The sequence below is a fragment of the Tripterygium wilfordii genome, chromosome 13, assembly GCF_013401445.1.
Source record: "Tripterygium wilfordii isolate XIE 37 chromosome 13, ASM1340144v1, whole genome shotgun sequence".
Lineage (NCBI taxonomy): Eukaryota > Viridiplantae > Streptophyta > Magnoliopsida > Celastrales > Celastraceae > Tripterygium > Tripterygium wilfordii.
The window spans coordinates 5831316-5903404 of NC_052244.1; the positions used below are offsets into that span (position 1 = coordinate 5831316).

Here is a 72089-nt window from a genome sequence, read left to right on the forward strand (position 1 = left end):
ATTTAAACACTGCTACGCCTAAAGATGTGTATGTTATGCCAATTGCTGATATGTTGATAGATAGTGTATCTCAACATGAGCTGCTATCTATGATGGATGGTTACTCTGGATACAATCAGATATTTATTGCAGAAGAAGATGTTTCAAAAACGACATTTAGATGTCCAGGAGCATTGGGTACATATGAATGGGTAATGATGCCCTTTGGACTAAAAAATGTCGGAGCCACCTACCAACGAGCAATGAATGCTATCTTTCATGACATGATAGGCAGGAAACTGGAAGTTTATATTGATGATATCATTGTCAAGTCAGTTAAGGCCAATGATCATATGGCCGATCTCAGACTTGCATTTGAAAGGATGAGACAGTACCAATTAAAGCTCAATCCTTTGAAATGTGCATTTGGAGTTAAAGCTGGAAACTTCCTGGGATTTTTGGTCCATCAAAGAGGCATGGAGGTTGACCAAAACAAAGCCAAAGCTATATGCCAAGCTCAACCACCGATGAACAAACAACAACTCCAAAGCTTCCTTGGTCAGGTAAATTACCTTAGAAGATTTATTTCTAATCTTGCAGGTAAGACCAAGGTGTTCTCAGAATTATTGAAGTTAAAGAAGGAGGAGGCATTCAGATGGGAGTCAAAACATGAAGAGGCCTTTCAAACCATCAAGGCCTACCTAAGCAAACCTCCAGTTCTCATGCCACCTACCAGGCATAAACTATTGAAGTTGTATATATCATCAACTGATGATTCCATTGGGTGCCTACTAGCCCAGGATGACGATGTTGGAAGAGAAAGAGCAGTCTACTACCTGAGCAGATTGCTGACAGATACTGAAGGATGATATTTTGTGGTGGAGAAGCTCTGCCTTACATTATATTTTGCATGTACTAAGTTGAGGCACTACTTGCTTCAAACTAAGGTGTACGTGATCTCAAAGATGGATTTGATCAAGCACATGTTGACCAAGCCATTGGTAACAGGAAGGATAGGTCGATGGTCATTGGCTTTGACAGAATTCAACCTCAGATGGAGACCACAACAGGCAGTCAAAGGGCAAGCACTTGCTGATTTCCTTGCTGACCACCCATGTCTGGAAATTCCTGAGATCTTACAAGGCATGATAGATGCGCACACTACACCAACCTTTGAAGATGAAGGTGAATGGGTGCTAAAATTCGATGGGTCTAGTACAGAGATCGCTGCTGGAGCTGGGGTAGTCATTCAATCCCCAAGAGGTATAAAAACCACCTTAGCTTTTAATTTGGATTTTGATTGTACTAACAACCAGGCAGAATATGAAGCACTCATCATTGGCTTTGAGATTTTGCTTGAATTAAAAGCCAAAAATATTCTGGTGGTTGGAGATTCTCAATTGGTGCTAAAACAACTGGCTGGAGAATACAAATGTGCTAGTTTCACATTGGCGCCATACTACAGTACAGCCTTGCAATTGCTTGATGACTTCCAGGAAGTGGAGTTGAAGTACATTCCACTAGATCAAAATCATGAGGCCAATGGATTGGCCCAACTAGCTTCTGGTTTAATACTTCCAGAAAGTTTCATACAACAAATCATCACGGTGGAAAGGTGCTTTCATCCATCTATCAGGGAAAGAGGCATGGCACTTGAATGCCTAGCTCTTGACAATCAGATGGAAGATTGGAGGAGAGATATCATTAACCATCTGTCATATCCCAATAATCCAACATCCAGAAAGGTCAAAGTGATGGCACAGAGCTATGTAATGATCGAGGGTGAACTCTTCAGAAAAGGAGTTGATGGTTTGTTACTTCGCTGCCCTAGTTTTATTGAAAGTATGAAAATAATGCAACAGGTACACGAAGGTGTCTGTGGTGCACATCAAGCTGGTCCAAAGATGAGATGGTTGATAAGAAGACACGGCTATTATTGGCCGACCATCCTAAAAGATTGCATTAAGTATGCAAAAGGCTGTCAACAATACCAGAGATTTGGCAACATTCAAAAAGCACCAGCAGCAGACATGCAGCCTATTATTAAACCGTGGCCATTCAGAGGGTGGTTGCTTGATATCATTGGAAAGATCTTTCCTGCCTCATCTAAAGGCCATCATTTTATCGTGGTGGCTACTGATTATTTTACAAAATGGGTAGAGGCAATACCCCTGAAGAAGGTCGAGCAAGCAGAGGTGGTAGATTTCATCAAAGAACACCTTATTTTCAGATTTGGCATTCCAGAAACCATCACAACTGACCAAGGGACAATGTTCACTGGAGGGGAAGTCAAAGTATTTCTGGAAGACTATGGAGTCAAATTATTCACATCCACTCCATACTATGCTCAGGCCAATGGGCAGGCAGAGGCTTCAAATAAGGTAATCATTTCTATCTTACAGAAAACTATTGAGGATAATCCTAGAGCATGGCACAAGATACTACAAGAAACATTATGGGCTTACCGCATATCCAAGAGAACAAATACTGCAACCAGCCCTTTTGCCCTCACTTATGGGCATGATGCAGTACTACCTATGGAGCTGGTAGTTCCATCTTTGAGGATCATGAAACAACATGGTCTATCTGCTGGAGAATATTCAGAAGCCATGAACATGGAGCTGGAACAGTTTGATGAAAGCAGGATGGAGGCTCTGAACAGAATGATAGTACAAAAGAAGAAGATAGCAAAGGCCTACAACAAGAAAGTGAAGATGAAAGTATTCCATGAAGACCAAATGGTGTGGAAGGTGATCTTACCACCAGGAATCAAGGATAGAGAATTGGGCAAATGGTCTCCAAATTGGGAAGGACCCTTCAAGGTGCACAAAATCTTCAAAGGCAATGCATACTGGTTAGCAGACCTAGATGGTCAGCCACATAAAAGATTTATCAATGGCAAATACTTAAAGCCATATTTCCCAAGCATTTGGGAATCTATATCTGTAATGGCATAAAGAATGTAAAAGCAGGCTATTTAGCCGCAACCATAAGCTGACCTTAGCGGCCGCATATTATGAATAAAAATAGTAGATGGCCACAGGCCACACAAAAGAAATTGCAAATAAATGATTAACAATTATAAAAGATATCCGAAATTAAGGCCAAATAATGGCCAAAGTCAAGTACTAGAAGCCAATACAGATGGCAATAAAATAAACCAACGAAGGCCAAACAATGGCCAAAATTCAACAATTAAGTTAGCATATGCTTCAAGGCCGACCAGGTATTCTGATGAGCTTGAAAACGTGCTTGAGTTAGCTGCAAATCTGAAGACCAAGCTTGAGCATCAGGTAGTCGTGACTTGATGGAAGAACCCAGAGTATTGAGGTTTTGCTGAGCCTCTTGGAATTTTTCATGCACCTGGCCTCTTGCATCATGCTGCTGCAAAATCTTATCTTTCAAACTTTGGATTTTGAGCTCCAAAGTTTCAATTTCATCTTGAGCAGCAATAATGTCTTTTTGAATACCAAGGTCTTCAGCAGCCAGACTTTCAGAATCGGCAAGTAAAATTTCATAAGCAGCTCGGTCTTTAGATAAATCCTCTAACTTGTCAGATAAGGTCTGTTCCAGAGAGTAGTCCTGATGAAAAGCAGTGGGTAGATGATGCAAATCATGCTCCAAACGTATGAGCCTGCTTTTACTCTCTGGAGCTATCTGAGGATCTGCCAGTAAAGTCTTCACATGCTTTAAAGCTTCCTTACCATCTGCTTCTTGAACATCTGGAAGGTTTGTCTCAAAAAGCTGGACCAATCTATTGGTTGCATGCTGTAGTTCTTCTTCAGTTGGCACTTTGCTAGCAAGAGGAGGTAGAGTCAAGAAGGAGAAATCCAGACCTGCTAATGGATTTACTATGCTGGCTAGGATGATAGAGGTGAGCACTTTAAATGATGTTGCTGCCTGTATACATATAGTATTGTCATAAGCATCAATGAATTATTTATGGTAGCAAAATAAAGAAAGATATCAACCTGAGAAGAGAGAGGAGTGACTGAGCCAGGCGGTTGGTTGGAGATTTTGGGGCAACAATTGGCTCATCTGTTGAAGGAACTCGTACATAGTTGGTGGAAATCTTTTCACTTTCGTCTCCAGAAGCTTCACTGTCACCATCCTCTGAGATAGTAACAGGTTTTGAACTGGATTGTATGGTCTTCTTAACTCTAGTGGAAGATCGTTGAGATCTTCTCACAGCCGTTACTTTCTTATGAGTTTTTGGTTTCTTCTTGGGAGAAAGTGGCTCATTCTTAATGTTCAACTTTTTAGAAGAGATCGGAATGGCAGGAATAGCTGCATAACATACTGCCAGATCAGAATTTCATAGACAGATAAGCAAGTGAATAGGAGAGCAAGAAACAAACCAGGAGTAACATCTGCAATATCTGCCTCAGATTCAGTATTGAGAGGAAGAAGTGGTTCAAGTGGAAGCAGATTTATATAGTATCTTTCCTTCCAAGATTGATAGTCGGAAGTACTACCAGGACTAAATGGTGGTAGCAGTTGGAATACAAACCTCCTCAAAGCGTTATTATTGGCAGCCACCTGGTTTTCAATCCTTTCTCTGGACTGAACAATGGTCCTCTCCTCTCCTCTCCAGGAGGGTTGTAATGGAAAAGACGGTTAAGAGGCACATTTTGGGTATAACCAAACTGCCTAGCATAGAGCTGAGGATTGTAGGCCTCAAAGCCACAAGGAGGGTTCATAGGATTATCAATATTGACACCTTTATGGAGATACCTGGGTGTAACAAGACTGGCCCAGAAATCACGAAGGAGATGGTCCATTACCATAGAGATGGTAATTTTTGAAGACAACAAGGGTATCAAAGGACCACCAGGCAGAGTATCAATAAACAGAAAATATTCAGAATCAGGTCTATCTGAAGGCAAGGATAAGAAGAAATTGAAGATTTCTACAAAAGATCTATCACTAGTGCAAGCTAAGACAAACTGCCCATAGGAAGTGAATTTGGTAGGTAGTTAAAAATGAGGAGAACGTAAAGCGGGGAAGTAAGTGAACAACCAAGGTTGAAGAATCCAAAGGCTGCCAGAAAAACGATGGTAAAAGGGTTTTCAAAGGTCAGCAAAGAAAGACAGTGATAGATACGGCCTAGCCAAATACTACCCAAAGCTACATTCTGACCTTCTGCTAGGGCACGTGCAAGGGTGAGATAATCTTTGGCAGGTTGATTCGCAAAGGTACCAAAGACATACCTGCATAGCAAACACCACAGGAACAGAGTATGCTCTTTGAAGGTAGGTTCCCCAAGATGCCTTGTTGAGCTCAAACCTTGGTAGGAAAAAGTCTTCTTTTCCTCCATTACTCCTACTTTAGTAATCCTGACTGAAGAAAAAAGGCAGGGAGCATCCGGACCTGTGATGGGCAATCTAGTTAGGGCATACATATCCCTCAACGTGATGGTCATATGGCCACCGGGAAAGAAAAAAGAGTTTGTTGAACGAGACCAGAAACAGCAGGCCGCTGAAATCAAAAATGGGTCAAGAGGGATTGACTCAAGGGACATGTCTATAAGCCAATCAAGTCCCTGTTTCATCCATTGCACACCGAAGGTAGCTCAAAGTCGACTGACCCAGTCTCTCCATCCTAAAGGCGGTTTGGGCCAGGAACGATGTCGTTCCAATAGAGGTAACTCTTTTACATGATTAGCAAAAAGTTCTTCACGAAAAGATGATGAAAAGCTTGTCAGTCTTTCGGGAGAAAGGTGGGAGTCAATAGGAGCAGTATTTGGAAGAAAAGAAGCCATTATTCAAAGAAATAAGAAAGCTAGGGATTTCTCAAACAGATGAGGAAGTAAAGAAGGGTGCGAGAGTGGGAGAAGCCCTAGAAGCAGCAGCTGATCAAATTAAATGAGGTAAGGGAAGAGTTTGAATTTTAAATGGATTTTATTTGATAGTAATTGATATTTGAAGGATTGTTGAAAAGGGCCGAAAAATCAGCTTGAAATCCAACTTTGAACAGTTGAAATTCAAGCTGGGGGGGCAATTGTTGGCATAAAAAAATATCTTGGGCCTAATAAACCTAGTCCATATACAAGGCCCAAGGTGCAGCCCATACGGCCCATCATCAATCACAGCCCATAAGCCCATATTGTTGTAGAAGTGAAGCCCAGGTGGTGAGTAACTGCCAGGAGCAGTTGTGCTGAGAATAGCCCATGAAAAGAGGAAGAAGTGGAGGCAGTTATAACAAGATGGTCCAGGTGGCAGCACATGAGAGAAATGAGGAAAATTATTGTGAGAAGATGGTAGTAACTTCCAACTTACAGAACATGGAGTAAATCAATGATAACTGCAGTTTATGGAGGAGATTTTCGTGCAAGACAGAGAGTATATAAGATGGTAGGCAGACAGATGCGAGGGAGGAACCAATCAAACAAACAAACTACTCAAGCCCAAAGGCAATTTCAACTTTCAAGCTTCCTAGCATCTTAGCATTTCAATTACATTTCCAAATCCTTGTCAATTTCAAGCAAACATTATGTTCATTCCAAATTCTCTTGTACTTATTTCCTATCAAGTTTCAATACCAACCATTGTTGTGTAAATTGTTCTTGGTGTCTGTTTATGTTTCTTCATTTCAATCTCAACGAAACGCACTTCAGTGGAGTTGGGGAACCTAGAACTATTGAGGTCCCAAGATAGTTCGTTCAATCGTCTAGATAGAAGTCATATTTACATTCGGTGCAATTCATTCACATTAGTGTAGGAAACTATAATCCTTGGTACACCCGCAAATCATCATCACCTTGGGCCACATTTAGGTGACAATAGTCGACTATTTTGCCTTTGAGATAAGTTCACACACTTTTGGGTGTCAGTCAAGCGGTAGTTATATCTATCGATTTCCTTCTTCTCTTGTAGAGAAAGTGCGATCGCTTTATCATGACAGATCTAGCTAATTTCATCGATGGTTTTGGCAAATTTTATGGTTTGTCCAATTCGACTACAATGAAAGTCATGTATACCGTGTGCAACGAAAATTAGGAGTGGTTAGCAGGAGAAGAAATCATGGTTTTTATTTTTTTATATATTTTTTTGAGGTTTCATTATTTCAAAATTTACCCTCCACCTTTTATCTTTTCCAATTCAACCCCTTTATTTCTATTTCATCACACTTACACAATCACACAAATTTCTGAGTTATCCCCAAATTTTAAGAATAGTTTCAAAGAGACCCTCAAAAATCAAGGGTTTTACAAGAAATATTTACCATGCATTGTATTCGGTTGAATTTATCCCTCCACAATTAGTGTTAATGAATACAATTCTTGACAGAAAATGATCCTAGATGATTTAGTAATGCTTTTTAAATAAAAAATCATTCTTTTAAATAAAAAAAATCGTCTTGAACATGCTACTTTTAAAGTATTAAAATGGTAATTGACTATACCTATGTATAACATTATAATTAAAATGCGTGAACCATTCATGAAATATAAAACGTCCAAAACCAATCATAACGATGCTTAAAGTAAGATGTTGAGCATAGGAGAGTGACTCTCTCTCACTCGGGAACTCCTTCTGAAACAAGTTTCCTGCATTTCATGATTAAGATATGGTGGGGTCCATAAGTAACATCAACTAAATGACAAAGTATCTATGTCTTATTGGTGGACTCGACGATTCTTCTGTTTCTCAATGCAATAGCTTCCGGATGGAAGTTGGTGTGGAATTTCCAATGAGAAACTGTCTTATATTCCTTGTTTTTGGGGTCTTGATAATGTTTGTAGCAAAAGTGACATCTAATGATTTGATAACACGTGGTAGCTAACTGTTTGTTGATCTTGAAGGGATTGTGGTTTAATTTAAGCTGAAATCTAAGATTCTGTTGCTGAAAATTAGGATGTTTAAAGGAATATCGTCCGAAATAGTTGAAATTCAGAAATTCATTGTAAAGTCATTTTCTTCTATTTAAATGTAATTTGTTATTAAAAGGGCGAGATTTCAGCTAGATAAGCTTAAAACAATTTAGAAGATTACGAGCTCTTAATTTAAGTCATTCTCAGAAAGACACCTTCTAACCAGTAGTTTTGTATTCTTAAACTGCACGCAACTTGTTGGGCGACATGTCAGATTGATGCGCAAATTGCATATCAAATTTTTTGAATTGACAACAAGTCATAGCATGCTCAATCCCTATTAACTCCAACTCCTACTATCACGAGCCAGAGCAATTGATCTCCTGCCTCTTAACATAAGAGCGCCAAGAGATACTAATCAAGTTTAAGATTTCTATTATAAACTTCTAGCCTACATTAGTCATTAGATAATAACAGGCTTATAGGCGCAACACCAATTAAAGATTAAGGAAAATCAAACGGTGTAATAGTCAAGATTAGTGGTTAATTTTAGCACAATTATTTCTTAATTTATTATTGACATTTTAACTAGGACTAGGTCATAGACCTGATTGCATTAAATTACCCAATAGATTAGGTAATTGAGGCCCGTAGTCATTCGTGCCACCATAAAGATGGAGTACAACCAAGAAAATTAAAACAAAACAAGAAAAAATACTGAAAAACACAAACACAAAGACGCCTATCGCCATACACTCTTAGACGACACCATATTACACCGGATATCGTCGGACGACTATCGAATGACTCCGTACTTCACCGATCTATGCCTAATAAAAAAGAACGAACAGAAAAACCAACACATGGATTACAACTTGGATCTACAACAAAGATCTTGACTTTCCCCTCAACAAGAGAGGCCGATCTCCCTTAAATATGAAATTCTCATCACTAGAAAATCGAATATATGTTGTTGGAGCACACCAGAAATGTCGATGATCGAAGATTCGCGACGAATGGAAGAGATCTATAGCCGGAGAAGAGAAGCCCTTCAAAATCCATATTACACAAAAAAAAAACATAAAAAAATTAAATAGATCTAGATTGAGAAAGGGCTTATCAAACGCATGGGAGGAAGAGGAAGAGGAAGAGGTGGGGAGGAGGAGTAACCAGGACTATTTTACTATCTTGTTTAGTATGATATTATCACTTACAAAAAATTTCTCATTTATTTTCATTAAAAAAAATCATGAATGTGTTTTGATTAAATTTACAAATTCAATAGTATTTTTTTTGTTAAAAAAATCAAATTGAACGTGAAAAATACGTGGAAATTCTGAACTGTTGATTATAAACCCAAAATATTATGTTTTTTCAAGTCAAATTTGATTTTTATTTGGAAAAAAATTGGACTCGTAAACAAAATTAAAACACATTTATAAAAAATTATAGTGACATTAAAAAGTATTACAATGCGACAGTGCTAGCTATACATAATAAAACTATACATAGCCTTACATAATACATGTGGCTATCACATGTACACATGACAAAGCAATTTTAAAATCAAAAGAAAAACAATTGAAAAGTGGGCGGCATTAAAATAGGAAAAAGGCGGAAACCCTAATTACCTCATTCGACATTACAAACGAGACAGTTGTTGAGACGCAAAAGGGTGGTTTTCAAAAACCGTGGTGCAAGACTTGCTCCCGTCGACGTTCGTGGCCTTTTTCGGACGATTGATCTTTGATTCACACGATGTAAAGAAGCCATAACTAGACCGCCTACAAGTAAGTTCTTTATACCCTTCTTTCTGTTTAGATCATTAGCATTTTATGAATTTTTTTGGTATGATTTCTGCAAAATTTGAGAATGTTTTCGTGATAATACGCCCTTTATTACTCGATTGGGCAAATAAATTACGTTGAAATCGTGAGCAAATAAACTGAAATTGATGCTTAGAAGCTAGTATGATTTTTGTATAAATAGCCAAAAAAACCAGCCTGTATTAGCATCGAGTTTGAAGCATATTTTAATGTTAAGATAAGTTCCACACTATTGCATTGTAATTACACGTTCTGAATGTTTATATACACATTTATTCATTACAGGATAACAAAAGTTAGATCGCTGAAGAAGAAAGAAAGTGACAAATCATCGAAGAAGGAAACATCGTCAAAGAAGCACAATGGTAAGAAAACTTCAAATCAATATAGATCAAACTTGTTGGGGATTCATACCCTAATAAGTGGTATTGATTTTAAGAGGAGGCATAAGAACAATCTTCAGAAGACACCCTTTTGGTTTATGTATAAAAGATTTATCAAGGATGGCCATGTTGAAGTGAAGACAAGAAAACAAGAACACGTGATACGCGATGTGGTTTCTACATATGACGAGAGCAAAGGTTGTATTGTGCTAGGGAAAAAGAGGATCCAGCTAATGAAGTACCTACTACATCAAGTAATCCATCTTCTTCTAACCAGAATGTGAATTCCCATCTCGCAGAAGGATCAGTCAGCGCAAGCACAAAGTTAAATAAAGCTTTATTGAGAATTGATATATTGGAAAAATAGAGGGATGAAGCAAAGCAAGAGAGTCAAAAGTTGAAACATGATAATGCTGAGCAAGAAAAATAAATAGAGCAAATGCATGGTGAGTTGGAAGAATTAAGGAAATCTTTATTGAGGGAAAAATATTTCAGAAATATGCTAAACTCAGAGATACATTTTGTGATTGATTCAGACAACCAAGCATACGAAAACAATGGAGCAGGTGTGGGTGAGAAAGAAGACGTGATTAATTTGTTAGCTGTTAATGTTGCTAAATATGAAAATGGAGATGATTATACTAAAGCATTGGTTGTAAGGAGAGACGTTTCGCCTACATCAGTGGTTAAGGCTATCAAAGGAAAGGAGAGGGTACAAATAGAGGACTCATGTCACGCCCCTCTGTCCTAAGGTATACCGAAGTGTACCTAAACCCATAAGAACGTGACCGGCAAGGGACCCCATCCCCCGAACCAACCCTTAATCCAATATACCTAAATCAACATATAAAATATATAAAATAGTAACAACTCCTGAAATATAACATGGGCATAGTCTCTCCAGAATACCACATATATACACCTATCGAAAACATCGGAGTATCTATACAACAGCGGAAATAAGAAGACTTATCTACCCGAGATCAGACTGAGCAAATAAGTAACATATATACAACTACAAAACCCCAAATCCTCAAAACTTGCTAAAGAAACAGCTCGAGGCTACACACCAGCTCATGCGTCCCGCCGCTGACCAGCATCACCTAAATCCAACTCACCTGAAAGGGAAACAAGAAGAGGGGTGAGCCAAGAAGCTCAGTAGGGCATAGAAAGGGAACACCGATATCAAAAAAATAAGAAATCCAGGGATATGACGCATAATATGCAGCACAATAAATATACAATCATTGGCAATTCACCCAAGTAATATGGTAGCCGATAAGGCTATACATCACCGTAACCACAAACACTAGTCTCCGATAATCCATAATCCATAATCCACCCCTGGACCCACCCTAATCCCCGTAGGGTGTCTCCCAGTCCAGGTCCACACAAAAACTGGATGAGGATGGGATATCCCGATAGCATAGCCTACACCAGAGAGCGTCCCCTGTGATGCACCTCACCTCAGACGGTCTACAGGTACGTACCCAGTTTACTGTATAATCCATCATAATCCAATATATTGGGCTCCTATATGGGCCCCACAGTGTACCTCAACCTCCTCCAATCACCCCACTCCCAAAGACGTACCAACAATGATAATCAACATAGAATACATATAAATTATACAAACAGGTCGTATTTCCACCCTCGGAAACTGACAGATTCATAATATAATAAGAGTCCGTGAAACCGGAACCCTAGAATCACACGCAAGATACATAGAAAACCCCTACCTGAAAATCAGAAACCGAATACCCCGCACGCGTCCCTAATAAACCCCTAACTCTGAAAGTCAACCTGCTTCAAATCTCAACCGGGATCACCGTCTACATCGAAAAACACATCATACGAAAATACAGTTAAAATACGTTCGGTCAACTATGGTCAACGGTCAAAGTCAACAGTCAACGGGCAAACTGGATCAAATGGGTCAAAACCGGGTCAAACCGGGTGAAATGGGTCAAAACCGGGTCAAACCGGGTGAAATGGGTCAAAACCGGGTCAAATGGGTCAAACCGGGTTAAATGGGTCAAACCGGGTTAAATCGGGTCAAACTGGGTTGAACCGGTCAACACATCAGTCAACCGAGTCAACTCGGCCTGACTCGGTCAACTCGGCCGGAACCCATTCAACGTCACCGCCGGCGTTCCGGCCACCCAAACCTGCCAAATCTTATATCAAATTGAAGAGCTCGATGAAATGAACTCATAGGTACCTGAATCAAGCCAAACCGTCGCCGGAATCGGCCGGATCGACCAAAGAAAGTTCACGGTGGCCGGAACTTCAATCTCAGATTTCTCCCAAACCGGAGCTCCGATCGACGTGATTCAAGTTGGGTTACACTCGTCTCGTCCGTACGCTTCTTTTGATACCAGCCTTGACCGTCACTGTCGTCGGAATCATGAAATCACAGTTGAACCCGTTTTAGAGAGAGAAAGCGGAGAGAGAGAGAAAATCGTGAGAGAAGAGGGTATTTTTGCAATTTTTTTATTTTTTTTTTATTTTCTTTAATTCTTCTTTTATACAATATTTTACTTTCAAAAACACCCATCTTTCAAAAACACCCCTAGCTAAAATGTTCAAATTAACTTCAAAAATTTATAATAAATCCAATTTACATCCGATTCGAGTAATTCTTGCGCCAATAATTTTCTTTTTAAATCCCCCATTTATTAAAAATATTTTCATAGTTTTTCTTGATTTAATTTTTTATTCTCCCTAAATCCCGATTCACGATTACCGAGGTCCACTCCACCTCGATCAACGTGTCAAAATACCATAAATAGTGTATAATCGGGTTAGGATATTACAACTCAGATTTTGAATACGCATATTACGAGAGAAATGATTGAACTAAAAAAGCAAAAAAGGGTGGTAAGCTTAAGGTCCCGGTAGTGCGCAATGTTGAGGAGTACAAAGCATCCGAAGATGTTAGCAAACCAAAATGCTTGCAAAAGAATACAAGAACTTACAGGTTCATTGACCCAGTGGATAAGAAGAAACTGAGGTAAATTGAGGATATTGAAAAAGACAGGTGAGTGAATTCTAACTAACCATTACATTATTACACTTTATTATACTATAAAAGCATAGAATGATATAGTAATTACACTATGATTATTGTATTTTTTTAATCACAGCATAATGGTGTGGTCTGGTTCTAATTTCATCCTTTGGCGTGAAATGGTAAACCTGGTGAACAATGGAATGGTTTCGAACAATGTAAGAGGATTAATTACAATATGTGGTTGTTAATATATATTGGCTATGGTCAGTAATGCACTATGATAATGTCTTATTACATGTTACCAGCTAATTGATGCATATTATGAATACATGATGAGGACTCACAAAACTACTGGAGATAGGGATGGTAAAGCCTTCATGGTAACGAGTTCCTGCATGACCTTTCTTGGCAATAATAGGGAAGATCTGATACAAAAACATATGTCAGACAAAATCCTCAAGTATGCTCCTGCCTGTAGATTTATAATCTTCCTACTCCATTCTATTGGGTATCACAAGGTTACCAATTACTGGACCACACTTGTGTGTGACAAGGCAGAAGGATGGCTACATTTCAATTCTATTCTTCCAAGGAATAAGAATACTGAAGATCCATACCTGAAAAATTACAGCTATATTGGTTATTCAAACTCTTCTGATTTGTTTATTTTTATAGTATCAAATTCTAACTTACTAAGCAACTATGTTCACATGCAGAAGAATTACTACCATACGCTCTTCGGCATACCAAGTCAAATTGAGGGTGATGATGTTAGAACAATGTGGGCTGCACCTCAACAAGCAGCAGACTTGTAAGTCATAGTAACATTTGACTATACAGGGTAGACTGTGGCATCACTTGTTTGATCTTGTAAACATTTGACTATACAGGGTAGACTGTGGCATCACTTGTTTGATCTTGTAAACATTTGACTATATAGGATAGACTGTACATCCCAGCCTAAAACTATTTTTCAACAAAAATTGGTACCCATATCGCCCTATCCAAATACAATGAAGACAGCCAAGCATTTCCTTCAAGATGATATCTTTCAATCAATGTCCTCCAAACACTTGAGGCAAAAAATGTTAATGATTTTGATCAGGTAAGGGTCATCTGTAATGTGAAGGACATTATAAACATGCACTGCAACATTGTGTACATAATTAATTACATATAAAAAATTCATAAATACATTTTCTTAATGGGGTATACTGAAACAATATATGGAACTCAGGTAGATTTTATGTATAATGCACGAAAATTGTCTAAATGCATTAAAACATTGTACCCATAGTTAGTTATGTATTAAGAAACCGTAAATACATTACACAGATTGAAAAGAACAGTAAATGGAACTTTATAAATTCAAAGAATGTATGTCTATGTAATAATGACATTCAAAATGTTCAATGCTCTGCGAATCATAAATAGCTTCGTGTAATAAACGAGATATATTCTTATACTCAGCGTGAGATCCGAATTTATCAGGCAACTTCTTCATTATATGCCATAGATAGAGTCTATGCCTGGTAGTAGGAAATACCACTTGTATTGCGTTCTTCATGGCCCTATCTTGGTCGGTGATAATACCTTGAGGAGCACCCATACAAGCAAGCCAAGTTCGGAACAACCAAACAAATGTATCCGTATCTTCACTGGAAATAAGTCCACATCCTAAAAGTAGAGAATGACCATGGTGATTAACGCCAACAAAGCGAGCAAAGGGCATGTCATATTTGTTTATGAGATAAGTAGTATCAAGAGTGACTACATCTCCAAACTCATGGTATGCTGCCCTACTACGAGGATCTGCCCAAAAGACGTTTCTCAGTCGACCATCCTGATCCCAATCAATGAGTGAAAAAATCCCTGATTGTTGGCCTGTATTTTTAAGAAATACCTCTACACCACGTCTACATCGCCCTCCCTAAGACGCATATGCCTCAAATTGGCAATATGATTACGCGTATCCCTTTCCAAAAAATTTAAATTATCATGTCCACCAACACCTATAACAAAAACATTATGACTCTTGTTAGGTCTAATCCGTGCAATGTCATTGATCTCTAGTTGCCTCTTGACATGTGGATTAATTTCCCTATTACAACCGAAAAAATGACAATGACTAGGGCTCAAACTGTGGTTGTGCTTGTCATGAAATAGAGTAATTTCTCATTTCCCATCTGTAGTTAGACGAGCAGTTATCCTTGCCTTGCAATTGTTCTTTGAATTAGACCGGTGATTGACAAGATTTTTTGCTTGACTAATATATTTATCTGAGCACCCGCATGTAAATACCAAATATCTGTAGATCCTATTTGCGTCCCTTGTTAGTGATCTCCTCTTGACAGAGAACCCCTTAACTTGACCATAGGCCTTGTAATACTCAAACTTGTCGTTCACACTTTCAAACAATATCCCATATGTTGGCACTTTAGATGCAACACCCTCTTCGTATTTATCTTTAGTTTCGTTACCATCAACCCCGTTATTCAAATGCACCAGATTTACATCATCCATTATTTTCCTTGCAAAATAATACAAGGACGTCGTCATACACCTTTGAAACGTAATTAGACATATGAACAATGCTTTAACATATATAAACTATGTATTTGATAGTTGAAAAGTCTCTGTAATTATGTACAAGAAAATCCTTATAAAAGTAGCGTATATGTAATAAACTTTACTAGATACGTAATAATAATTAATGACAATGTTTTTACACGTATTTGGCGTGTTTTGTAATATGCTCAAAAAATTAAAAAGGGTAAACTTCATAATTACGTTATTAATTTGAACAATGTAAACATACATTGTAGGATATAGAATAACTGGAAACAAATTATTCTATCCACCACCAACGTAATTCTACACAAATTGTAATAATAAGTACACTACGTAGACATATAATAAACTGAAACACATCATTTATAAACCCAAAAGTAACCAGAATAATGCCCATACCTGGAGGTTGTTGGGAGAGGAATCGTAGGCCTTGTGCTACTCCTGTAACTTATGTCAAAGCCGAAGCTGATGCCATAGAAAGAAAAGCTCTATCTGGTCGACGAAACTCTTAGCAGAGATAGAAACTTGATCGCGGTCAATGAGGAGGCGAGATCTACGATGGATCTATGATGTAAACCCTACAAATTGCGTCAAAAAGAGGCTTTGATAGAGAGAGAAAGAAAACTAAATAAAAATGGATATTAAACAGCCGAAGAAAGAGAAGCGGGAAACTTGTTGTGGCCCAACCATGTCATTTAAAATAAATCCAATGTGACATGATGATTTGTCATGCCACATATGCTATGCACAATTGTGTACAATGAAGTTATGTATAGTTATCATTTTCCATTACAATGGGGCTTGCGGTAGTACGAAGTCTTTCGAAATGGCCTGGTTGGTTGGGATGACAGGTCATACACAAGAAGGCAAATCTTAGGCCGAAACATGACAATAAAAAGGAATGTTAAAGCATGCTACTGTGCTAGTGGACTTAGGGATGACAAAAAAAACCGATCCGAGTACTATCCATAGGATACCCGATCCATTTAAAACACGAAAACTGATCCTATAGGGTTTAAAAACGGTTTTGGTTTTGATTTTCAAACCCGTTACGGTTTAGGGTCGAGTTTGGTTTTTGATGCCGGGTTTAGGGTACCCGGACCGTTTAATAAAAAAATGTGAATTATAGTAATAACATTATAAATCATATATATAAAAGTATATTATTAGGATGCTAAATTCTAACATGAACAAGCATATTAAATAAAATACTATAATAGAGTTATAGATTATATATTCAAACTATAACAATATGATAAGTCATATTATTTTTTAACAAATTAAATTATACATTTATAGAAAAATAAAAAAAAAGTTAAAAGTTAAATGGTAATCGAGTACTCGATGGTAAACGATTATGGAATGGTTCCGATTTTGAAAATTTAAATGGTTTTTCAAACGATTTTGGAACGATTTTGGTATTAGGTGCGTTAAATGGAAACGGTTTTCGTATTCACTAATTGGAAGGGTATCTGACCCGTTGCCTAAAGAGATTTGAAGGTTGTATTTTCATTGATTCAATTCTTAGCTTACAGATCTATTAATATATAGAGGAAGCTTTGGTTCCTGATAGAGAGAATGAAAGTTTCAGTATAGTGAAGGAGACAACTATCCATTGTCTTTAACAGTTATAATTTAACTGAGTTAGGATGACTATGGCTTGTATCAGTTGGGCTTCAGTGATGGCGTTTCTTTACATATGGGCTTTGTCATTGTCTTGTCTTTACCCTCCCACAAGATGGGTGAAATCTCTGATACACCTATCTTGGATCGAAGCCAGCACAAATGGGTGCGGAGGAGAGACTTGGTGAGAAGGTCTGCGAGCTGTTTATCAGTAGAAATTTTTTGCACTGTGAGAATTCCTTGATTGACCAGAGCGCGAACAAAATGAATATCAAGAGCTATGTGTTTCATTTGAGACTGGAGCACTGGATTAAGACTCAGATTTGTGGCTCCTTGGTTATCACATTAGAGGATTGGAATTACAGGAATTGGCCACCGTAATTCACGAAGAAGATGTTTAAGCCAAATGACTTTAGACGCAGTGGACACCAAAACGCGATATTCCGCTTCTGTAGAGCTGCGAGCAATGGCTCTTTGTTTTTGAGATTTCCAAGAGATAGGAGTCTTACCGAGAAACACGATATATGTAGATGTAGAAGACATATCATCGGGGTTTCCTGCCCAGTCTGAATCAGAGTAGGCGTGAAGCTTTAGCAAGGTGTCTTTTATAATTGGAGTACCCAGATGAACCTTGCCTTTGAGATAGCGAAGAACATGTTTGAGAATGGTCCAGTGAATTTTTGTTGACAGCAAAGTTGATGTCAAGTCATGTGATAGCTAGGTATTGAAGACTACCAACAACATGATGATAAACTTTTGGATCAGCCAGAGGAGTCCTGTCTGTGGAGTTGACTTTGAAGTGAGTTGGAAGAGGGGTGTGGACAGATTTTGCCTCGGCCATGTCGGTACAATCTAGTATATCTCGAATGTACTTTTGTTGAGAGAGAATTAAACCTTTAGCATTGTAAGATACTTCTACGCCAAGGAAATATGACAAGTCACCAAGTTCCTTGAGAGAAAAGTTGTTAAAGCTGGTGACTATCAAGTCATCAACATAAACTAACACATATATGATATGAGAGTTTTCAGTAAATATAAAGAGAGAAGAATCTGCTTGTGAATTGAGAAACCCCAGTTGAATTAAATGATTACTAAGTGCTTGATACCAAGCACGAGGTGCCTGTTTAAGCCCGTAGATGGACTTGTGAAGGTGATAGAGATGAGTGGGATGTTGTGGATCTTCAAACCCTTTTGGTTGCTTCATATACATCGTTTCTTGAAGGACGCCGTTGAAAAAAGCATTGTTGACATCTAAATGATGGAAAAGCCAGCCCTGCGAGACAATAATTGTTAGAACAGTGTTAATTGTTACAGGTTTAATGATGGGGCTGAAGGTATTATGGTAATCTAGGCTTGGCCGCTGCACAAATCCCTGAGCCATAAGACGAGCTTTGTATCTTGAGACTGCTCCATCAGGATTTTGCTTCACGCGAAAAATCCATTTTGATCTGATAGGTTTGATGTGAGATGCAGGAGGAACAAGAGTCCAGGTGGAGTGACTAGTGAGGGCGCAAAATTCATCATCCATTGCCTGTTTCCAAGAGGGGTCTTGAAGATCTTGGAAGTGGGGAAGGAGTGATAGGGTGAGTGGTAGTTAGATGTAGAATTTTTGGTTTAAACATCTTATTCATTGACCTTGTAGTCGTGGTGTGAGCATTGTTTGTTTGGTTATCAGTTGGTAATGTAGATATGGTTGGAAGAGGTAGGGATGGTTCAATAGGGGAGCTAGAAGTGGGCATGTCTGTGGTTGAGGGCGGAATTGAAGTGGTGGGGATGGAATTAGAAATTGGCTAGGTGGGATTAGTTGAAGAAGACACTGTAGGAGGTTCAAGTACAGGGAGAGGAAGGGGTGCAAGGTGAACCACGAGAGAGGAAGGTGGTGTGCCATAAGGTGTGCCATTAAGCTGACTTTCAGGAGGTTGTGATTCTTGAAAGGGGAATACAGTTTCATGAAAAGTCACATGTCGTGAGTGATAGATTTTCTGTGAGAGGGTGTCTAACATCTATAAGCACTTTGGTGAGTGGAGTAGCCAATGAAGATGCATTATTGGGTGCGAGGTTATAGTTTGTGAGTTGTGTAGGGTCTAAGCCATGGGAAGCAAGCACAACCAAAGACTCTCAATTTGAGGTAGTTTGGTTCTTTTTGAAACAAAAGTTGAAATGGTGTGTTTGGTGAGGTGGTAGATAGAGGTAATCGGTTAATAAGATAAGTTACAATCTGAAAAGCAAAGGACCAGTAGGAGAATGGTAATTTAGCTGTATGAAGCAGTGTGCGTGCCATTTCAGATAGATGGCGGTGTTTTGTTTAAGCAATTGCAACATGTTGAGTTCTAAATTGAATGAAGATGGAGGCAACATCATATTTGAATCGTATAGGGTAAAGCCAGGTATATCGAGTGTAATGATCAACAAATACTATGTAGTATGAGAAACCATCTATAGATGGTACAGGGGATGGACCTCAAACATCACTGTAAATGAGTTGTAGAGGATGCGAACTAGACATAGATGAAGTGCCAAAAGGTTGACGATGACTTTTATTCATAGCACATGAGGTGCATGGTGAAGATGACTTAGAATTACAAGGCAGTTTGACTAATTTTACAAGAGAATTTAATGTGGATTGAGGGGGATGTCTCAATCGAAGATGCCAATCATCCAAAGTCAGATTAGTGCTAGTAGAATTGAGAGATGAAGCAAGGCAGTGAATGGTAGAGTTGTCCAGATGGTAGATTCCATCAGTGCATCGGCCCAGAGCTATTGTACTACCTGTAGTCTGATCCTTAATCACACAATGAAGAGGAAAGAATTCAACAAAAACCTATTTTGTTTTGTTAGTTCATGAATAGACAATAAGTTTTTATGCAATAATGGAACACAAAGTACATTATCAAGAATGAGAGGGCGTGAGGTTATGTGAAAGTGTTTGGTACCAGTGTTAGAAATTTGTAAATTTGTGTCGTCTCCCAAAATGACCTCATCTATCCCAGTGTATTCAGGATGGTTGGACAGTTGTGAGAGATCAGAGGTCATATTGTGGCTAGCACCAAATCCAGAAGCCACTGTTGAGCGTTGACATTGGTGTGGTTGGGTTTAGCACTGGAGGAGGCATAGTTTGCTGCAGGGTTTGAGTTTGAAGCAAACTTCTTGAGCTTAAGACACTTGTTGGCTGGATGACTAGGTTTTTCACAAAGTTGACAAATGACACGAGGAGGTCCGCGACCACGACCACCATGATATTGAGAGGTACGACCTCTATTCCAGGAGTTGTTTCTTTGATTATTTTTCCAGTGGGGTCTGGTGCCATGGCCATGAGATTGGTTGGAATGGTTGTTTGATTGCCTTTGGTGATTATTGGCAGTGCCAGGTTGTTAAGATGGGGGATTTGTAAGACGATTAAGAAAGCTTTCTTGAGCTTGGAGAACATCTTTAAGCTCTTCAAAGGTAAAAGGTGTCTCACGGGTTCGGATGGAACCTACTATGCCAGCATAGTCTTTTGTCAGCCCATCCAAGATGTATAAGGTGAGATCATCAGAGGCGACAGGTTGAGAAACAAGAGCTAATTCATTTGCTAGGGCTTTCACATCCTGCAGGTATTGAGACTTGGATTTCTTTCCTTTTTGGCATCACGACAGCAGGGATTTTAGTTGAATGACTCACAATCTGGACGTATTTGCAAATAAGGTGTGTACTTTGGACCAGGCCTGTGCACTGGTTTGAACATTTTCAATGAGTGGTAAAACAGCACCATCTATGGAGGCTATAATGGCAAGTACAATAAACAGATCCTGACTTTTCCATAGAGAGTATTATTTAGCATCATCGGTGGAGGTAGCAGATGGTTCAAGTGGGCACTTTATGGTACCATCAACATATCCAATGAGACTATATGCTCGAAGGAGTGAGAGAAATTGAAGTCGCCATAAAGCGAAATTGGTGGAAGTGAGTTTGAGCGGAATAGGGGAAATGACCGGAATAGGGGAAATGGCGTGGATGGAATTGGACGAAGTGAGTCCTGATACAGGGATGGGAATGGTGGTGGCAAGTGTAGAGGAAGTCATGGCAGAAAAAAAAAAACTTGACTCGTATGAGCTTGATGGCTTCGATACCGTAAAGAGATTGAAGGTTGTATTTTCATTAATTCAACTCTTATCTTACAGATCTATTAATATACAGAGGAAGCTCTTGTTCCTGACAGAGAGAAAGACATATACAGTACAGTGAAGGACACAACTATCCACTGTCTTTAACGATTATAATTTAACTGAGTTAGGATGACTATGGGCTTGTATCAGTGGGGCTTCAATGATGACCTTTTGTTACATATGGGCTTTGTCTTTGTCTTGTCTTTATTATCCGTTATCTCTGACGGTTATAATTTAACTGAGTTAGGATGACTATGGGCTTGTATTAGTTAGGCTTTAGCGATGGTCTTTCTTTACGTATGCGCTTTGTCTTTTTTTTTGTCTTTATTACCATCCCTAAGTGGACTCCACGCATTGTTTACATAATCAAACCCACGTCAGCACAAAATGTACTTGCGAAGATGACGTATAATTGAGGACGCTTTACTCCTCCTTGGAGATTAGATAAAAGCAGGGTAAGGTAACCCATCTATTTCTGACTTGCGAGTGAAGTAGTCAAAGCGCCCACACAGTTATAAAGACGACGATGACCAAGAAATTGAGGTCAGGAGACTTAATTAAACTTCATGATACCAGTCGTTGTTGGGTTTTAACGCTTTTTGGACACTGTCATCTCTCTGCTTTCTCCGGGGACTGGTGAGTGACAAATTCTTTTCTGGTCTGAACTTCTTGTGGTTCTTGATGATCGCTCTCTGTTGTCCTCTTTGACAACATGTGCATTGATCCTTTGAAGTCTGTTTTTTTATGTAAAGTTTACATGGATGGCTTGCATCGCTTTGTTGTCTGGACTCTGGAATGGTATTTGTCAATTATGAGGAATTGGAGTTGCTTTGATGTCAAATTTTGTTACTTATTTGGGCGAAAACACAATCTCGCACTCTCATTGCAAAGATTCATTTTTGCCTTTTGTGAGAAGTTTACTGCATTTTCTACTCAATAGTCTTTTTATGCTTGATCTGACTGCAACTGTGAGATGAAAGACTCTGATTCAATGTTGAATCTTATATCCTGGCATTTCATGCTATATTTTGATGACTGTTCTGAAAGGTCTTGGAGCAAATATACACTTATTTCATAATTTTGGATTGTTTGCAGTGGGCATGGTTGGTCTTATTTTGAGTCTTTTGTAATAGCTTCTCCGTACATCAATTTTGAGAGTCTATTACTAAGAACTTCTGGCTTTCACTTAATTTTGGGTGTACCTGTTAACTTTTTTGAAGGCTAGTCGACTGTGATCAATTAATTTTGTAGTACTCTTAGAAACATTGGACAATCATTTGTTTTATATTTCCCTCTTGAAGTGATTATGCCAAAATGTATGTTTCCATTCTAAATGATCACCCATCTAGAACTCTTATCGACATTTTACTCCTCTCTTTTAAGATACTCAACAGAAGTAATAAAAGAAAATAAGATGGAATAAGCAGTTGCAAACAATTCTTTTTTCATCTCAAAGATTTGAACACCATATCTGTGAGGTTATTGGATACAGGCTATAACAATCAAGCGTCTATTCAAACTTTGCCTACTCGTGACAGTGTCTAGTGGTACCTCGATTAGGTTGAAAATTGTTGGGCTTTGTTTGATTAAGCTCGAACTTGTTATTGTGGATTAGATTTTGAAACACTTCCAAGCTCAATTGATTGTAGTTTGAAACTTGCTATGTCCATTTGAATGCAATGGACTTGCTATGTTCATTTGAATTCAATGGACTTCATATTGCCTCATGAAAAGGGTATGATGCATAGAATCGCAGTAAAAGGTTTTTGACTCAGAAAAACATTGCTGCTGAAAAATGGTGTGTTGTATGAAACTTAACCTGGTTATATGTAGCTTTCTATCTTGGACAAGTTCACATGGGTTTAATCCGCTGATCTTTCAATCTGCAAATGGATTGTACTCAAGAATCTTTAGAGCTTTGTTTAAAACTTCTATCCTTTATAATGAAGTTGATATTTAAATTTGAAGCTACACAGAAACTAAGACTGATGAACTAAACATTTGGATGGGTTGATTATGAAAGGAGTGTGCTATCGTTGTGTTTTATGGGACAACATTTCTCCAAATACCTAATCCCAATGTTTAAGGATTTTGATTTTATCTGAGGGAAAAATGTAGAAAAGACGGACAGACAGCTTATTCCTTCATTCATTCATTATTCTTCCTTTCATATGCATACTAAAATCCATTCTATAAATGCTGATCTTGAAATTGCTTAACAACTACCAAGTAGTACAAGCATTTCAAACACCAAAAGAGTTGACTGATTCTTGTATTCTACAGACTCTTTGTTGGTCAATGATATTTATATAGTCTCAATGTTGGTTTATATGCTTAATAGCCGTTATTTAACTAAAATTTGAAAGTTCAATGATACTCTAGATTTTCCTTACATTTTTGTATTCTCATGACGTTTATATTTTATTCTTCTTGTAAGGTTTTGAAATTTTTAACTTTTATTCTCTATCATATGAGCTATTTACGTAACACAAAATGGAGATTAAGTGCTTGCAATGCCTTTCTCATGGTGTATTGAAATTGCAGAATTAATCGGATAAGATGGGTAAAACAGTTCAGGTGTACGGATTCCCTTCTACTGTTTCTGCAGACTTAATTAAAGGATTTCTGGAATTATATACCGGCGAAGGAACGGTCTATGCTATTAAAGTTCGGCACAGTAAAAAGGGAAGTTCCAGAGTTTATGCTATTGTCCAATTCACCACCATCGATGATGCTGAGCGTATTATTTCCCTTGCTGACGATTGCCAGTGGTATTATGGGACATCATATCTGAAGGCTCAATTCATGGAGCGTGATATCATACCAAAGCCAAGGACCTTTTTCCACAGTGTGGAAAACATAAAGCTGATATTTGGCTGTCAGATTTCAAAAGAAAGGTTTGCAGTTCTGTGGGAGCGGATGAATGTTTCTGTGAAGTTTGGGACTGGTATGCGAAGATTACAGTTTTTTCTCTCTTATCGTCAGACGGAGTACAGATTTGATCTTTGGTATGAGAACATTTGGCAGATTGAGCTACATTGTCCTCAACGTCAAAATGCAAAGTATCTTGTAATTCAGGTTGTTTTTGTTTTAATTTTAAATTTGTTTTGTGTCCAGTATAGTCATTTCTTATCATTCAATTTCTTCTTAGCAAGAAAATTGGTGTTGATAGCATTTGCATTCAGTACTTGAAGTTGATAGCATTTGCATTCAGTACTTGAAGTGATTTTTTTTCCCGCTTTTGTATTGGTTACCCCTTTTTTGGGCCTTTTGCATATAGATGTTTCTTCCCATGCCGCTGTGGGGTAATGATTCTTTCACGATTAGATTAGTTTTGCCTTTTCTGTTTGTAATAGATTTTGACACACCCATTTTTCTTTTGTAATTGTCTAGTACATATTTTACCACAGTTTCTGAAATACTATCTAATAGGCAGTGTCAAAGAGCAAAGATATCTGAGATCTGACAAAAATATGTTGTCATTTCATTTATTAATCATCATTGCATTGTCCCAAACTATTTTGGAGTTGCCTACATGAATTCATTAGGGAAAATCAATGTGAATGCACTATGTGGTTTTTTGTTTTCCGTACATTTATATTTTAATAATAAAGATAAATATGCCTTATAAAGCCATTGGGTATCCCCATCCCCTCTTTTTTCTCTTTGATTCAAAGTGTTATCTCTTGGGCAAGGATAGCACCTGCAAAGATTGTTGGGCTAGTTATGGGGCTGGAATAGTGTTCTTACATCCTATACCTGATTCTCATTTTACATTTTCCCTTTCTTTGGGTATTATCTGGCTATAAAATGCAAAAGGCCATTATCAAAATTTAATTAAAGTGATGCTGGTACAGAAATGATGGGCTTCTTTTCCATGAATTGTTGAGTTCTTTGTTGATTGTTGATGTTTGGAATGGCATCGACAAATTATATTACTTCTCTCTAAATGCTCATTCTTTACTTGTTGCACTATTCAAATGACAGTTATTAATTCTTTTTCACTTGTTGCTTAGCTATATGGGGCTCCTCGGATTTATGAAAAAGATGTGCGCTCTTCAGGCAACATACTTGAAGATCCTCTTTTCAACTTTTTCAAGGACGCCCCTGATGACCAATGGATCAGGGCTACTGATTTCACTCCATCATGTTCTATTGGGCAGTCATCTGCATTATGTTTGGAGCTTCCTCATGGTATCCACCTTCCAAATTTTGAGGAGAACTTTCCATATTACAAAAGAACTGAAGGAAATTTTACTCTGTTTGACGACAATGGTTTTTCTTCCAGTCTGGATCTTGTACCCATTGTAAGTCCTCCTATTGGCATTGACTTGCCATACAACATCGTATTTATGGTTAATAGGTTAGTTCAACATGGGTGCCTTCCTGGGTCAAGACTTGATACGAGTTTCTATCGGCTGGTTGATCCAGTCAGAATAAGCATTCTCTTCATAGAGCATGCTCTTGAAAAACTGTTTAACATGAAAGAATGTAACTATGAACCCTCCAACTGGCTCTCTGAGGAGTATAAGAAATACCTCACATCTAGGCGTCCTCCCATATCACCTGTTATATCCTTGGATACTGGTTTGGTAAATGTACGAAGGGTTCAAATAACTCCTTGTAAAGTGTATTTCTGTGGGCCAGAAGTCAATGTCTCAAATCGAGTGCTACGCAATTACCCTGAGGATATTGAAAATTTTCTTCGTGTTTCTTTTGTTGATGAAGAGCTCGAAAAAATTTATTCGACAGATTTGTCCCCACGTACTTCTTCTGGAGATGAGGATAGGAGAACTGGGATTTACAGAAGGATACTTTCTACTCTTCAGAATGGTCTGGTTATTGGTGATAAAAAGTTCGAATTTCTTGCCTTTTCATCGAGTCAATTGCGGGAAAATTCTGCATGGATGTTTGCGTCTAGAGATGGGCTAAATGCTGCAGATATAAGATCTTGGATGGGCGATTTTCATCAAATAAGAAATGTGGCTAAATATGCAGCCAGATTGGGCCAATCATTCAGCTCATCTACTGAAACTCTTAGTGTTGGTCAGCATGAAATTGAAAAAATTCCTGATGTAGAGGTTCAAAGGTGTGGTATCACATATATCTTTTCTGATGGAATTGGGAAAATGTCTGCTGAATTTGCTAGGAGAGTGGCCATAAAATGCGGACATAAAGCTTTTGTTCCATCCGCTCTTCAGATTCGATATGGTGGATACAAGGGTGTTGTAGCTGTTGATCCTACATCATCGAAGAAACTTTCGCTGAGAAAGAGCATGTTGAAATATGAATCAACTAACACAAAACTGGATGTTCTGGCATATAGCAAGTATCAACCTTGTTTTCTGAATCGTCAATTGATCACCCTTCTCTCTACACTTGGTGTTCCTGATGCTGTTTTTGAGAGAAAACAAAGAGATGCTGTAGCTCAATTGGATGCCATCCTAACAGATCCATTAAGGGCAATGGAGGCACTGGAGTTGATGCATCCAGGAGAGACCACAAACATTCTTAAGGAAATGCTTCTATGTGATTATAAGCCTGATAGTGAGCCATTCCTTTCCATGATGCTTCAAACATTCCGAGCATCAAAGTTGTTGGATTTGCGGATTAAAACAAGAATATTTGTTCAAAATGGAAGATCTATGATGGGTTGTCTAGATGAAACCAGAACCTTGGAATATGGCCAGGTGTTTGTACAATTTTCTGGTGCTAACCATGGGCAGTTACACAGCAGTTCCCACATGTCTGGTGGTAACAGACAGGAGCAGCGCTTTATTGTTCAGGGTAATGTGTTTGTTGCTAAAAATCCATGCTTGCATCCAGGTGATGTACGTGTTCTAAGGGCTGTGGATGTACCAGCTTTGTACCATATGGTTGATTGTGTTGTTTTTCCACAGAAAGGATCAAGGTAATTCTTGAGAATTTTTCTTCCTTTTACACTTATAGCCTAGAATGTTGTTTGGATCCTTGCAAAAGTGCGGGCGATTACTTAGCAAACTTTTGAGAAATTTTGACAGGCCATCGTGGTTTGTTGACATAACAAATTGTGTTATATTTCAGACCTCACCCGAACGAATGTTCAGGAAGTGATTTAGATGGAGATATCTACTTTGTCTGTTGGGATCGTGAATTAATTCCACCTCATCAAATTCCACCCATGGATTATAACTCCGAACCTTCCATGCTGTTGGATCATGATGTTACGATTGAGGTATTACCATTTTATGTTTCAAACGACTGGAAAATTTATGTCTAGTCTAAGTTTCAGATTCATTTTTCCTCCCATGTCAAAATTTCTATCAGTTCACTGATTCCCTCTTTACCTCTATCTCTGTCATAAATTAGAATGTGTTTCTTCATTTTCTGACACAGGAAGTAGAGGAGTATTTCACCAACTACATAGTCAATGACAGCTTGGGAATTATTGCAAATGCCCACACAGTCTTTGCTGATAAAGAGCCCTTGAAAGCAATGAGTGAACCTTGTCTAGAGCTTGCTCAGAAGTTTTCAATTGCAGTTGACTTCCCAAAAACTGGTGTACCAACAGAAATTCCTTCTCATCTACATGTCAAAGAATACCCAGATTTCATGGAAAAGCCTGACAAACCCACCTACGAATCACCCAATGTAATTGGGAAGCTTTTCCGAGAAGTGAAAGACATTGCACCGCATACAAGTTCCATCAGATCCTTCACTCATGAAGTGGCTAGGAAGTCTTATGACCCTGACATGGAAGTTGATGGCTTTGAAGATTACATTGATGATGCTTTTTACCACAAAAGCAATTATGATTACGTGTTGGGAAATCATATGGACTATTATGGGATAAGGACTGAAGCTGAAATACTTGGAGGCAATATAATGCAAATGTCAAAATCTTTCACCAAGAGAAGGGATGCAGAAGCAATTGGTATGGCTGTTAGGTCATTGAGAAAAGAGGCTCGGTCCTGGTTCAATGAGAATGGAAGTGGCGTAGATTCTGACACTGATGATGTGTATGCAAAAGCCTCAGCTTGGTACTATGTCACCTATCACCCTACTTATTGGGGTACCTATAATGAGGGAATGGAGCGAGATCATTTTCTCAGCTTCGCATGGTGTATTTACGACAAACTGATCCAGATCAAGAAGCGAAAACTCGCAAGTAGAAGGGCTTCACGTCTGTCATATTATGAGCAAGATGATTTTTTGAATGGCTTCGAAGACGAGTTTTATCATGGACTAAGTTTGAGCTGAGAGGAAAAAAGGGAAATGCTTGAAGTTTAGGTACTAGAGTACTACTAGAACTTTGTGTGTGTGTTCATAGCTGCTCTGTTACTATTAGAACTTTGTGTGTGTTCATAGCTGATCTGGAGGACTGAATTTGCATCTTGCTATTGTGAGAAGTTTTTTGCTATGGCAGGATTGATGGATTATAATTATGTTAATAGAGTTCAATGCAGATGAATGGTGCTTTAAGTGAGCTACTGTAACTCTTTTTCTTACGTGTGAACTCGTGACCATCGTCTTTAAGTTATCAGTCACTTCTTACATTTGTACTTGTAGGTTTCGGGCTTTAATTGTGTTTGAAAATACAAACATGCAAGGTTTCGTAATTAATTGTTGGACAACAGAAAAAAAAAAATAGTTTGTTTTATTCCTCTTAAATTGTAACAATTTGACTATTTTAGTTTTTGAAGTTGAACATGTTTCTTGAAATGTGAAACAATTTAAGATGATTGATTGTTTTTGTTTATCATAAATGCTATCGGAAAAATTGAACCAAATAGTTACGAATTCAGGGGAGTGTCAATGCAATAATGCATCGGTTAATAACCTGTTCAAATTTTCAGTCATTGTATTAAGATAGGTAAATTGGACGGTTGATGTTAAAGGACAAAAGTTTGAGAGATAAGAACGATATTGATTTACACTCTATCTACCACTCTTCTCTCCTCATTTCTTCTTTTCTACCTTGACCCCGTTTGGCAAAACTTATTTGTTGTCAAAATAAACTAATTTATAAGTTGTGAAAAATAAGCTAACTTATAAGCTGTGAAATAAGTTGTTAGGTGTTTGTCGAAACTTATAGCATAAACTAGCTTATAAGCTCTAAAAAATTCTATGTAAGTTTAATTTAAAAGATAAAATAAAAAAGTTTATAGCATTATATATAATATTATCTAAATAAAAAAGAAGAAACAAGAAAAAATGAAAAAAAACAAACATAAGCTTTAATAGGGTTTTTTTTTTTTTTTTTTAGCTCACTAGAGCTTATAAGTTAATTTATGTTGAATGTTTGGCAAAGCTTATTTTGAAACTTATAAACTAGCTTATAAGAGCAACTCCAATCCAAAACATCATTTTGGGGGACACCCTCTTCCTCATTTTAATAAAAAATATATTTTAGGGAATCCTTATTTTAACATCACTCCAACCACATCTCCAATTCTAATATTACATCAAATATTTTATTATTTTTCAACATAACTACCTTCAACTATCTTCCACTTTAAGTTATTATTACAATTACAAAAACAAATGATATTACTTTAATATTAATAATATAGTAATTTAATATTAATTATAAAATAATATTAATAAATATATATCTTAAATGAAGATTTTTTAATATTATTTTTTTAAAAAAATATTATAAAAAATAAATATTTCGTCTACCACATTCTAGTTCAACTACCACTCAATTATCATTATTATAAATAAGATGTTTATATTGTAAATATTACCCTATTAAAGTCTTTTGCTTTTAATTATTTTTATTAGATTAGATCAACCTAAAAATAGAATAAATAAGAAAACAATCAACATAAATTGTTTATAGCCACAAATTCGTTCTTAACTACACTACCAGACACATTTCATGGTCTTCAATCAATTGCGTCTAGCCACAGTTCCTCTCTCCACTACAAGATCAACTCCAATACACTATTCTCTTCTTTATATGTATTTGGATTGCAAGTAAAGGCTAAATTATGACTGGATCACTCTGCCGTTTTCATCGCTCAACCGTCCGTTGCCGTTGCACAACCACCAAGTCCACCTGTCACAATTGTCAGAATATCCCACATCGGGTAATAACCCAAGCAAAGTGCTGTATATATTGGACAAGCCTTCCTCCCCTTAATAGGCCTTTTAGGGGGAGGGCCAAAGGGCCCAACTTGTTTTCATGGTAGCGGAGCAGGCCGGTGTGTACTTGTCCTCGATAAGAAGTCCACTCGTTGGGCCTTGGGCAGAGATACCAAGCCCACGAGTGCGGGGGGTGTTGGACAAAGTCTCACATCGGTTAAATGATGCAAGGATAACTTGCATATAAGTTGGGCTCTCTCCTCCCTTCAATAAGGCCTTTTGGGGGGAGAACATGGGAGGCCCAAATTATTTTATGGTATCGAAGCAGGTGTGGGCTCTATAACGACTCTCCTCCACGTGTTGGGCCTTGGGCAAAGATACCCAGTCCAAACGTGGGTGGAGTGTCAGAATATCCCACATCGGATAATAACCCAAGCAAAGTGTTGTATATATGGGACAAGCCTTCCTCCCCTTACTAGGCCTTTTAGGGGGAGGGCCAAAGGGCCCAACTTGTTGACATGGAATGAAATAATTTGGGCCTCCCATGTTCTCCCCCCAAAAGGCCTTATTGAAGGGAGGAGAGAACCCAACTTATATGCAAGTTATCCTTGCATCATTTAACCGATGTGGGACTTTGTCCAACAACAACCATTTTTCAGCCCTCCCATAATACCATCTTTACCCAGATACCAAAGCCACCAGACAAGGCAAAGCACAATCAACATGTCCGTTGCCAGAGGGTTCGAGCGAAGTGTGTAGAGAGGAAAGAGAAGATGAGGGGAGGAAGGAAAGAGAAAACAATAAAATAATGGTTTTGAGGGAGGGTTTTTTGGAAAAGTAGCATATTTGAAAACCAATTTTTGAAAACTATCCCACTTTTGTCAAAACTTGAAATCTAACCCTTTTTTGCATTTTTCTGACTCAAATACCCTTATCACATACCACAATACACAGAAATACCCCTCACATACCACAGTACACTTGGATCTCTAAAACCCATCGAAAAAAACCCAAAACCCAACTTACGAAACTCCATTCGTCACATTTGTAGGTTGTTCTTTGCCGCACCAAGTTTGCAGGTGTTTTTTCACGAGGTTTCTGGTCGAGCTGACTTTCCTTGGGCACTTCAAAGACTTTGTGGGCATTCCCATATCTGTCGTCATTCTTCTTCTATATCGGCATTATAACCCGAAGTGAGTGCCTATTAAATTCGCATTGTAGATGGGTTTGGTTTAGGACACTCTTATCTTGCGTTGAATATTAGACACAACATATTCAGTTGATTCAGTTAATGTTATTATTCTGGTATTTACTGATATATATTCGAGTAGTTGTGGATAACTGTTCGAGTATTTCTTTAATCTGTTCGAGTAGTTTTGGATATTTGTTCGAGTATTGTTCAACATCTGCTCGAGTAGTTTTGGATAACTATTCAAGTATTTCTTTAATCTGTTCGATTAGTTCTGGATATTTGTTTTAGTATTTTTCAACATCTATTCGAGGAGTTTTGGATATCCGATCAAGTATTTCTTAAATCTGTTCGAGTAGTTTTGGATATCTATTCGAGTATTTTTCGTTATCTGTTGGAGTATTTTTCAATATCTGTTCGAGTATTTTTTTTGATATCTGCTCGAGTATTTTTCGATATCTGTTCTAGTCATTTTTCAATATCTGCTTGAGTCTTATCGATATCTGTTCTAGTCATTTTTAATTCATCGAATGGTAAATGAAATATTTGATAAAATGGACATGAAATGATATAAACTCTAACGTGCCCATGTACGGATTACATCGTTTATGGCATTCATTGTAGTTTCAACATGGGTTGCAAGGTCCAAAAGGGACTCTTGTAGTCGATAAACATTTTGGCCGCGAGAGTTACCCCAGGCATTGTCACTAATGCTGATCAATGCATCCTTGGCTGAACGGAGCACGTCCATGTAGGACTGGTTACGTTCATATTCGATCTGAAGGTTCCTTTCGGCTTCCTTCAGTAGTTCTTTCAACCCTTCAATGGAGTTCTGAGGGTTTTCTCCATATAACTCCTCAAATACAGTGAATATTTTGACGATACAGTGAATATTTCAACGATATAACTCCTCGTTGTTCCTGGAAGTGGAGCCGTGCTCTTGGATCCCTGTCTTCTTTGAAGAAGACGGGTCTTCAGTCTTTGCTCTCTTCGGAGGAATGGGGTTTTCCTCCTCATTTATTGCTCTCTTTACAGGAGTTGAATCAGAAGAACTCATTTTAGTTAGAGATAGGTGATCTTTGATCTTTGAAGAGGATAAAGGATGGCCTTACTATTTCTTCCTATCTCCTATTTAAAGATGAAGGAACCACATTCAAAGAAGTGGGTAGTTATTTTCAAAGAACGTGGGGAAGCTAGACGGTTACTCCTTTTCGAGGAGTAACCGTGTCGTGTCTCTTAAAATTATCGGAATTGAATTTTAACTTAAATGATATGTCTTCGAGTATTTGAACACATGTGATCAAGTATTTTATGATATTTGTTCGAGTATTTGCACACATGTGCTTGAGTATTTGACCACATGTGTTGGATGATATCTGTTCAAGTATTTGATGATATATGTTCGAGTATTTGATGATATACGTTCGAGTATTTTATGATATACGTTCGAGTATTTGATGATATCTGTTTGAGTATTTTATGATATATGTTCGAGTATTTGGTGATATATGTTCAAGTATTTGGTGATATATGTTCGAGTTTTTCTTGATATATGTTCGAGTATTTATTGAGATATGTTCGAGTATCTTTTGAGATATGTTCAAGTATCTTTTGATATATGTTCGAGTATTCGTGTAATTGTAAATACTATAACATATATTAACTGAATCAAATTATGTACCGAGCAAACAAATTTTATTAATAAAAATTATTTTACAATCTAACTCCATATATTCAAAATTTCACTTATTTTATCTAAAACCTTCTTGATCAAAACAGATAGATCAAGTAGGGAGTCCTAGAGTGTATGTGTGTCCTGCTCCATGGCTCGCTTCTCAGCTAGCTCATGGAGTTGGGCTAATGAACTCCCAGTGGATTGCAGAGCTTTAGTAAGCTCTGCAACTTTAGCTTTGTGATCTTCAAGGTCTTCATATAGCTCGTCGAGTTCCTTCTTCAAGATCTTCACATAACCTCAAGAGCTTGTCATATTATAGAAAAATGAGATAATTCTTTTGGGTTGATCCTTATCTTCTCATAGATTGTGCTATATATATATATGGAATAATCCTAAGTATTAACTCCATTGTATTTAATTATTCTCAGGAATCGAAACGTCATAATTAATATTAAACATTAAAAGTCTCCCAAGCGTTTTGAAAAGATAAATATCCAATTCAATAAACATAGAAAATCGGAAAAGGTTCAACTAATCACTATTAAAGATAGGGGTAATCACTTGTATCCAGATAAGAGTATTTAAATATATCTTTTCGAGTTGTTGATTAAATCTGGTCGGGTATTTGATGACATCTGTTCGAGTTTTTTATTATATATGTTCGAGTGTTTGATTATTTTTGTTCAAGTACCTGATGTCCTGTGTACGTGTATTTGATACCATATGTTCAAGTAATTTATAATATATGTTCGAGTATTTGATGCCATATGTTCGAATGTTTGATTATATATGTTAGAGTATTTGATGCCATATGTTCGAGTGTTTTATTATATATGTTTGAGTATTTTATGCTACATGTTTGAGTGTTTGATTATATATGTTCGAGTATTGTAAAGTTCTTACAATTTTCTTTTACAGGGAATGGGCGTGGTTGACATTGTTGTTATATACGGCGGGATATGAGAATTTTCGGGAGGAATTTACAAATTCATTGGTGGTACTGGGAAAGGTTTTGTAGTGAATGAGTCAATTTCCTATGAGGATTTTTAGGAGAAGATATACAAGATTACAGGAATTGATCGAACTTCTATATGTAACCGTTGGTTGTTAGCAATGATGATGAATTGCAATTCTTCATAAGGCAGAACGATGATGCACGACGACCTGACACTGCACGAAAACCGGGTACCCCACTATGTATAACAGTCAGACCAAAAGAGCATCAACAGTTTCCTTCACAAGATGCGAGTTATGTTCCTGAAACTCAACCTTGTGTTGGACGTGGCAGATTTCGTATTGATGATTTTCCTAGTTTAACCCAATTCGAAGAAGATTTTGATGATGTAGTAGATGGCCAGGGTAGAGAAGATAATATTAATGATGATTACGATGATGACATTCCATTATATGGTGTCGATGCAGGTGATGAAGTACACCCACACACTTCTAATACTCATAATTATGTTGTTGATGATGTTGCTGCAGTTAATCATCCCAATGCGTAGACGGGTGAGAACATTCAGGTTGGGCAATATAGTGGAAGAAATACTATTGACCTCAACAACGAATCATCCGATACGTTTGACGTGGGGGTATTTTTACAAACAAGAAAGAGTTACATAAGCATATATCCCTCTATGCTATTAAGAAGAACTTTCAATTTCGGGTGGCTAGGTCGACAATGTCATTGCTTGTGGTCGAGTGTATTGCAAGTGGATGCCAGTGGCATACGAGAGGGATAAAGCAAAAAGAAACTGAACTTTTTCTTGTGAAAAAATTCATTGATACTCACACATGTTCGTTGGAATTTGTGAATCATGGGCACAAGCAAGCATTAGGAAGGGTGATTGGTGATTGCATCAAGGCCATATATGAAGGTGTTGGGTGTGTTTACCGACCAAAGGACATAATGCAAGATATGAGAAGAGAATATGGAGTTAATATTACCTATGATAAGGCATGGAGGGCTAGAGAATGTGCTCTTGATTCTTTTCATGGTTCACCAGAAGAATCATTTGCTTACTTACCTCATTATTATGCTGTATTGGAGATTAATAACCCTGGTACAGTTACTCATATTGAGTCTGATGATGAAAATAAATTCAAGTATTTTTTCATGGCTATTGGTGCAAGCTTACATGGGTTTCAGAGTTCTATGCACCCTGTTATCGTCATTGATAGCACCCATCTTAAGGGTAAGTATTTGGGTACACTTTTTGTAGCAACTGCTTTGGACGGAAATGAGCAAATTTATCCGGTTGCTTTTGGCATTGTCAATTATGAGAATAATGCATCTTGGCAATGGTTTTTTGAAAAATTACGGGATGTCATTGCAATTGAAGATTTCTCACGGTTATGTATAATTTCAGACAGAAATCCTAGCATTGATAGGGCAGTTTCACTTGTATCGCCTGGTTCATTTCATGGTGCATGTATCGTCCATATCCAATGGAACATGAAGGCGCAAGGGTTCAACGAATCTATCATTCTTATATATCTTAAAGCTACTAAGGTATATCGAATATCTGAGTTCGAGCATTTAATGAATCAGTTGCGTAATGTCGACGGAGGTAGACCTTATGCTTATTTAGTTGAAGCTGGTTTCCACAGGTGGTCTAGAGCACTGTCTTCTGGTAAGAGATATAGTATCATCACAACGAATATTACGGAGTGCTTGAATGCTATACTACGAGATGTTCGAAGTTTGCCGATTACAATACTAGTTGAACAATTGCGTGCCAAACTTCAGGAATGGTTCAGTGATCGTTGTAATACCGCAGCATCTGTCACGTCTTACCTATGTTGCGAATGTGATAAGAAGTTAGAAAGAGAAGCAATAGGTTGCAGCGACTAAATGTTCAACCAATAAGCCATAATAAGTACTATGTACGAGATGGTGATCAAGATGGACAGGTCGATCTGCAAAACAAGACCTGTTCATGCCAGGTGTTTGATCTTGACCAACTTCCATGTGTACATGCATTGGCTGCATGTCGAGTTCGGAACATATCTTTTAATTCGATGTGTTCTCTGTACTATACGAACAAGGCCATAATGTTAGCTTACGTTGAACCTACATACCCAGTAACTATTGAGGATCAGCGCAAAGTTAGCGAGGACAACGTATTGCTCCCGCCTGCGACTAGACGTCAAGGGAGAGGCCAAGGCAACGAAGGATCCCATCATCTAGTGAAACTATAGCAGTCAGGATATGTTCCCGGTGTCGACAGCGAGGTCATAATGGTCAAACATGCAAAGAGTCAATCGCATTGAACCCAACATCCTAGATGTATAACATGGTTTGTATATTAAATCATTAATGTTATGAGTTTTTCTAAATTCAGTGTTTAGGACATTAATTGAACCTTCGATGTGTTGTATTAATCGAACAATTAAATGTATTACTCGAACAGTCACAGGTTATTAAACCACCAATTGCTCGAACATACACACCAATTACTCGAACATGTGACACGAATTACTCGAATAGGCTCAACAAATACTCGAACAACATATATTCACTTACTCGAACCAACACACCAATTACTTGATCATATAATCGGTTACTCGAACATGTGAATGTTGTATTGCTCGATCAAATAAGCTAATTACTCGAACAAATATACCTTATATTACTCGAACAAATATTTGTATTACATGGAGTTATATACAATTTACTAGAACAAAAATAAGTATTTACAAAAATATGTTAAAAATGTTGTCCGTATGACTCGATTGCGAATTTCCTCCTGTAAAACATCATGTGTTTCTGATTAATAAGTTTTATTGGCATTCCCGCACTTAATACCTCTATAAATTTTATTGTGAACATCCCACAATCTCCTCTGTAAAAAATAAGATAGCATATATGTTAAAAATATAGAAAAATTAACTCTCATAAAAAATTTATCTAGCACTGGAAACATTTACCCGATCTCTTGCTGAGGAACATCTTGCAATCTATGAACAAGCCATGGGGCGACTTCTGCATCAATCCCACCCAACCAAAGGATGTAGGGCAACATAGTCCTCAAGGGTTTCATATGATTATTGCAATCCTCCTTACTGGTGATTGAAATTTTGGGATCATATACATTGATCCATTTGTTGGCAACTTCTACCTCAATTGCAACCCAATGGATATTTCTCCAATTCATGGGAAAGTAAATGTAATCTACACCATTCAATGGTATGGACCCTTGAGGGTTTTTTCCAGAAATATAGTGCTCAAAGATTTCACGTTTGTCCCATTCGCCAACATTATGAGGATTTTTAATGAAATCATTAAAGTGAGATTCAACTGATACCTGTAAAATGTACTATATTATTTTTTCTAAAATACTCGAACATGTTACTTAAATACTCGATCATTAAATAATTAACATACTCAAACATGTAAACTAACATACTCGAGCACACCATAATGTAAATACTCGCACTTACTACTAAATTACTCGAACATGTGAACTAAAAATACTCGAACACACTATAATGTAAATACTCGCACTTATTACTAAATTAGTCGAACATATGAACTAAAATACTCGAACATCTAACTATAAATACTCGACTATCAATTTAAATTACTCAAACATCTGACTAAAATACTCGAACATCTAACTATAAATAGTCGACCATAAAATTAAATTATTCGAAATCTGAGCAAAATACTTGAACATCTAACTATAAATACTCGACCATCAAATTAAATTACTCGAAATCTGACCAAAATACTCGAACATCTAACTATAAATACTCGACCATCAAATTAAATTACTCGAAATCTGACTAAAATACTCGAACATCTAATTAAATTACTCGAACATCTGACTAAAATACTCAAACATATAACTATAAATACTTGACCATCAAATTCAACTACTCGAACATCTAACTAACATACTTGAACAGACATATAAATACTTACAGTGAATATAGTGTCCAACAGCCTTCTTATTGAATATGGTAGGGTATTGCTTGATCCTCTTCATGAGGAGGTACATTGCCACGTCCATATGCTATAAAATAAAATATAACTATAAGTAACTAATAGGAATAAAAATTTTATTTAATATGGTTATATATATGTTACCTGGTCAGTCAACCAGTAATCCTTTGTCATGGCGTTGAGAAACCAACTTTTGTACATCTTCGTTCCACCTACCACCAAATAAGATGTATCCTCAGCCCTGTTTCTTACCCATGCTTCCAATCCTTGTCTCCAAATAATTGAATACGACCTCTTTAAATTGATCGGCCAAGGACCAGAAAGATTTTGGTTGGTGCTTGTCTCTTGTGATTGACACTCTTTTCGCATTGGAGTATAGATATTTACACGTCTCGCTGTGGAACCTCTTTTTGTTCTCCGTGTAAATGTATAGTTGGCTTTTGGAATCTCTTCAACTCCAATTGAACTTTTGTCTGTCATTGGCTGTTCAAACACTTGTTCTGTGAGATCCATCAATCGAGCAACTACCTCCGCATCCTCAACATCATCATCATGTATAACAGGGGAAACTGTCTTTCCCTCATTATCGTCCTTATCATCCTTTCCCTCCTGATACTCCTTTCCCTCCTGATCCTCGTTTCCTGCCTGATCCTCCTTTTCATCCGCATCATGCTTTCCCTCCTGATCCTCTTTTTTATCCTCATCATCCTTTTCATCCTCATCATGCTTATCCTCAATCTCCTTATCATCCTCATCAGGCTGATCATCATTTTCATCCTCATCCTGATTTCCATCCTTATCCTCCTTTTTCTCCCAATTTGCATTTAACTCTGCCACACCTTCGTAAATTGTATTGATCGTCTCCAAAAAACCCGCAGTGCTTTCAGCAATTTCCTTTTTCAGGTCCAAAAGTTGAGCAGCATGCTCTGCCAACTTCTACTCTATGGCATCAAATTTGGCCTTCAATATCAATTTTCCTCCAGCCTTATGTGCATGTTCGATGTGATCATTCCTTCTCTTTGTTCTTTTCTCTTTTCTCCTTTTTTCTTCAACATTAACATTGTCATCCCGCCTTCTCTTGGTTCTTCTCTCTTTTCTCTGTTTCTCTTCTTCATCTTCTTCAGACTTATCTCTGCTTCTTTTAATTTCTCTTTTCTTATTTCTCTTCATAACCGCCCTAACATAATCCTGCTCCAGCTCAGCCTCTGTTGGCATTAGAGCATCATGAACCTCAATCTGTTGGCATTAAAAACAAACTGATGAGTGAAATTGAAACACCAAAATACAAATACTCGAACATAAAATCAAGAATACTCGAACATAAAATTCCAAATACTCGAACTATATTAGTACAAATACCCAAACACTAAAATACAAATACTCGAACATGTTACTACAAATACTCAAACAGATTTATTACAAATACTCGAACCCTAAATACAAATGCTCGAACATAAAACTAAAACTACTCGAACTAGTTAACTACAAATACTCGAACATCATAATATAAACACTCGAACATAAAACTACAAATACTCGTATAGACATGAACATAAATCAACAACAATTTACTCGAACAACAAAAAATATTAAACGTTTTAACTTCACTAATCTTTATCAGTTCAAATACATCTGACACAATGTCATCTGAATTAGGGGTTTGATTCCCTGAGTGCTTGAGTATTCTGGGCTGTGTTTCACCACATTTGGTGGCATACCTCTGGGCTATAATGGGTACAATTTCATACGCCCCAAATCTGTAAATAATCAAATAAAATGCTAAACTATTATTACAATAAATAATAAAGGGAACACAAATAGAATGATCTATTTTTTTTTTACCTGGAGTACTATTGGCATTTCATAAAGGCTGTATGTCTCCTTTGCCTTACCCTTACTCAAGTATTTTTCAGCCCTTCCAACCATGGCAGATGCAAGAGAGCTAGCAGTACGCTGGTAGCAAACGCTGCCCCATGGATATTGGTTGAAGGCATCCAAATCATCCACAAGTTGGAGCCACTAAAGACTAATGACATTTCTTCTCTCCCTAGGCATCAATACAGCCTCAACAAAATACACCAATGCTAACTTCCAAGCATCATGAGCATTATCACATTTATCGAATGTCTCCTCCAGCTCAGCTCTGCTTACATTGGTTGCCTTCCTCTTACCCTTGCCCTTTTCATATTTTTCTTCAAAATACAGGGATTTTAGCCTATTAACAGAAGTATCAAACAGACTTGACACATCGGGCACAGATTCTGTACATAATAGTCCGGTGATAATCGCAAAAATCTTCAATACCGAATGTGCATTTCTTTCCACCAATATTGAAATGCAATCTTTCTCCAAAATCACCCTGGGGAGAAACAATTTGACGTAGTAGAAGCTGGTGTATCAATTGTGAAGAACAACTTATGTCATGTACATCCAGCATCATCCCAAAGCATGATTGCCTAAAAACCTCAAGTTGCTTCTTATTCAACTTCAATTTAATTGAAGTGGTAACAACTTATATGTTTGAAAATGTGGTTACCTGGGCGGGGAAATGTTGCTCCTCACTTATCAGATAGTCTGCATGAGATAATTAATTAAAACACAAAATTAATAATACTCGAACATGCAAACATATTTACTCGAACAAACAAACTCAAATACTCGAACAGGCAAACATATTTACTCGAACAGTCAAAACTCAAATACTCGAACAGGCAACCATATTTACTTGAACAGTCAAACTCAAATACTCGAACAGACAACCATATTTACTCGAATAGACGAAATCTAATACTCGAACAAACATACGTATTGACTTGAACAGACAGTCAAACTCAAATACTCAAACAAGCCCACTTATCTACTCGAACAGAACAGTCAAACTCATATACTTGAACAAGCATACTTATCTACTCGAACAGTCAAACTCAAATACTCGAACAAGCATACTTATTACTCGAACAAAAGAAATCTAATACTCGAACAAGCATACGTATTGACTCGAACAGAATAGTCAAACTCAAATACTCAAACAGGATAATCTATTTACCCGAACAGTCAACCCAGAAAACTCGAACATCGACCCATAAAACTCGAACATCAACCTATAAAACTCGAACACCAACCCATAATACCCGAATCCATTAACAACATATTCGAGCCCTAAACCCATAAACGCTAATGAAAAATGGAAACCCTATAGCTGGGAAAACTCAAACCCTAAGCACCCAGCACTGCTAAAATGAAAAACACAAACCATGAGCACTGCTTACTCGAATGAACCACAAATACAACATTAAATAATACAACCCATGATCTACCAGGTTGAATGAGGCAGAAATCGTATATAACAGTATATGAGAGAATGAAAACTATCAGAAATCGTCGAAAAAGAAAGTGAAAGAAGAAAGAAGAAGGTGAAGGATGTCATGGGAAGTGAAGGCCAGCCTTTGAACCAAAACGATGTCGTTTCAATGTCTTCAGGGTATTTGTATCAATTACTTTGTAAAAAGTGTTAGATATCTTGTTTTTAAAAAAGTGGGTTAGATTTCCAAATTTATTTTTGTTGGGGGTTACTTTTCCGAAAAACCCTTTGAGGGATTGTATAAGGGTTTTTGAGAAAAAGTAGCACTTTTCAAAATCCATTTTTGAAAACTAACCCATTTTTTTAAAAACATGAAATCTAACATGTTTTTGAAAGGAATTGTCCCAAATACCCTTATGCCATTGAAATGACATCGATTCATTCCAAACCCCTTTTCCCTTCCTGCGACATCACCTTTCACCTTGTTCTTCTTTCACCTTCATTCTTTCATTGTATTCGACGCTGTTAATCTACGATTTTTGCCTCATTCGACCGTCACTCTGTACCTGGTTATTCATGGGTATGTATTATTTAATGTTATATTTGTGGTTCGAGTTAGCAGTGGTTAGGGTATGAGTTTTTCAATCTAGTAGTGCTTAGGGTTTCGAGTATTCATTCGAGCAGTTTAGGGTTTCATTCCAGAAGGTTATTTGTTGATTCGAGTAGGTTATTTAGGGTTTGAGGAGGTTATTTGTTGTTCAAGTTCCATCTTTATACAAAAGTTCAAGTAGGTTGTTTATTTGTTCGAGTATTTTGTGTTGTTGTTCGAGTATAGGTTTAAGGTGTTCGAGTATTTACATATATCTGTTTGAGTAGTTACCTTTATTTGTTCGAGTACTTGGGTGCGTCTGTTCGAGTAGTTACTTTTATCTGTTCGAGTAATTGTCTTTGTTGTTCGAGTATTTACATATATCTGTTCGAGTAATTACTTTTATTTGTTCGAGTATTTGTGTATACTTGTTCGAGTAATTGCCTTTGTCTGTTCGAGTAATTTATGTTTTATTCAATTGTCGCATGTAAACTATCTGATAAGTGAGGACCAACATTTCTCCGTAAGGGTCACCACATTTTCAAACATATCAATTGTTACCACTTCAATTAAATTGAAGTTGAATGAGGAGCAACTGGAGGTTTTTAGGCAATCATGCTTTGGGATGATGCTGGATATACATGATATTAGTTGTTCTTCACAACTGATACACCAGCTTCTACTACATCAAATTGTTTCTCCACAAGGTGATTTTGGAGAAAGATTGCACTTCAATATTGGTGGAAAGAAGTGCACATTTGGTATTAAAGATTTTGTGATTATCACCAGACTATTATGTACAGAATTTGTGCCCGATGTATCAAGTCTGGTTGATACGTCTATTAATAGGCTGAAGTCACTGTATTTTGAAGAGAAAGAAGGAAAGGGCAAGGGAAAGGGAAAGGCAACCAATGTAAGCTGAGCTGAGCTAGAGGATTCATTTGATAAATGTGATAATGCTGAGGATGCTTTTGAAGTTAGGATTGGTATATTTTGTTGAGTCAATATTGATGCCTAGGGAGAGAAGAAATACCATAAATATTGAGTGGCTCCAATTAGTGGATGATTTGGATGCATTCAACAAATACCCATGGGGCAGTGTTTGCTACAAATGTACTGCTAAATCTCTTGCATCTGCCATGGTTGGACGAGCTGAAAAATATATGAATAAGGGTAAGGCAAAGGAGGCCTACAACCTCATTGGATTTCCAATAGTACTCCAGCTAAAAAAAATATCATTATGTTTGTTTTGCATGAAATGGATTGTTCCCTTTATTATTTATTGTAATAATATGTGAGTATTTGCTTTGATTATTTGCAGATGTGGGCTTATGAAGTGGTCCCCATTATAGGCCAGAGGTATGTAACCAAATGCGGTGAAAGACAGTCAATAATATTAAATTACTCAGGGAATGCAACTCCTATTTCAGATGACATTGTGTCTGACGTTTTTGAATTGATAAAGGTTAGTGAAGTTCAATTATTTAATAAGTCGAGTTGTTTTGTTTATTTGTTCGAGTATTTCGAGTAGTTGGTTTTATTGTTCGAGTAATTGGCCATCTATTATGTCATCAAAATCTTCTTCGAATTGGCTTAAACTAGGAAAATCATCAGTCCAAAATCTGGCATATCCAACAAAAGGTTGAGTTATGGGAACATAACTCGCATCTTGGGAATGAAACTATTTGTGTTGATGCTCTTTTGGTCTTACTATTACACAAAGTGGAGTACCCGGTTTCCGTGAAGTATCAGGTTGTCGTTCATCAGGTTGCCGTGCATCATCGTTCTGCCTTATGAAGAATCGCAAGTCATTGTCATTGATAACAACCAACGGTTCCATATGGAAATGTGTGTTATAGACAAATTTCATGACCATCTCATTCGAAGTTCGGTCAATTCCCGTAATCTTGTATATCTTCTCCAAGAAATCACATAATCTTGTATATCTTCTCCAAAAAATCATCAAAGGAAATTGACTCATTGACTACTAAACCTTACCCAGTACCACCAATGAATTTGTAAATTCCTCCTGAAATTTTCCAGTCTCCGCCGCATATAATAACAATGTCAACAACACCCATTCCTGTAAAATAAAAGGGTAAAATTCATTGAGAATTTTAAAATACTCGAACAAGAATTTTAAAATACTCGAACATATATAATCAATTACTTGAACAAAAATTTTAAATACTCTAATAGATAGCATCAAATACTCGAACATATATAATCAACTACTCGAACAGATAGCATCAAATACTCGAACATATATAATCAATTACTCGAATAGATATAATCAATTACTTGAACAAATATGAACGATTACTCGAATAGATATTGCAAATACTCGAACAGAAATTTCAAATACTCGAACATATATTGTAAGATACTTGAATATTTTATTTTAAAAACTATAACATACTGAATAAAATACTTGAACAGTATATTTAAAATACTCGATCATATGACATAGTTTACTCGACTGAATATGCTATGTCTAGGATTCAATGTAAGGTAAGAGTGTTCAAAACAAGCCTATATACAATGCGAATTTAATAAGCACTCACTTCGGATTATAATTGTTAAAAAAGAGGAGAATGCTGACAGAGATTATAATTGCTGAAAAAGAGGAGAATGCCGACAATGCCCAAGAAATATTGAAAGGCAACTCTACCAAAATGCCGAAAAAACACCTTCAAACTTGGTACGGCAAAGCCGGCGGTGGAATATGTGAGGAATGGAGTTTCGAGAAGTTGGGTTATGGGTTTTCTCGATAAATCTGTGTATTGTGGTATGTGAGCGACATATATGTGTACTGTGGTATGTGATAAGAGTATTTGAGTCAGAAAAATGATAAAAAGTGTTCGTTTTCCAGTTTTTAGAAAAGATGGTTGGTTTTAAGAAATGGTTTTTGGAAAGTGTTACTTTTCCAAAAAACCCATTGTATAAGGGATCGGTTGGAGTGAGCTTTTTATAAAATGGTCACTCAAAATGACTTTTCCTCCATTTTGAGGAACCCGTTGGAGATGCTTTAAGCTCCAACATAAACTCTACCAAACCAGATTTTCCTCAATTTTTCAGATCTATCATCGTCACTCTTATTATCTTGGATTGATGAAAGCACTAGAGTGGAGATCAAATTTTTTGCGTTAGATTTGTTTCTCTACCTTATCTTAAACCAGATTTTCCTCAATTTTACTTGATGAAATTTTCAATTTTTTTAACTTGGATTGAAATCATAGGCTCAGAGAGTGATCTTTGATTTCTCCTTCTTAAGCTTGAAATCGAGATCGGAAGAGAGAAACAAAACTGATCAACTGATCCAGGACTTTCTAATCCACCATCTCTCCTCTTTTCTATTGAACCAGGCTTTGCTCTCTCCACAATTCTTTGAAGGATAAAGTTTATGCTGTCAAGGGATTAGATGCCTACATCTCTCTAAGAAGAGATCCATTTGAGTGGTCAGAAGGTTCAAAAAAAAGAAAAGAAGGAATTATAATGATTCACCGTTGGATCAGGTATCTATTAATCCTATAATCCAAAATTGAACAGGTCTCTAGACCGGTGCATCTGTGCATCGGTTCCTCCCTCAATCCTATATGCCACCACTCAATTCCTATATGCCACCACTCAATTCCTTGGAACTCCTAAGCAAGTTTATCCAACTTCATCACCCCCATATTTTTTTCTTTCACCTTGTGAGCATGTCCATAAACAATTTTGTAGAATGATGATCCCACTTCATTTTATCTACATCGGAGTCACATGTCGGTTCCTTTCCTTCCTACTCATGTTTTCGACTATAAAAATAACAGTAAATCATTATCAAGTAACTAAAAGAAATACATATTAGCATAAAAAACAAGACATAATACTGTGATAGCAAGGAAGCAAAAAAAGCAATTACATATTAGCATAAAAAACGAGGCAAAATACTATGATAGCAAGGAAGCAAGAACAAATTCAAGATAAAATGGGGAATAAAATACACCTTTGGTTGGAGAACTGTAAGGGGATAATCCATCAAAAATAACACGATAAGAGCAGTGCTTGTAAGAGCTAACATAAAGATGGAAAAAGACGACAATTTGTTTTTAAAAGGAATCAAAAAGATATGTGTAGGTCTATTATTCTATATTAGAGGGCACCAAAGATGGGTCAAAACCCCTCCAATGAAGTTACAACTGTCCATGTCTGGAAGTTGTGGGGAATGTACAAAGGGAGTTATAACTCCCCAATGTGAGTGATAACTCCATGATAAGCATGCACTTTGTGTGCATACTAACACCAAGAACGAAAATAGACAAAAGGAACTCTCCAAAAGGCTCTCTCTATCAAGAAAGATTGCACTTAATCTGTGGGCACCAATGTACACTCCATGTATGTGATGTATCTTTGATTAGCGCGCATTTGATCTTGAAAAGTTATCAAATTTGAATTTTGTTCATACTTAGAACATCTTACATTGGTTTTGAAGGATGGTTGTGCATGTACTTCAATTCATATATATGTTATGGATTGCCTACAATGTGTTAGAATGAAAGAAAATAATGTATACAAATTTTGGATGAAATATGAAATTTTTTAAAACATGTTAAACTTGAAACTTTGAGGATAGATATAATTTTGATAATACTATATTTCATTATTTCATTGCATATTAGGAAGTTATGTAATGAGAGATTTTCAAAAAGATATATTATACGTTAAAAAATCATACATGAAATGAGAGAGATATGCCCCTCTGTTGGTTATCTTTACTTTGGACAGAAGATCTCACAATTCTGGCTGTTCAGAACATGATTTTTGTGGATATGGATGTTGTACTTATAGATGTGTCAGGGCTTACTATTAGCCCAAAGGATTTGATATGATTGTTGTAGGATTCTGCACTGAATTTGACCTCTACACCAAACAAACTATGCGCAGTTAGAGAGCACAAGCTGTTGGCTCAAGGTTTGCCTTCCGGGAAAAGGACTTAAAATGCTTGGAGTGTCAATCTAGAAGAAAAGTAAGAAAACAGAAGACTATCGCCAAATGAGGAGCTTCTATTGGAATAAATGAAAAACAACGCATTGCTGAAATGCATCAGGATCTTCATTGAAAAGGGATACATCCTTGGATGCAGGCATACTTTATAAGCTTAAACTAAAATATAACCGTAGAGTCTAGAAAGATAAATCTAAGTACTAGTTGGCGCGGAGCCTTGCTAAATAAAAAAGATAAGTGGCCGGAGCGATACCTAAGAAAGCAATAAAGGATTGAAGACGATGGGTCTATGTTTGTAGCCTTTTTGACAACAAATCTCGGACATCCCTGATTTCTAGGAACTAATCCCTATATTTCAGGCCGATAACCAATTAGATACCTACAAAATGAACACTGGTCAGTATAAAATTCCTCCTTGCCTCCGCCAAGAGTCACCAGGAGATTGACCACTTTTTATGCGTTGTGGGTCCCGCCTTGTCACGTGTTAGCTGACTTGTAGGATTTGATTTTGATACAAACACCCTCTAAACTTGCTCCTTTATAATTAAATTATGGTCAAGTTGCAGAGATTGTTATAAAACCGAAAGTTTGAACCTTTTTAGTTTTTATATTATACCGTGTTCTGTTGGTTTCTTTACATATTCATAAAATATGCAACATAAGCTTTCAAAACGGTATATTGTATGCTAAAATCGGACTTTAAATGAGAGAAAAATAGGCTTCCAAAGTTGATGGTTCAAAAATGAAAAAACTTGATTAAAATAGTGTTTCTTAAGGTTGAAGAAAAAACAAAGCCCATTCTCAGAGGGGCAGAATGGGGGCACGTGCAGCCCCTTCCTATGGTTATTTTTACCCAAAACATACGGATATACTCAAAATGAAAATTTTGATTTTGCAATAATTTTTAAATAAATTTTTTGACGTTAAAATAAATTATTATTATTTTCTAACAAGAAAAAATTTAGTAAATTAAAATAAATACTTTTGATTGGTCAAAAATTATGAAAATTTGTTAGAAATTATTGAGGAGCACGTATAACATTGTAAAACATTAAAAATAATTTTTAATCATAGTATGGATAGTGCACTCTCTATTAGCTACCTTATGAGTAAAATTGTAACTTATTTTATCCTATATTTGTTATAGGATACAAAATGCCATTTTTAATTAGGACTCCAGTGAGTGCGAGATCACTAGTTCAACTGGAAAGACTTCAAATGTCTCAAGAGGACTTGAACTCCTCTTGTTGGAACAAGGATATAGACCTGATGGACCATGTAATTAATATTAATGGCAATATACAAGCAGTAATTTGGAATGGACTTGTAATGTCTGGGTATGAAAGATTAGTAGCATTACACAAAAAGTCTCTAAAGAGTGGAGTAAGGTAGCTGTTCAGGTATCTGATGTGCATATATTTAATCACACTTTTGTGCGTATTTTTATATAGTTCTCGGTAATAATTGATGGAATTGAGTTGATATTATATGAATTCTTTGAGTTATTATTGTAAGGGAGTTGGCGCATTCATATGGAGCAAAAGAGAGGCAAAATTGCGCTCAAATGTTTTCAAGGATGGATCTATCCTTTGTGGGAGGATCCCACTGCCAATTACATAGCTGCTGTTGCCATAAGATATATACATGACGGATAGATTCGTCAGGAGGGATCCATCCGCCCTTGACGCTGCAGAGTGCCGAATTTGACTAGTTTTACGTTTCCTAATTTCCAAACTTTAGTATATAAAGGGGGACCACGAAATTTATGTTTACACATTCTTTTTCTGGGTTTTTGGGCAGCAACTGTTGGTTGCTAAAACTAATTTTAGACACACAGTGGAAGCTATCTTGGATCGTCTTAGCATAGGTATAAATAAAATTTTATGAATGATGTCCTACATCCCATATGTATGTCATGGCCCAAGTATGTTTGCCTAGCATGCTTCTAAAAAATTATTTTGTTACAAATAATATTTTTAACATGGCGTACAAACATATTAGATCTAGTTTCAATCTTAGTAAATAATCCTAGCATGCTTCTAGGTTTATATCCATATAAAATTAATTCTAGATCTAATCACAAAAACATGGCACCAAGAAGGTTTGGAAAACTACCAACCTCTTCAATACCGAGGTCCTACGCTTTCTTCTTTTCTTGAATGCACGAATCACCATCTTGATCTCTATCAACTTGGAACGCCTATGTCGTTTTCTTGGTATTCCCCTTAATCTCCTTGCAAACGAGCACAGCAAAAATCACCAATTAGTAGTGAACCAATACTCACACAAGCGGCGACCTTTTGGGATTAATAACACACGGCCTCTTCCTTTTTCTTGTCTATTGTGTAACTTTTTCTTGCAGAGAATTGTCTCTCCTTTTTTATCTCACACGAGCTGCCGTCTATATATGTAGTATTTATATCAAACAAAAAAGTCTCCATTAGGTTTTGTTTTCTAGTTCAATAGGAATTAGGTAAGACAAAATAAGGAAGCCTTATCTATTCCTATAACGGCACCACTTTATTCTAATATTTGGGCCGGCCATGTTTTGCAATGCAAAGCATGCTTTGGCCCAAAATGGAACCCTTAGATCCTAACAAAACTTGATTGGACCTCTAGGTTTCTCTTAGGCCAAATCCTTCAAGAATGAAGGCTCAAATATTATTTTGGTACTTGGTCCAATCTTGACTTTAATTTCCGTTATGTAAAATTTTATTTACAATTTAAATTGAAATTCTGAGACTTATTATTTTATCATAAATACACTTACAAGAATTTTGTATATCTTAATGAAAATAATTTTATCTTAGTATTATCTTTGAAAATCCAAAACCCAATAAAATTATATCAATTTGTTATACAAATTCTATTATTGTAAATAACCCAATGACCGTTGTGATATGGTGAAATTTGCTGATATTCCTTTAATAGGAAGAGAGAGTAAAATGAGGCTACCAAAGGGACTCCGCAGGACATACAAATCTAGGCTCTCGAAATATTATTCTTTACCGCCAAACCCTATGATTAGGAATAATATTTCAATCCAATGTTCGTCTGACACTACCTGAACTATGGATGAATTCCTAGAGATGTACGATTCTTGCATCGAAGCTTTTCCTTATTAGAAACTTGTCCTTGACCTATGAGATATGTATGAATATATCCTCCATGCAACACCCGATAAGTTAGAGTGAGAGTTTGTGTACTATCAAACACTCCAAAGTCTATATTTCCCCTGAGTTCTCGGTTCCCTTGTATATATCCACTAAGCGTATTAGATTGACCCGTTGATCAATCTAAATACTAATGCTTGATCCATAAGGATCACTCTATAGAGTTTCTAGATAGATTAATTTGAACATCTCAGGTGGGTGCTTACACTTCCGTATCCCGAAAGTACTTGAATGACTATGTTGTAGGTATGCTCCCACACCCTAGTGGCATAATCCAATCCATCGATTATATTGACAATAGAGTGTCTCACTCATTGATGAATCAAAACGCACACGCTGTAAGTATGAAAGTATTGACCTACTCAAGCGTAAGAGATATCGTACTCTCACAGCTATAGGATGAACAACTCATTGATAGTACTTTTCTGGTTGTTCTTTCCTATGTAAGTCCGTCAATGTATGTTTACTTACATACACTAGTGCATCAATCCGAGAGTCCTCTCGAGTAGTCAAGACAAACTACTTCCCTATTTGGAAATGCCCATGCACTACAACCTATATGAACAAAGTGCCTAACTTTGTTAATTTGGTGGTGACTAAATTGTTTTCGGATGTAATATTGAATCTTGTGTCTTTCTATACCCACACATAAAGTGTGTAAGAGTATCCAAGATTAATGTAACTAACATCCCTAGACGTTTATAGAACATTCACATATAAATGAAAAACATCTGAAACAAAAAATGCAATATTAAATATTTATCCATAAATCTCAGAACTATCATCATACTTGGTATGTTTTTAGGACATAATCCCAACAAACTCCCACTTGGACTAAAAAACTTATTCCCTCAAGCATCCTAACACCCATTCCCTCTACATGAGCCGTGAAACTCTTTCCAGTAAGGGCCTTGGTGAATGGATCTGCCAAGTTGTGTAATGACGCAATCTTTAGTATCTCAACTTCCTTTCGCTGCACGAACTCCCTTATCAAATGGAACTTACATTCTATGCGTTTTCCTTTACTGTGGTAACGAGGTTCCTTGCTTGAGCTATAGCACCCATATTGTCACAATATAGGGCTATAGGTCTCTCAACACCAGGAACAAACTATAACTCCATAAGGAATTTTCTCAACCAAACTGCCTCCTTTGCAGCTTCCATGGTGGAGTCTGTAATGCATGTCTACTTCACACTCCTCAAAATTATGGCTGCACCACCAAGTGTAAACACGTAACCGGTCGTGTATCTTCTAGAGTCCTTGTTTGCTTGGAAATCCAAATTAGTATAACCCACTGGAACGATCTCACCACTATGGTAAACAAGCATATAATCTTTCGTTCTCCGAAGATACTTAAATATATGTTTGACTGTCGTCCAATGATGCAATCCAGGGTTAGATTGATATCTATTGACCAAGCCCACTGCATAGCAGATGTCTGGTCTAGTACAAAGCATAACGTACATGAGACTGCCAACTACGGAAGCATATGGCGCCTTACTCCTTTCACGCTTCTCTTCTTCCGTCTTAGGACAGTCATCCTTCGAAAGAGGTACTCCATGTGTAAAAGGTAAAAGACCTTTCTTGGAGTCATGCAATGCGTACTTGACTATAATTTTCTCTATATATGTGGCTTGGGAGAAAGCTAATGTTCTAGTTCTATGATCTCACATAAGCTTGATGCCTAGAACATAGCTTGTTTCTCCTAGGTCTTTCATGTTAAACTTATTGGATAACCATATCTTGACCGCTGATAAAGTTGCAGTATCATTTCCGATGAGCAATATGTCATCAACGTAGAGAATTAAGAACACAATTTTCCCGCCGTTCAATCTCTTGTATACACATGGTTCATCAGGGTTCTGATCAAATCCATAGGATTTAATCGTCTAATCGAATTGGATGTTCCAAGATCTAGATGCTTGCTTACGTCCATAAATGAACTTCTTAAGCTTACAAACTATACGGCAAGTTGTATCATATAGATGCTTTCGTCTAGATGGCCATTGAGGAAAGCCGTCTTGACATCCATCTGCCATATCTTATAATCAAAATGAGCTAATATGGCGAGAAGTATTCTGATGGACTTAAGCATGACTACAAGTGAGAAAGTTTCCTCATAGTCTATACCCTCTTTCTTATAGCCCTTCGCCACCAACCTTGCTTTAAAGGTTTCAACCTTTCCATCTACTACTCTTTTCCTCTTGTAGACCCATTTGAACCCTATAGGTTTTATTCCATTAGGTATGTCTACAAGATCTCACACTTCATTAGAATACATAGACTCTAATTCATATTCCATCGTTTTGAGCCAATGATCCGCATCAACATCAAAAACTGCTTCTTCGTAACTAGTGGGATCTGGTTCAAGTTCGTTAGAGACTGCCAAAAATGACTCTCCAAAATACATGAACCTTTCAGGAGGTCGTGAGACCCTCCCGCTACGACAAAGCTCTGGTGTTGCATCCAAAATTGGTTCGGCTATTTGTTCATTCTTAATGTTTTCTGTTGGACCGGAGGTTGAACCATCAAGATTTTGTTCTTCAAGGATTATCTTCCTTAGTTCACCGTTGTTTATACAATCTTCTTCTAAGAATCTAGCATTCGTGCTAACGAATAGTTTCTAATTCTCAGGATTGTAGAAATAGCCACCACGAGTCCTTTTAGGAAATCCAACTCAATAGCACAACACAGATCTTGGTCCAAATTTAGTTGTCTTTTTAGCCAGTACAAAAGCCAGCTTCCCCAAACTTTTAGATTTCTAGGATCAGACTTGCGTCCGGTCCGAATCTTATGAGGTGTCTTCGATACTGACTTAGACGGTACTAAATTCAAGATGTGCATGACAGTTTTTAGGGCATATCCCCAAAAAGATTCAGGAAGAGTAGCATGACACATCATGTATCTTACCTGTAGTAGCCGGTTTTCGTCCGACGGAATTAAAAAATAATAATAATAGTAAAAAATAGTGAAAAATAAAATGAAAAAGAACATAAAAATAATAAATGTCAAAAAAACTCGTTTCTTGGGCTCACAGGCCTGCAAATATGTAAAAGCCCTTTTTTGAACCATAATCCCATAAAAAATCAAACCGAAGCCCAATGCAACTAAACCCTAGAAATTATCTAAAAAATTGAGAAATTAAAAGATTTTGAAAATAAAACCTTAAAAAGAAAAAGGTGGCAACTTTTTAGGGTTTTACAAAAAGAATGGAAAATACAAAAATGATTATTTTCTTAGGGTCTCTAAAGAGATAAGAAATAAGGTTCAAGGGAGGCATTTTGGTAAAAAGAGAAAAAAAAAAGGGTTTTAGTCTCATAATATAAAAGGAAGAAGAGGGAGTCTCATAGAGGAGAAGCCACACACAAAAGGGGGCCGACAACACAAGGAGAAAGAAAGGAAAAAAAAAGGCGTGAGAGAAAGAAGAGAAAGGGGGTTTTGGCTTTTGATGGAGAAAAAAATAAAAATAAAGGGAGAGGAGGCAGCCGTAGGAGGAGAGAAAGGAAAAGAGAGAAAAAAAGAGAAAGAAGACAAATAAGAAGAAGACGAAAAGAGTAAAGGAAGGTTTAGCTCATTATCATCTTTTGAGTTTTATTCTTCAAAGGTAAACATTCTTTATATCCATTTTGCCTTGCTGGAAAGAACATCTAGATTTAATTTCTTGTCTGGGATCTTTGTATGCTTACCATGTTAATATTTGGTTTTGATATCAGATTTTGATGTTATTTTGGGTAGTTTTGTGCAGCTTTTTTTTGCAATTTTTGTGCAATTTTTTTAGGCAGTTTTCTGGTTAATTTTTGGGCTGTGTTGTGCAATTTTTTGTGCAGTATTCAGGCAGTTTTTTGGTTAATTTTGGGCAGTTTTCTGATTAATTTCTAGACTGTATTAAGCAGTTTTTTTTTTGTGCATTTTTTTGGCAGTTTGTGGGTTGTTTTCTGGATAATTTGTGGGCTACTTTTGGACAGGTTTCTAGACTCTATTTGGAGCTGAATTAATGAAAGCTTGTGCGATTTCAAGATTTTGCTCGGTTTATTGCAATTCGTGTATACTTGGCCCTCATATTGTGTAATTTAATTCATCCATGTTGGCTTGTATAATTTGGACATTTATTACTTGGATCATGTGTATGAGCATGGATTCTAAGTGTGTAAATTTAACATTAGATATAGGTCATTTCAATTAAGAAAATCATAAGTTGGTTTTCTTTATTTGAATATGGACCTTATCTAATTTTGTTTATAAATTAGTCGTAAGTTGACAATGATAGGTTAAATTGATAGGTGATATTTTTTCAATAGTCTATTGATACCATAAGTTGGTATCTAAAATTTAGCCCAAGTTATACCATAAGTTGGTATTCTTTTATTAAACCTACCAAAAGTTGGTAGTGCATTTTTATTAAACCTATCAAAAGTTGGTAGGGCATTTTCTTAAAATTATCATAAGTTGATAGTGTTATTCCAAACTTTCTCCAAAACTACCATAAGTTGATAGTAATATTTTGAACTTTTTTTTCACAAAACTATCATAAGTTGATGGTGTTATTCCAGACCTTTTTCCAAAACTATCATAAGTTAATAGTATTTTTCATACAAACTTTTTCTCAAAACATTTATATCTTGCAAAGAGCAAGTTTCCATAAGATATCCATTGAATTAAGTTGGGTAACCATTTTCAAACAAGAGTTGTGGGTTGCCGATGAGAATCCCACATCGGAAGATGGTGGGTTTGGAGTCTAGCTTATAAGGGAGGACAAACCTCCTATTGTCAACTTGGGTTTTCAATAGAGAGTTAGGCTCAAACTTGTGATGCTAGACTTGGGCCCCCATCCCGTGTGGCGGGTATTCATCAGTGGTGTTTTCATTGAGAGAACTCATAATGGGTTCTAACAAGAATCGTATCAAAGCCAACCTTCAAGAGTTTCGCGTGGAGATTCTACAACATTTTGCCCTAATCCAACAACGGCTAGATAAGATTGACGACTTACTCGTCAAGAGCGAAGATGATCTGAATAAATTATCAACGTCTATTTTCGATGAAGAAAAAGAGGAAGACTTGAATGTGAATTCTATTGATGTGGGAATAGACGAATTATCGGCCCCAATATTCGATGATTATCTGGATGAAGGAGATTTGATACTATAAGAAGAGATCAATGAAGAAATATTGGAGGAAAAATCATACATTATTCAATTATCAAATTTCGACAATATTATGATGCTTGTTGAATATGTCGATTTTGTCATTCCCAACTGGTTTAGCAAGGTTAAAAATCCTCCGCTCTCGTTGGTAATTGAAATTGAGGATTCAAGGAAGTATTGGTCAGAGACATGCTTCTTCATATCAATGATGCTATTCTTGTTAGGGTTTTTACTGCTACTACGATTTAAAATTCGAGGTCGAGTTTTCTCCAACAAAGGGAGATTGATGCAGTGGTTAGAAAGTTGTTCAAGATGCAATTTCATCCTTGTGGACAAGGATAGTCTTGAAGAGGGAGGGAATGATGAGAACCAATAAAAGACAAGTCGTAGTTAGTTTAGTTTCCTATATTATTAGTATTTACTTCCAATTAGTATTTGTTTAGTATTTATATTCTTGTTAGTATTTGCTTTTAATTAGTCTAGTTTAGGTATAAAGCAGTTTTCTATATAGTTTTGGTCTTCTAGTTTGAGTAGGTTTTGAATTGTTTGCTTGGCTATATAAGCCGATAGAGTAGTACTTATTTGAGGAATAAAAGAAATTAAACAAAAATCGAGACTTGTTCTCAAAATCGAGAGATTTCTCTCAACCCAACCTTGTTCTTAATTCTATTAAGATCAAGGTTTTCATTATTGATGCTTTCATTAACAGCGCATATTGTGCCCTCAACTTGGGACCGCACCTGCGGAGTGGCCGGCCATGGTGCTCGATCCACGGGGGCAAGGGCCCTGAGGAGGGGCCGGCCATGGCGTTCGACCAATGTGGGCTTGGTCTTGAAGGGGAGGGTATTGACATATACCACATCGCTAAGGGAGGTGTGGCAGTGTCAGTATATAAGTGGGATGGCCTTCCTTCCCTAGTAGCCAAGGTTTTCAGAAGGGCAGAGCCCACTGGACCTTGGTTACAACCGGCCCATAGGCAGGAGGGCAGCCCATGTGTGGGTAGGAGAGGGCCCCTTACTTTAGATGGGTATCGATTGGGCCTTGGTTGGTGGTGGAGGGGCCCAAGGGTCATAACATTTGGTACCCGCCACATGGGATGGGGGCCCAAGTCTAGTATCACAAGTTTGGGCCTAACTCTCTATTGAAAACCCAAGTTGACAATAGGAGGTTTGTCATCCCTTATAAGCTAGACTCCAAACCCACCATCTTCTGATGTGAGATTTTCATCAATCCTCCCCCCTTGGGAGAATGCACGTCCTTGTGCATGGCCTTGACTGTACCATTTCGGCATACGGCCCACTTGCCGCCCCAAGCCTTGTGAGTCAGGGTCACATAGCCTTGCCAGGTCCAGTGGATCTAGGGCTTTCCCAGTTACTTTTAACGGCCTTTTTCTTTCTCGTTTTTTTAACTGCCTTTTTTCTCTTTTCCAACCCTCCCACAATGGACACGACCCACTGTCTGCTAACCTAACTCCACAAAGGAATGGGCTCTGGGGCAGGCCCACCTACGATAGTGCCAGCCTAGGGGCCTGCACGCAGGCGCGTGCGCTCTCAATGAAAAGCACCAATGATGAATACCCGTCACACGGAATGGGGGCCCAAGTCTAGCATCACAAGTTTGGGCCTAACTCTCTATTGAAAACCCAGGTTGACAATAGGAGGTTTGTTCTCCCTTATAAGCTAGAGTCCAAACCCACCATCTTCCGATGTGGGATTCTCATCAGGTGCCTAACACCTTCCCCACACTCAATCGATCACCGTACCTCTTTTATCTGGTTCGCAAGTCTTTACGGTGTCCAATTACACCTTAAATCAATTGGTGACGACACTGAGCCTTTTTCATCCTCCATCGCCGGTCCGCGTTGTGACCCCAATTGCGACAACTAGCGACTCTGCTGGGGACCAAGTTTTTTAAACCTAAGAGGGTCAAGCCCATATGATTAATTGATTGGCTATAGTTACTTCTTTTTGTATGGTTAATTGTTTGTTCCCTTTATATGTTAAAGATGTTATTGGCCCTATTGAGCCTAAAACTTCCAATGGACACCGCTTCATTCGAGTTGCAATTGATTATTTTTACAAAGTGGCTCGGATTAACTTTTAATCGTTAACCAATTATGCAATTCCACGTGATTAAACTCATAATTATTTCCAATAGTTAATTAGGTGATTAACCTAAATCTTTAATCTATTAAATTATGCCATGTAAGTTTGTCTAATCACGTAATTACATATAGCTTATTACATGTCAAAAAAAAATGATTCCTAATAAGCCCGGTGCCAAGGCTTGTCTATATGACATGCCAATTTAATCATGCATCCATTCACATAAGCAAAAAACATAATTAAATAAAGCAAAATAAACAAGCATATTAAAAACACATATGATATTGTATCTAAGCTGGTCTTCATGATATCCAACATGAAGATATTCATGTCCAATCGTGACTTGAAGATTAGGGAGAAACCCTAGCCATGGGCCGTGAGCCTGCTTAACTTTCGAGGATTTTTCTTTGTGTTGAACTCCATCACAAACCTGCGTTCACAACTTCCAGACGCTGTCCCTAGTCCAGAAAATATTTCAGTTACCCAAAAAATTGAGTTACAAATCGAAATACCCCCTAGGAACACTCCAAGCACAAATCTGGAAAATCTGTCGCACACGCGGCTTGCCTTGGCTGCTGCATTTTTCTAGCTACGTTTCTTCACGATTTCTTCATGCTTTTCCATTCATAACATCACTAAGTACTCGTACAAAAAGTCCTATGCCTTGGGGAAGGCTTACAAGTGATTCTAATAAATTTACAAAGCAAGGAAACTACAAATTTGAAAAACAGCTTTAGAAAAAATATCCCATAGACTCTAAACGCGAGCCTATGGGTTACAGCCCAAAATAATAAATTTAAATAAAAATTAATACCAACTTAGTACAATAGTATCTCAAGGTTGCAAAACAAGTGTTAGTGGTACCCAAACATTCACAAAATCAATCGCACACCCTAGGCACCAATCTAGCGTGCAATTATTTTTCTAATGAATCTTTGTGTTAGTCTTGACTTAATACATACTAAGTTTGGCTCCGATACCATTTGTTGGTTGCTAAAACTAATTTTAGACACACAACGGAAGCTATCTTGGATCGTCTTAGTATAGGTATAAATCAAAATTTAACGAACGATGCCCTACATCCCATATGTATCTCACGGCACAAGTATGTTTGTCTAGCATGCTTCTAAAAATTTATTTTGTTACAAATAATATTTTGAACATGACGTACGAACATATTAGATATAGTTTTACTCTTAGTAAATAATCCCAGCATGCTTCTAGATTTATATCCATACAAAATTAATTCTAGATCTAATCACAAAAACATGGCATCAAGAAGGTTTAGAAAACTACCAACCTCTTCAATACCGAGTTCCTACGCTTTCTTCTTTTCTTGAACTCACAAACCATCGTCTTGATCTCCACCAACTTGAAACGCCTACGTCGTTTCCTTGGTATTCCCCTTAATTTCCTTGCGAATGAGCAAAGCAAAAATCACCAATTAGTAGTGAACCAATACTCACACAAGCCGCGACCTTTTGGGATTAATAACACACGGCCTCTTTTTTTTTTTTTTCCCTTGTCTATTGTGTAAATTTTTCTTGCAGAGAATTGTCTCTCCTTTTTTTTCACGCACAAGAGCTGCCGTCTATATATGTAGTATTTATATCAAACAAAAAAGTCTCAATTAGGTTTTGTTTTCTAGTTCAATAGGAATTAGGTAAGACAAAATAAGGAAGCCTTACTTATTTCTATACATTTGTGCTACGTAACCCATTTATTGGTAGCCTATGAGAGCCCAAGTCTCTTAAACAAAATTTTAAAACGTTTTAACTCTCAAAATACATGTTAGATTGAAAAAAAATTACATGTTAGAACTAAAACAATAAATTCTAGACTGTGCTATAAAAAACAATAGAATCTATATTAAAATAATAAATTTTGGACAATGAATTCTGGGGTAAAAGAGATCAATGGAATAAACCTGATGGGCTTCCTTGGTCGACCAAACTGCTGGGCGACATGTGATTTTTGTATTCAATATGAGTGGATTGGCCAACATATAAGAACAATCAGGACTTATATGTGTTGTTGCCGTCTCAAGGCTATTATATATTTCTCTATATGTCAAAGAGAGTGGTTAATCTGCATTTATTATGAGAGACAATTCTCTTGAAACGTGTTTATCAGTGCAGAAGACAATTCTCTTGAAAGGTGTTTATCGTCTTTTGCACTGGACAGGAGACGTCACAATGTTGATTGCTTCTGATGCTCGCATTCCACTAGGCACGTCAAAAATATGTTGATTATCTTCTACTCTTGGCAAGAGATCTCACAATTTTGGCTATTGGGAACAAGAGTTTTGTTGGATTTGCAGTTGTGTCAGGGATTGCTGTAAGGCCAAAGGGTTTGAAATCATGGTTTGTAGGATTTTGCACCGAATCTAACTTCTGCACCGAACGGACTATGCGCGTGTAGAGAACACAAGTTGCTGGCTCGAGGTTTGTCTTGGCAGGAAAAGGACTTAAAATGCATGGAGTGTCAATCTGAAGAAAAATAGAAGACTAATCACTGAAATGAAAAGAGCTCCTATTGAAGTGAAATGAAAAATAACGCATTGCGGGAATGCATCAGGTTCTTCATTGAAAAAGGATACATCCTAGGATGTAGGCATGCTTTACAAGCTTAAACTAAAACATAACCGCGGACATTTTGGAAAAGTAAATCTACGTACTAGTTGGCGCAGATCATTGCTAAATGAAAAGATAAGTGGCTAGAGCCATGTCTAAGAAAGCAAATAAAGGATTGAAGACGTTGGGTCTGTGTTTGACGCTGGGTAGTTTGCTGTTTCTTTCTCTTCTTCTTTTAAAATGCTAAGAGATGAGAACTTCTTTTGTTCTTCTTCAAGGGTTGGTTATGGAACATCATGGGAATCATGACAAAACTACTCTTTTCTTGCTTGCTGGAGTGACTGGGTTTGTAGGCTTTGCAACTGTAACTTTCTCGTGAATGTGGGAATAATTATAGTGTCCTTCTGGTCGTGCTACTTCTTTATGGACTCTTGGATGTTGTGGCAGTCTCTACTTCGGGAGCCTTCAGGCTTCATGGACCAAAATATGGGAACATGGCTCATGGCGATCATTTTGTTGCTTCTTCTCACAGAAAATCATGAGAGAATGGATACTTATGAGTGGTGCAGGGCGAACGTGGCTTGAGCTGTGTAGAGACGTGTTTCAACTGGAAACATGTTTGATCGAAAATTGGGTTGTTCAGCTAATAGAATTCCATTTCTCCAGGTCTTCTTTGATGTCATCCTACTGAAATCTCAGTAATAATCCAACAGACTACGTTTGAAAGGAATCTATCTGTTAGGACCAAGACTCCCTGATTTTTAGCTTATAGGATAGCTAATCTTAGATAGTCCTGATTTTTGTGAACTAATCCCTGGATTTTAAGCCAATAACCAATGAAAAACTTGTAGAATGAACACCGATTAGTATAAAAATCTCCTTGCCTCTGTCACGTGTCACTAGGAGATTGGCTGTCTTTTGTGTATTATGGGTCCCACCTTGCCACATGTCAGCTGACTTTTAGGGTTTAGTTCTAGTACAAACAAGGCCCCCCTCCAAACCTTCCTCTTGGAACAAGAGAAGGATTTGAATTTTAGATTTTTGATCCTCCCATTTATTGCGCCACTAAAGTGATCTTGGCCTTAATCTCAACCAATCAGCTGAGCTGGCACACTTTTCACCGAAAGATTTTACCTCCACAAAAAGACTGATAGACGAAAAGAACCCATTTACCGTCTTCTCACTTCTTTGTCTCCTCTCTCTGCACGAACTCCTCTCTTTCATAAAATTTCTTCTACTGTCTTTCACCATGGTTGCCACTGGAACTTCATCTCCTTCTTCTGAGCCAAGTGTTCAGGTTCAAAAGGTTATTACACATGAAGAAGTCCCTATAAATGCCCATCCTTTCTTACTGGTTCCAACTCCTGCCTTTAGCTCTGAGAGGTTCGATCTTGCCCCTTCTTTTGTTGGCTCTTTTCCAAAATCTTTGAACTCTTTTTAATCCTCTTTGTGCTCTTTGTGGTTTTAAGCTTCCCTTCAAGCATACCCATGCATGGACTATCTATTTTTATACTTCTCCAATCCATCTATGGCCCACGAAGGACCCACAATATGGAACTTGGTTGGGTCACCTTTACCCTCATCTGGAGCACTTGTGAAAGAGACTTGGGATCCACAATTTCCTCTTGATCAATGAACAAAATGTCCACGTTGATAAAGCCCTCTTGTGTACCGCTGCCCATTTTTGGGATATGGGGACCAATTCTTTCCATTTCAAGGCTGGATTTATGAGCCCCACCCTCTAATATCTTGCCTTCATTATAGGAATCAAGTTTAAGGGTCTAGAAGCTAATAAAGCCATCGAGCCTCCTAAAAAAGCCTCATTCTCTTACCCAAAGGTAAAAGATATCTTCTACGCCTTTTGGCTAAAACTTTTACAAAAGACAAATACACAGTTTCAATAGAAGAGCATACCCGTTTGCTAGGCTCATGGGATAGTGTACTCCTTTGCTCCTATGGTCTTGGCGTTAGTATATCGGGTTATGAGATCGTTTATTGAATATGGCTTTGAGAGTTGTCTTGGCCCTCTTTGGATAATGCAGCTCTGGTTGTGGACCTACTTCAAGCCCTTGTGCCCTGAACAAAATCCTGCCTCCTCAGACCTAGATTGTTTTGGTTTGAAATTCAAAGGAGTAAAGTCTCCAGATCATAGCTTCAAGGACTGCTCCTCTTACTTCTATCAGGATTTCTCCTAGTCTGCCAAGTTTGCTTGGTTTCCCTTTGACCGGAGGAAGGCTTCATATTGGTTCAGTACTAATCCAAGTGACATGGAGATTGCTAAAAATGTTGATGTTGTTGTGCCATTGTGGATCAACTTCCTATCTTCAAGAGATCTTTCCTACCATTTCAACGAATCCCCTCACAACAACAAATGTGGGGTAGAGTACTACAATGCTACTCAACTGGCCCAGTAGTTTGGACTCATCCAAATGATTCTTCTGCCATCATATATTTCATAGAACAAATCCTTTACTGGTAGGGGCATGTGGTCAGCTGAAGCTCTCATTAGCATCTACTATGTGTCTGCTTCAATCCTGTATTCAGTAAGAATTTCTGCTTTCACTGAATGTCATTAAGCTACTCTAGAGTTTATGCACTAGTGGACTGAATTCGTGAACCAAAAATGCTTCCATGATCTGGAACAACTCCTAGCCATTGTTGCTCCTGACCCAGGGTTGAATGGTTCTGGTGACTCTGGTAAGCTCCTGAATTTTGTTGTTGCTGCATCCTGTCTATTGCATTCTGCAGGTTCTATTCAAGCCTCCTCCAAAGACAATGATAGCCAAGAAATGGACTATGTCGTGTCTATCAAAACTCCATCAACCCTTTAGAAGTTTGGAAAGATTGTGGCTGTGAGGTATGTGGCCAAAAGGTTTGGGGTTGGACAATGGTTGAGATCCTCCAAAAAAACTCTTCCCTCCACTGGTCCACCAAAGGTGGATACTATTCATAATTCTCCAGAGAATGTAGCTCTTCTATTTTGAATGAATTATTCTGTAAATTACTAACCTTGAGAGTAATCCTCTTGTGTCTTTTGCAGATTGATTATGATTGCCCTCATTCTCAAGCACCTGCTCCTCCAAAGAAAAAGAAAAGTACTCCATCTGTCACTCCTCCACGAGCTGTTGATGTCCAAGGCTTCCTGGCTATGCTTGCTAGCCAAACTCCAATCTCAGTTCCTCGAACTCCAATCATTGGGGATTCTAGTTCTATTGGTCGTAAACCGCTTTCTAAAGAAAAAATGACAGCAGCAAAGAAACTCTTAGAGATTCTTAGTGCCACTACGTGTAATACCCCGAACTTCCTTTCTTTTAGAAATTAGGTAGGACCAACATGTGTTGAGTATGTGTATATATATATATATCTATATATATATATATATATATATATAATCATTAGAAATTAATACCGAGTGATTTGGGGGGTGTACGAGTGGTTTTAAAACTGAAAATTTTTACTACAGAGGTAACCGTCCTAACAGTTTTTAGAAGCCTTTCGGACAGTTATAAAAGAAACTGAAACAGAGTGAATTTTAAGCATAGGTGTCCGGACACCTCCCTAAATCTGCACCCCGAGATTTGTTTAAAACACCCATTTTCGTGATTTCTTTCAAAATACCTGACCTAAACAAACCCTAAACCTAATTTTCTCTCAAATCCATGGGTTCCTACATCATTTGAGGCCTAAAGGAAGCTTGAATCCCTTCCCTCTACTTGTTTCTACAACCTTGGTAAGTTTCTTAAATCTAAAAGCTAGTATTTAAAGATTGGGTGATTTGGGATTCTAGGGTTTCATGGGTGTAGTAACCGATTTTTGTCCGGTTGAAAAATAATTAATAAAAACCAAAATACAAAAAAGTACAAAAATTCAAAATTCAAGAGCCTGTGTCATAGGCCCATATGCTTACAAAAAATTCAAAGCCTATTTCTTGGACCCACAAACGTGCAAAAAATCCTAAAGCCCATTTCTTGGGTCATAAGCCCATAAAAATTCAAACCCAAACCCAATACAACAAAACCCTAGAAAATATCTAAAAAATAGGAGAATTAAATAAATAATAAATAAAACCTTTAAAAAGGAAAGGTGACACCTTTTAGGTTTTTGCAAAAAAACATTGAAAAATACCAAAATATTAGTTTCTTAGGATTTCTAAGGAGAAAATAAATAGGGTTTGGGGGGACATTTTGGTAAAAGGAGAAAATAGGGTTTTATGTGGATATGGTATAAAAGAAAGAGAGCTTGTGGGAGAGAGAGGGCAGCCGCACAATTGAAGTGAAACAAAACAAAAACAAATTGTGAGAGAGCAAAGAAGGGAAACAGCCGCACAAGGAAAGAAAAAAAAAACAAAAAGAGAGAAAAGGGTGATAGCAGCCGCAGGAGAGAAAAGGAAAGCAAAAAACCAAGAGAGAAAGGGAAACCGGAGTGCAAGAGAGAAAGCCAAGAGAAAGGGACTGAAAGAAATTGTTGACAGTAGCGAAAGAAGGAGAAGGGAGAGCTGCTGCAAATCAGAGAAGAAGTAGAAAAAAAGGGGTTCAGTTCTTCAAGGTATGTAGGTTTGGATATCTTGGTATGCTGGCACCGTAATGCCCAATTTTGATGTTTGGGTTCACTGATTATTGTCATGCTTAATCGTTGATATTTGATGACTTTTCTGATTTGGATACCCTTGTTTTGGTTTCGATATTAATTTTGTTGTATTTGAATATGAATCTGGTTTTGATACTCTTGATCGTTCACTGTGTTAAACCTTGATGTTGATACTTGGCTTTGATTTTTCTGGTGTGAATATTGTCAGCTCATGGTGCTCATGTATGATATGATGTCCGGTTTTGATTTTAGCTGGTGGTCGTACGCTTGTTTCAAAAGAAATGTGGTTTGGATTGATATACTTATTGCTGGCTGTTTGGTTCTATAGGTGTCTGAAGGGTTTGTTTCGAAGGTTTTAGTTGTATGTAATTCTTTGAGTGTGGCTTCTAGTTGTAGAATGTTTTTTGATTGACAATGATGAAGTGTGAGTCAAAATGGTATTCAATGCCTCTATGATTATATTTGTAATTTGTGAAGAACGTGTATAGCTTGCTGGTCTGAATCTGAATCGGAAACCATGGTTATTGATGACATAAGAGTTGTGTGTATATATATATGGTGTGCGTGTATACGTATATGTGGCGTGTGTATAATATGGTGTGTGTATATATATATATATGTTGTATATGTGTTGGAATATGTATATACACCCGTTTGTATGTTTGTATATGTGTGTCTATATGTTTATAATGCATATGGGTATGTATGATTAATTTAATTTGAATTTCTATGGCATTTGAGTACCCATTTGACCCCATTATTTTTGTGTTTGATGTTGGGGCTTGAACCGGGCTTGATCCCACTTGGGCCGAAGGGCAACTTAGAGGACTTGGGCTAAAAGACATACATGGAGGAATTGGATCGGATTTGAGCATTGGCCTTCATGGGTTATATTTGTATTGTATTTGTATTTATATTTTATCATTTAGTTTTGTACATAATTGTAAAGTGTAAGCTTTGTAATAGTGTAGTAAAAATAGTGAAAAGTGCATACATGATATTTTAGGGTGCTAGAAGCATATAGACATTAGGAAATGATTTTTGTGAATAATGATTGCACTAGGATGCATGCTTAGGATTTTGATTTCTCACACTATGCCATGATGCTTAGATGTATGCTAGGATTGTTTGAATGCCATGAAAATAAATTCAACGCGTTAGTCATTAGAATTAATCCAAGCCGTCTCACTTTAATAAACACACCAAGATTAATTTACGGAACCATTATGTTTTCTTTGAATACCAAGGAGCCTTCAAGATATTGGGGTTCCATTGGCATTCATCCAAAACATTTGGATTTCGTGGACCCGGAAAGCGAATATGTTTTTAAGGATTAGGAAAATTTATTTAAGGACCCAAAGGGGGGTTTAAAGATATTTGGCCCGTCCGATGGGCCTTAAATGGATTCTTTCTTTTCTCATGAAGAACATAATTGTGAGTAAGGCTTGAATTGAATCTTTTTCATTGATTGTGGTCCTTTTTGGTGCATCAACCAAGTTCCCAAAAATCTCTTCTCCAAAACCATCAAAACCCATTCCAATGTTCCTATCTAAATAGCCTTTTTTCCAAATCATCAAAAACATCAAAACCCACTCCGATATGGACTTTTTCATCCAAGACCAAGTAAAACATTTTCGGCCAAGCCGGAAATGGCCGTAGTGATCCCGTGCACCTTTTTATTTCAACAACCACTTCAAGTGGAGTCTTTTATTTAACTTTTTCGGCCAAGCCGGGAATGGCCGTAGTGATCCCGTGCATCTTTTTTATCCAAAACCACTTCAAGTGGAATTTTTTATTAAATGTTTTCGGCCAAGCCGGGAATGGCCGTAGTGATCCCGTGCACCCTTTTTTTTTTATCAAAGACCACTTCAAGTGGAGTTTTTATCAAACATTTTTGGCCAAGCCGGGAATGGCCATAGTGATCCCGTGCACCCTTTTTTTTATCAAAGACCACTTCAAGTGGAGTTATTTAAAATATTTTTGGCCAAGCCGGGAATGGCCATAGTGATCCCGTGCACCCTTTTTCCTTCTTTTTTTATCAAAACCCATAAAAATAAGATTTTTAAAATCAAATCTTGGTCTAACATTAATGGAACATTTCCACCCATTTGATAATACATGATTTTCCGGGCATATGGAAAACTCATTAAAACATTTGGGACATACAATCATTCCTCAAAACAAAGTAGAGCCAAATAGGAAAACATTTTTGAAGGTAACCGTTTTCGGGAGTTGTGGGGTGCCTAACACCTTCCCCATGCTCAATAGACCTCCTTACCCACTTTTCTCGTAGACCAAAATGGATGTCCAATTGCATCCTAAAAATCAATTAGTGGCGACTTCATTGTTTTTTCAAGCCGGTTGCTTCAGCTGGCGACTTCACTGGGGATCATGGTTGTTACACCAAAGGGGTCGGGCCTTGTTGTCTTGGTGTTTTCCTATTTGGTTGATTTGTTTATTTTGTTGTATAATAGTCTTTCAACATTTTGAGGAATCTAATGTGTTTGTTCATGATTGTAGATAAAATAACAGGTTTTTGGTTTCATAAAATTTGAGTGCTTGAGTGTTTGTTAAGGATACGGGTCCTACTAGTGATTAGTGAGGGTTGATCTTTGCTTTTGATGGATTTTGTCCTCACGTAAGCAAGGAAAAACATCCTCCTGGATTGACGTCCCTTCAAGATATTGGGGGATGGGTTCCACTTCCAGATATGGGGTGTGAACTAACCTGATCCAGTGGCCTCTCGCGTAGCCGCGTTATAGTTAGACATGCCACCCATATGCACATTAGATAACCCTTAGATCTGGTTCGAGACCTTCAGAAGTTTGTAGGAACCTAACTTCTTTAGGAACAATGGGGGAACTCTCCTATCCTTGACTCTATTTATTTCTTGTATTTTTATTCTTCATTTCATCAAACCACACATGTACATCTTTTATACACTTGCCATGAATATGTTAGCCTAGGTTATGATCTTACACACTTGTTAATCATCCATACATGTCCATATATACTTGCACATCTGTTAAATCATGCATACATGTTCATATATACTTGTACGCTTGTCAATTATCTCTACATATCCATACATACTTGTACATTTGTTAATCATCCATACATATTCATATACACTTGTACACTTGTTAATTACCCATACATGTCCATATATACTTGCATAATTGTTAATTACCCATACATGTTCATACACATCTTATACTCATTCTTTTCGTACCCCCATACATTCACTAGGCAATTCTTTGCAATTGGACAAGAGGATGTTTGCGGAAGCAGTGATAGGAACCAGTGACATAAGACGAGACAGCCCGTGGGAAACTAGAGATGCGTTGGAGAAATTACAGGCAGAACTCGGAGATAGTTTAAAAGATGATTTACCATTGGGAATTGTTCGGAAGACGCAGTTTCAAGAACAGGCACCACCAAGGCTAGCGCAGTTTTGGGAAGCACAAAGTAATGAAGCACGCAAGAATTTTGGGAAATTTATGGACATATTGGGCATTTATTAACTGTCAAAACAGCTGTAACTCTTCTTCAGGCTGCTATGCATTACTGGGACCCTGCATACCGCTGCTTTACTTTCAATACAACAGATTTGTCTCCATTATTAGAAGAATATGGTCAGTTGTTGGGATATGATCCACATGTGAACAAGGTTTATAATCCGGGGGAGGTAACTGATGGAAGGAAGATTGTTCATCGATTTTTACAGATAGAGCATACCAGGACTCCTGGAAAGGATAAAGGTAATATTTGGGTGTTTCCAATTGACAGACTTATGGGTTTCGCTCAGGGGAGGTTTGCAACTCCAGAAGGGCAGATGGCTTTTGCTCTTGCGGTGTATGGAGCAGTGTTATTTCCTTGTGCAGGAGGATATGTAGAAAAGAATGTGATCAAATTGGTTCACCTTGTCAAGTATGGCACCAATCCAATACCTGCAATCTTATGTGAGACAATCCGATCCCTTAATCATTGTTGCATTCAAGGAGAAGGCAGTTTCCGGGGGTGTTCGCAATTATTAGGACTCTGGTTGGTGAGTCACTTGAAGTACCCAAAAGGAATTGGAGCTCCGATCATTATATTTGAAGATCACACCCGGATGCTTAGAGATCCTATTCAGAATTTCAAGATGGCGAGGATGCAATCTAATGTACCAGCTGTTGATGTGTGGAGACAATTCCTGGAAGAGTTAGAGCCGAAGGAGACATTTGATCGAGCAACATGGTACAAGCCCAAAGGTTTGCTTTACAGATGTGGTAATTACAACTGGGTGCCATTGGTGGGACCCTGGGGAGGTACCGATCAAGCACCAACAATGTTTTTACGTCAAGAGGCTGGCAATTTATGCACGCCAGTTACACATGGCTTGTGGGAGTTTGAATTCGCACATGGGGATGAGAAGGGGAAATGTCTATCTCACCAAGTGGTAGAAGCCTGGAAAAGGACCCATATAATGGAGCACGGAAGGCTTACTGTAGATTCGGAAGGGAAAAATCGATATGTACAATGGCTCCGAGGAAGGAAGAAGACTATTACCCAGTATGGCAGCTTTACCAGTACGAAGAGGAAGGAGACTATATCTTGTGAAAATGAAAATTCAAGTCTGGAAATACCATCCAATGAGATTAATGAAGTGGTGGACACCCTAATAGAAGAAAAGGTAGAAACAAGGCAAAATTCATGGAAAGAGAAGTATAGTAGATATAAGAACAAATGCAAAAAGCTGAAGAGGAAGGTCCAGGGGGAGAGGGAAGCCCGAGAAGCGGAAAAAGGACAGTTTGATATGTTGAAAAAGAAATTCTTGAAGCTGCAGAAGAAAATGAAGAAAAGAAAAGAGAATGATTTAGCAAAGCATAGCAGGACACAAGTGGAACTCCAAGAAGTGCAGGAGCAGATTCGGAAGCTAAATGAAGAGCTCGCATCTTGGAAAGAAGACGCTTATCAACTACAATTGCAGATGCATGCAGATAGAGAAGAGCAAAGAAGAATAGAAGCTGAGAAAGATGGATTGATAGAACAGATGAATGAAATGTTTGAAGTGAACCAGCAACAGGTGGAGGGGATCACAACTTTAAAGGAACAGAATGATTATTTTCATTCAATGCTGGAGGAGGTCCAACAAGAGCAGGCAAGTACCAAATTCAAAGTAAGGTTGATGATGAGTCGTTTGATGACCCTGTCAGATTGGGCTGAGGTTTATGAACGACGTCTGCAAAATTTGAGTTCCAACCCTGTTTTGGAAATGCCAGAGCTGACAAAGATATGGGCATTTTTGAAGAATTTGAAAAGTGACTTACAGGAGCTTCAGAAGAGGTTAAATGCAGTACAAGTAGGAGGTGCTTTTGTGGTTGAAATTTCGGTTATTCAATTGGACTGAATCTGATGGTTCTCATGTATGCTTTGAATGAATGAAATGAATAACAGGAGATTCTACTTTTAATTGTCTTGTCCCATTGCAAAGAATACTTAGGATTTTCACAAATAATAATCACATGCATGCACATTTTTAAAATAAATGACAACTAATGTCGTTTTTATACTGCACAGAAAATCATAAATAAGCATAGCGCCCAAGAAGCATCATTGTCACCCCTATCAGACTCGCTTTATGACAGTTTTGTGTATGAAGGGATGCAGAACAAGATAAGTTTGGCTGATACTGGGGTAGTTTTTGAAAAATTGCTATTTGAAAACTCGATTGATGTAACTGGGGCAATGCTCGCTAATATATGTGATCAGTTTGGAGAGTTTCAAGTTGCTATGGTGGAAGAGGAAGAGAGTTCAACTGCTAGACCTTGCTTTGTCATCTCGCGTCCTTCAAATTTCAAACTTGGCAACTGGACCAGTCTGGAGCTCCCAATATCTCTCAAGAATCTGCAAGGGTAATCCCGAGTGCACTACCATCGTGGGCCCAGCTCACGGCCTTCGCTTGGGTCTTTTTGTAATGAGCATGCTTTACTTTGCTTTCAATAAATTTTATAGTATGGCGATTGCATGTTCTATCTTTGTACATATTTCCTTTTTCCATGAAATGAGAGTCTTTTGATAGTTATCCATATTCATGTTTCTTCATTCCTATTTGAGTTTTTCTTCCCCATTCTCAAAGCCATTTTTATTAACTTCTTCAACAGGATTGAAAATGATGATAACGAAGATGACGAACTTAATGAACCAGACTTTGATGCACCCATTAGCAATGTTGAATCTGACTATGAAATGGAGGAAGAAATTGAGATTTTACCTGAAATGTTAAGACAAGTCAATCAAGAGGAGAAAATAATACAGCCACATCAAGAGGTAACAGAAGTTGTTAATTTGGGAACTGAAACGGAGAAAAAGGAGGTTAAGGTAGGAGCTGGCTTCGAAGGAGAAAACAAGAAGAAATTGATAGATTTATTGCATAATTACTAGGATGTCTTTGCATGGTCTTATCAGGATATGCCCGGTCTTGATACAAGTATAGTTGTTCACAAGTTGCCATTAATTCCAGAATGTACTCCAGTGAAACAAAAGTTGAGGAGATTAAAGGCAGATATGCTTTTGAAAATAAGAGATGAAGTGAAGAAGCAGTTTGACGCTGGTTTTTTAGCAGTGGCTAGATACCCTGAATAGGTGGCAAATATTGTACCTGTTCCCAAGAAGGATGGTAAGGTTCGGATGTGTGTCGATTATAGAGATCTCAATCGTGCAAGCCCGAAGGATAATTTTCCTCTTCCCCATATCGATGTTTTGGTGGATAATACGGCTAGACATTCAACTTTCTCTTTCATGGATGGATTTTCGGGTTACAATCAGATCAAGATGGCACCAGAGGATCGTGAGAAAACAACTTTTATTACCCTATGGGGAACCTTTTGCTATAAAGTCATGCCGTTTGGTCTGATGAATGCCGGTGCTACTTATCAAAGAGCCATGGTCACTTTGTTTCATGACATGATGCATAGAGAAGTTGAAGTATATGTCGATGATATGATAGCAAAATCCAAAGAAGGTGAAGATCATATTGGGAATCTCCAGAAGTTGTTTGATCGATTAAGGAAGCATCAATTGAAGTTGAATCCAGCTAAGTGCACATTTGGGGCAACCTCGGGGAAGTTGTTAGGTTTCGTTGTAAGCAGGAGAGGAATTGAGGTAGATCCTGATAAAGTGAAGGCGATCTTGGAGATGCCACCCCCTCGGACAGAAAAGGAAGTTAGCGGTTTCTTGGGAAGATTGAATTACATTGCCAGATTCATTTCACAGTTGACAGCTACTTGTGAACCTATCTTTAAATTGTTGCGTAAGAGTAACTCTACTGAGTGGAACGAAGATTGTCAGATTGCATTCGAAAAGATCAAGCAGTACTTGAAAAGTCCTCCAGTGTTGATGCCTCCTGTGGCTGGCA

The 72089-nt window shown here is 37.5% G+C and overlaps 3 protein-coding genes across 4 annotated transcripts; all 3 read left to right on the forward strand.

Moving 5' to 3' along the window:
- Nucleotides 1-21822: 21822 nt before the first annotated feature.
- LOC120013455 (RNA-dependent RNA polymerase 1-like) lies at nt 21823-28840 on the forward strand. Of its 2 annotated transcripts, XM_038865262.1 has the most exons (6): nt 21823-21882; nt 21925-21989; nt 23898-24431; nt 25370-27264; nt 27417-27567; nt 27729-28840. In XM_038865262.1, exons 3-6 carry the CDS (start codon nt 23913-23915, stop codon nt 28590-28592), a joined length of 3429 nt encoding a protein of 1142 aa, XP_038721190.1. In that variant the 5' UTR covers nt 21823-21882; nt 21925-21989; nt 23898-23912; the 3' UTR covers nt 28593-28840. The 2 variants fall into 2 exon arrangements, with proteins under 2 accessions (XP_038721190.1, XP_038721191.1); XM_038865263.1 differs by having other exon boundaries at nt 21836-21989.
- A 6127-nt stretch (nt 28841-34967) lies between these two features.
- LOC120012484 lies at nt 34968-36487 on the forward strand. The gene is made up of 2 exons (XM_038863906.1): nt 34968-35988; nt 36108-36487. The coding sequence occupies exons 1-2, from the start codon at nt 34968-34970 to the stop codon at nt 36485-36487; spliced, it is 1401 nt and encodes a 466-aa protein (XP_038719834.1).
- A 27903-nt stretch (nt 36488-64390) lies between these two features.
- LOC120012251 lies at nt 64391-70423 on the forward strand. The gene is made up of 2 exons (XM_038863588.1): nt 64391-64648; nt 67940-70423. The coding sequence occupies exon 2, from the start codon at nt 68250-68252 to the stop codon at nt 70080-70082; it is 1833 nt and encodes a 610-aa protein (XP_038719516.1). The 5' UTR covers nt 64391-64648; nt 67940-68249; the 3' UTR covers nt 70083-70423.
- Nucleotides 70424-72089: the final 1666 nt, after the last annotated feature.

Bases quoted from the DNA above. Each gene is read 5' to 3' on its own strand.
- LOC120012251 (XM_038863588.1), top strand. From the start codon at position 68,250: ATGCATTACTGGGACCCTGCATACCGCTGCTTTACTTTCAATACAACA.
- LOC120013455 (XM_038865262.1), top strand. From the start codon at position 23,913: ATGGGTAAAACAGTTCAGGTGTACGGATTCCCTTCTACTGTTTCTGCA. The intron at 27,265-27,416 runs GTAATTCTTGAG...GTTATATTTCAG, and splicing joins TTTCCACAGAAAGGATCAAG to ACCTCACCCGAACGAATGTT. The intron at 27,568-27,728 runs GTATTACCATTT...TTTCTGACACAG, and splicing joins ATCATGATGTTACGATTGAG to GAAGTAGAGGAGTATTTCAC.
- LOC120012484 (XM_038863906.1), top strand. From the start codon at position 34,968: ATGTCATTGCTTGTGGTCGAGTGTATTGCAAGTGGATGCCAGTGGCAT. The intron at 35,989-36,107 runs GTTTGCCGATTA...TGTGATAAGAAG, and splicing joins TATACTACGAGATGTTCGAA to TTAGAAAGAGAAGCAATAGG.